At 48.8% G+C, this 71,010-nt stretch overlaps 1 protein-coding gene and 1 long non-coding RNA gene across 5 annotated transcripts; both read left to right on the top strand.

Moving 5' to 3' along the window:
* Positions 1 to 18,748: 18,748 nt before the first annotated feature.
* On the top strand, positions 18,749 to 20,147 carry LOC122225496. Its single transcript, XR_006205210.1, has 3 exons — positions 18,749 to 19,098; positions 19,488 to 19,570; positions 19,854 to 20,147. It is a non-coding gene; the product is annotated as an uncharacterized LOC122225496 (long non-coding RNA).
* Positions 20,148 to 21,266: 1,119 nt separating this feature from the next.
* ECHDC3 (enoyl-CoA hydratase domain containing 3) lies at positions 21,267 to 53,056 on the top strand. 4 transcript variants are annotated; one of them, XM_042944856.1, is made up of 6 exons: positions 21,267 to 21,554; positions 25,786 to 25,907; positions 27,606 to 27,703; positions 32,431 to 32,631; positions 42,093 to 42,400; positions 52,341 to 53,056. In XM_042944856.1, exons 1-6 carry the CDS (start codon positions 21,412 to 21,414, stop codon positions 52,384 to 52,386), a joined length of 918 nt encoding a protein of 305 aa, XP_042800790.1. In that variant the 5' UTR covers positions 21,267 to 21,411; the 3' UTR covers positions 52,387 to 53,056. The 4 variants fall into 4 exon arrangements, with proteins under 4 accessions (XP_042800790.1, XP_042800789.1, XP_042800791.1 ...); XM_042944855.1 differs by lacking the exon at positions 52,341 to 53,056 and adding an exon at positions 48,891 to 49,432; XM_042944857.1 differs by lacking the exon at positions 52,341 to 53,056 and adding an exon at positions 46,301 to 46,367.
* Positions 53,057 to 71,010: the final 17,954 nt, after the last annotated feature.

Genomic DNA, 71,010 nt, shown 5'->3' on the forward strand with positions numbered 1-71,010 from the left:
CCAAGCAGAAACCTGGGCTCTGTCCCTCGTCTCCCCGGCACATTTGCCTTAGATTTCATCGCCGACCACAGAGGTGATTACTTTGCACCACAGACGGGCCCCGGACCCAGAAGCACAGCTGAGGATGGGTGGAGTGGAAGCTGCATTTGGCCCCAAGGAAAGAACGGTGCTTTCATAGACGGAGCTGGCATGGCGGGATGTGAGAGAAGGAAGGCCCAGCTGGCGGCCGGGGAACAAGGAGGGAATGTCTGTGCTCCGGGCACCACCCACCAGAAGCCTGAAGTGCTGCCTTTGTGTTGCACCCCCCCCCCCGGGGGCCCCCAACTCCAGTCAGAGCGGGACTGACCTCGTGCCAGATGGCATAGGAGCCAAAGGGAAAAGACTGTCCAGGACCTTGACCCAACCAAACGCCCTCTTTTCGCTCTGACACAAAGATGAATCAAGTCCTCTGCCTGACGCAGCGTGTCCAATCTCACAGAGAGAAAGGAGGCCAGAAAGAATGGACAGAGAAGGGAAAATACACTGAGTCACTTTTTTTTCTCCAACTGGCGTAGAAAGAGGGTGTTTGGAAGCAATAAACGATGAGTGGAGAGGGAGGCAATGCTAATGGGTGACCACTGGCACCTGAGCCAGGGACGGACCCGCTGAGACCAAGGTGGGTCTCACTACAGAGGACACTGCAGAGGTCCCATGAGGGTGGAGAAGCCAGGCGGAGGGGTGAAGGGTCAGGTCCAGACCAGCCTGGGCAGCTGAGCTGACCCGAGCTGACCCGGGGGCCCAGCAGGGGCCTGGGGGACGAGGCCACCAGCTCAGAACAAACAGCAGGATCCAGGATGGGGCTGGGCTTCTCTCTCAGCAGCGTGCCGGTGACCCATCCCACAAAAACCAGGAAAGCACCTCTGGAGGGGGGAGAGGGAGGGGAGCAGCCTGTATCAGACACTGGAATTCACCCACCGGGCAGATTTTCCTGTTTAGGGAAAGCCACCCCGGGCCCCTGGAGTGCGCAGTGCCGATATGTGACTCCTTGCTCTCGCGAGGCTGCACAGTCACCTGAACGGGATGCTGTCCACTGAGAAGCTGACTCTAAGGTTCGGTGGCAAAAAATGTGTGTACAGAGTCATCTACGTTGTGGCAAACGGCGGGAGTTCCTTCTTTTACGGCTGAACAATATGCTAAGTGAAATAAGCCAGACACGGAAGGACGAATACGGCACCACGCCGCTTGTAGGAGGAATCTAAAATAGTCCAACGCAGAAGCAGAAGCGGAACGGAGGTTGCCAGGGGCTGGCGGGGGAGGGGATGAAAACGTAAGGCTCAAAGGTAGAAAGCTTCAGGAAGCTTCACATGCAGGAGGGACAAGTCCTGGAGAGCCGCGATCCAGCAGAGCACTGACAGCTGATGACATTGTATTGGGTACTTAAAATTTTGCTATGAGGGTAGAGATCTTATGTTAAGTGTTTTTATCACCAAAAAAAGAAAGAAAAAAGAGGGTAGGAGAGAATTTTGGAGATAGGGCCATGTTTACAGCATTGATTGTGGTGACAGTTTCACGGGTATATACTTATCTCCAAACTCAGCAAGTTCTAGGCATTAAAAACGTTTACATGTGGGGGCACCTGGGTGCCTCAGTCCGTGAAGTGTCTTGACTCTTGGTTTTGGCTCAAGTCATGATCTCACAGTTCGTGGGTTCAAGCCCCACATCGAGCTCTGTGCTGACAGTGTGGAGCCTGCTTGGGATTCTCTCTCCCTCTCTCTCTGCCTCCCCTTCTCTCTTTTCTCTCTCTCTCTCTCTCAAAGTAAATAAACATCTAAAAACTGCTTACATTTGTGTGTACAACTTTTTGTATGTGAACCGTACCTCGATAAAGTGACTTTTCAAGAAATATGTATACACTTCAGGGAAAGGCTTCAAGACCCTGAGACACCGCACGTCTTTGAGAGAAATGCTCCTTTTCTCTGCCTGGATTTAGAGGATGCTTTGCAGGAACTGTTGCTTATTCTTTTGGTTTGAACGTGGGGTGTCCTGTTGTTACCATGTTCTGTGAGTTGTTTCTTCTTAGATGTCCCCCTCCTGAGAAGAGGCTGTGAAAGCCACCAGGTTGTCCAAGATGGAAAGATCTGGAAGGGCCTGGTTTGGACCACTGAGTCCCGGTGGAGATCTCTGGGCAAGACCACGCCCCCATGAGGGAGGGGTGGGCGTTCCCATTGTCCATCTCCCTGGAAGGGGTCCGTCCTGGAGTGAGGAAACAAGGAGCAAGGAGAGGGCTGGGGTTACAGTTGTTGGTTCTGTTCTGTTGGTCCCCTGTTCTGTTCTGTTGGTCCCCTCAAGGCTGAAGTTGGGCTCAGCCTGCAAGGCTGGGATTACTTCAAGCGTAAGTTGGTTCCCGCCTCATGGAACCTCACAGGCAAGGAGTCAACACGGTATAGGCCTGCGGGCCGTGGGCGAAGTTCATTTCTTCAGGGGATACCTATTCGGCACCTACCCTGGGCCCGCCACCACCGTGGTATTATTCTGTTTTGTATCCTCCTGAAAATAGAGTCTGGCCAAATTTACAACCTGACCTGAGCTGTCACACTGGGGGAGGGGAGCAAGGGAAGAGTCTGTGCCCACCTTGGGTGAAGGTGCCAGAACTAGGGGAGGTACCCCCACAGAAAGGGGAGGGAGCCACAGAAAGGGGAACGACGGTGGCTAAGATCCCCCCTGAGGGTGCTGGCCAAGGCCCCGGGAGGTGGGGGGGAAGCAACAGCCAGCGTGGGTTGCAACAGCCAGCCCACTGGCCCCCATGGGAAAGCCCCGGAAATGCTCAGGAGGAGACCCTAGCAAAGAAGCTGTTCTAGGAAAGCAAGATGAAAACGCGCCCATATTGCAGGGTAGGTATGAGCATATATATATATGTAGGAGACCTCGCCCAGGGGTGATGTTTGGGGCGTACAGGTTACAACAGGAAAAGGGCAGTCTGTTTCAGAAGGAATGTGAAAGAACAGCAGCACACACACACACACACACACACTCATTATGCCCTGACAAAGTTCACAAAATCTAAAACCTCCTATGAGGATGGATCACAGAGACGTCTGCTGCTCTCGAACCCGTGAAAATGGGAAAGGGTTCTTCCCCGTGAGTGACGCAGATTCTAATGTGCACTGGGCCCCTTTCTGCCAGTCACCTCTGCCGAGGAAGTGAGTCTGGGAAAGACCACGTGAAGAGAAGGAAGTGACAGCACCGTTACACTTGCAGGCAGATGGCTGAGCGCTCGGGGGCAACCCAGCAGCGGCACTATTTCGTTCTGGCAACATGTTCCCCTGTTTTCCTCTGGAGTGGGAGTCGTATGGCCACCACCTCCAGTGTGCAGGTGGGGGTTGGCTACATTTTTCTATAACATCCTTTCTGTCTCCATAGCAGAAATTAATCTAGTCACTTCCACGTCCATTCATTGATTTCCCAGTCATTCTGAGTCAGTCGGATGGGGCTTTCCTTGCCCTGCGCCTCTCCAGAGGGGAAGTCCACTGGCCAAGAGAGGTAGGAGGGGGAGGGACGGGGCCACGTCCTCTCTGCAGGCTTTGTAGAGATGTCACATGCTCTAGCAGAGGTGAAATCTCTCCACAAGGCTTGATGCCTCCTGGGGCTTTTCTAGAAAATCAAGATGCAAGTCCTTTCTTGCCCGAGAACCTTCCAAACCTATCTTTAGTTTTGTTTTACCTACTTGCCGAATTTTTTTAAATTGTTGTGAGATACAGGTAACATCAAAAAAACCATCTTAACCATTTATTTTAGTAACTTCACTCTTTTTTAAATTTGTTTTTAATGTTTTTTTTTTTTGTTTGTTTTTTGTTTTGAGAAAGAGAGAGAGACAGAGCACAAGTGGAGGAGGGGCAGAGAGAGAGAAACACAGAATCTGAAGCAGGCTCCAGGCTCTGAGGTGTCAGCACAGGGCCCGACGTGGGGCTCGAACTCACAAACCGTGAGATCATGACCTGAGCCGAAGTCGGACGCTTCACCGACTGAGCCACCCAGGCACCCCAGAATTCTTCTCATCTTGCAAAAATGAAACTCTGTTCCCATGAAACAACAATTCTCCATTCTCTCTCCCCCCAGAGGCCCTGGCCATTCTACTCTCCACACGTATGAATTTCATTATTCTTGGTTACCGCACACAAGTGAAATCATGTGGTATTTGTCTTTTTGTGACTGGTTTATTTCACTTAGCAGAAGATCCTCAGAATTCACCCATGGTGTAGCCGGTATCAGCATTTCCTTCCTTTTTAAGGCTGAATAATATTCCATTGTATGGATAGACCACATTTTGTTTACCCACTCATCTGCTGACGGACGCCTGGCTTATTACCACCTTTTGGCTACTGCAAATCGTGCTGCTGTGAACATGGGCACACAAATATCTTTTCAAGTCCCTGCTTGCGATTCTTTTGGGCACACACCCAGAAGGACAATTGTTGGGTTATATGGTAACTCAGTGTACAATTCATTGCTTCCTGTATGCGCTGTCCCATTTTTACAGTCCCACCCATAGCACACGGTTTCCAGTACATCCGATCCTCGCCAGCTCTGGACGGTAGCCATCCTAATGGGTATGCAGTGGTGTCTCGCTGTGGTATTGCCTTGAATTTTTAATTTTTTTTAATGTTTATTTATTTTTGAGAGAGACAGGGGACGAGCAATCAGGACAGGGGCAGAGAGAGAGGGCTCCGGGCTGTGAGCTGTCCGTCCAGGGCCTGATTCGGGACTTGAACTCGTGAACCACAAGAGATCATGACCTGAGCCCAAGTCGGGTGCTTAACCGACTGAGCCACCCGGGGCCTCTTGAATTTTTAAATCTGCGCTTCCAATCCCCTCAAGACTCCACCAGGGGAAGTCAGGGTGTCCATATCAGAGGCACGGTCTCTTCTCCGATGTTGACACATGATTCTTGTCTCTTTCTGGGAAATTCACTCTGGCGTCATCGGGCTCCGTCCCAGCTCTCGTTTACTTGGCAGATCTGCCTGATGTCAGGCAGCAGCCAGAATGAGCGGGGTAAGAACGCCGATCCCTTCACCCCTCAGGTGGCCGGGGCGGCTGAGGCAGTCACCCTGGGTTGTTGGCGGTGGTATTGCCAATACTAATCCAGCTTTATCGTTTTCTGTGAAGGCCACGAGATGGATGGGCGGGAGAGCTCCGCCTTACGATGTAACCTCTGTTTGTTGTTCTTTGAGCTTTGCCTCCTAGTGTTCAACGTTACACTTTTGGAACTCTAGAATCCTTTCCCTTTCAAAAAAATCTCAGTCCTTGCAGATGAAGTGAGCCTGGGCTTCAAGTCCTGAACTACCGTGTTGAGTTGAAATGTTATTTGAAACTCAATTGACTGCTTCCTCGTCTCTGGGTTATTCTGTGAGGTCCCTTTTCAACGAAAGGCACTAGACTCTGTCAGGCGCTGTGGGTCAATAAGGGCAACCCTCCCTGACTGGCTCACCCTCCTGGGAGCCTGAGAAGGTGTGTCTTTTGACTGAGGCTCCGCCTTTCCAAGCCCAGAGGCTGCCTCCGCTGGGCCCTGCAGCCAAACTGTACTGGCTGGTTTCCCAGAAGATAAAAAGAGAGAAGCTCTCCGGGTGCCATCAAGAGATCAGAAAAGAGAAATGAGTCCCCTCACAGCAGGGTAGCATTTAGCAAAAAGGGAACTGTTTTTAGGAAGCTCTGGTCCTTATTCACTCCCTCTGCTACACAGTGCGTGCTATTTGAGGTCAGTTGCTTATGCCTTCTGTGTTCCAGTTTCCTCTGCGGCAGAACAGGCACTAATCATACTACAGCATGTGTTGTGGAAATGGATGAATAATCAGGGCCTCCCACAGAGGATGAATGCCCTAAAATGCGAAGTCAGGAGCAGGGATGAATACTTATCCCTGGGAAGTTCGAGAGACGCGCTCAAATCCGCATCAATTTCAGCATTGGCTATGAAAATGTGCTGAAAGGAAGGGTCTGTCCTTGAAGGGTATGCCTCTCACGAAAGGCAGACTGAGCATAGCAAGTTTCTGTAATTCATAAAAAGCCTCTGTCCCTCATGCAGAGTTCCTGAGACATCGGTTAGGAAGAAAATTAAGCCCTTAGATTGCTGTAGGCTGGCTCAAAATCCTAAAATGTGTCTGGAACTGTCTTCACGCGTTTTCTGGTGTAATAGTCTTCATAGGTTGGGGAAAAAAAGGTGCTTTTAAGTTTTTTAATTTATTTTTGGGAGCGTGCAAGAGGGGAAGGGGCAGAGCGAGGGGGACAGAGGACCCAAAGCAGCCTCTGCACTGACAGCAGTGAGCCTGATGCTGGGCTTGAACTCACGGACCGTGAGATCATGACCTGAGCCGAAGTCCGATGCTTAACCGACTGAGCCATCCAGGTGCCCCAGAACAAGAGGGTTCTACTGATTTAAAACAAACCAACAAATTTTGGATAGAACCCAATATATCAGGCAGATAAGAGTGCAACTGTTAGGCTGGTGGTCAGGTTGGGGCCATTCTGAGCACCACGCCCTGGCCATCTGCAGTCCTAAGTCCCCTCCTTGAACCCCCAGGGCTTCTCACGACACAGTGTGAAAACATCCTGACAAATAGTCTCTCCTCAACCCCTCTCCCACCTGGCTTTAACTTTTGGAACCTTGTGTTTGTCTCTGCATTGTCCAGTTTTAACAAGCATCCTGCTAATTTGGTTCAGCCAGCATCCCTGTCCTTCATATCTAATCCCCCTCAGTGTCAGATCAGGTTCTGCATCCTCCAGCATGCCCCAGGTGACATCTGATCACCCTGGCCTGCCTTCAGCAAGAATCCAGTTAGGCCAGTTCACCCCTGATGTCTCCTCGTAATTTTCCACCCACTGACTCTCACCCTGCTCCTTGGCTATCCCCCCCACTTGTGCACGCTGTAGTCAGAATTGAGCACGGCCCCGAACTGAGGTCTCTCCCCCTATTGCAGTAGCCCCAAATGAAATGTGTTCTTCTTGCTTTAACAACGGTCCAGCTCTGACTATTCTTGAACAACCTCAATTAACTTACCTCTTCCATTTGATAGATGAGTAGACAAGTCTACAGAGGTTAGGTTCCTAGAACCTGGATGTCTTTTTTTTTTTTTTAATTTTTAAAAAGTGCTTATTTATTTCTGAAGGAGAGTGAGACAGAATGTGAGCAGGGGAGGGGCAGAGAGAGAGGGAGACAGAATCCGAAGCAGGCTCCAGGCTCTGAGCTGTCAGCACAGAGTCTGATGTGGGGCTCAAACTCATGAACGGTGAGACCGTGACCTGAGCCAAAGTCGGATGCTTAACCAACTGAGCCACCCAGGCACCCCAAGAACCTAGATGTCTTGATTTCAGGCCCAGTTCGTGTCCCTTTATGCCACGCTGAGAATGGTGGAAGCCATTGCTAATGGTGTAATGGCATTGGTGATGGCGGCCGCCAACTCATAGCAGAAAGGCAGAGGGAAGGGAGACAAAATGCAAAAGACAGATATGAGCAACATTTTTGCAACAACAGCGACAACAAAAATCAAGACAGCATATCTGATTGAAGGAGGTCAAAAGCAGTATCTTCATATGTAAAAGACAATGCCAAAAAAAAAAAAAAAAAGAAAAGAAAAGGAAAAGAGACCCCTTGCCCATGAAGTGGGGAGAGGGGAGATGATGATGCTTTGCTGTTTGTATCTGTCCCTTGGGCAAGACCATATCTCATATGACAAAGGGGCACAAATGACAGAAACTGCCAAATGACTGAAATAAGCATTTTGCAAAACACCGTTTCTTAAATCACTGATAATCTAATCTCAAAGTTACAACATTTGAGTCTTTTCCTGGAGTTTTTGCTAATCACTCTGTGAACTGTCTGGGATGGTCAAACAATACGGCAAAGTTGTAGTGGTTCTTGATTTACCTGTTTGCCCTCTGCCCATCCCATCATCTGTCCACTAAGCCATAATTCTCTGAGTTGTTATCAATGCGGAGGAAGTCTTTAAAATACCTACAAAACTGTTCATTCTGCAAAGCCATATATACACGTCAGTGGGAGGCAAGTGGGTATTTTATCATTGTGGACCCAATTCAACCAATAGATAGGTGATTTCTAAGTCTAACCCAAGATCACACCCTTTCTTTATAAAAACACCCAAGAGAAGAAGAACAATGTTTCTGGAGAGACCATTAAATATGTTCATATCCTTTGATCCAACAAGTCAGCTTCTAGGAACTCATTCTAGAGAAATATCAGAGATGTGCAGAGAGAATATGCAAAAAAGGTGTTCACTGTGGTGTTATAATATTAAAAATTGGGAACAATTTAAACGCAGGTCAAGACAGATTGGTTCAATAAATTATAGTAAAACTACATGATAAAGTAGCATGGTGCTACTTTAGTCATTTCTAGGAGGATATTGTGCCACAGAAGTATTTATAATTTATTCAAGAAAAAAGTAAGTGGTAAAACACCACCCCGTTTTATGCCAAGTTTATGTTCTATGTTACAGAATATACACATTTTTTTTTATTTTTTAGTATTTTAAATTCTTTTATTTTTTAAGTTTATTTTATTTATTCTGAGAGAGATAGAGACAGCATGAGCGGGGTGGGGGTGGGGTCAGAGAGAAAGAGAGAGAGAGAAGGAGAGAATCCCAAGCAGGCTCCACACTGTCAGCACAAAGCCTGCTGCGGGGCTCGAACTCATGAAGCCGTGAGATCATGACCTGAGCCGAAACCAACAGTCGGACACTTAACTGACTGAACCCCCAGGCACCCCAGAATATACACATTAAAAATATATATATAATATTATATATATATTACATATATCATATATATAAATATATATAATATTATATATATTTTTTTTTATTTTAGAGGGGGTGGGGAACAGAGAAAAAGGGAGAGAGAGAATCCCAAGCAGGCTCCGCCCTATCAGCTCCACCCTATCAGGCTCCGCCCTATCAGACAGAGTCTGATAAGGGGGGCTCCATCTCACAAACCATGAGATCATGACCTGAGCTGAAATCAAGAGTCGGATGCTTAACCACCTGAGCCATGCAGGTGCCCCTAGAATATACACATTAAGGAAAAACGTGTAACTTAGACGTTCCACTGGGACTTCTCTACTTCTCAGGATGCAGGTATAATTGGTTTGGTGCCTCCTCGTGAATTCTGTGGATTGTGAATGTTTGAAGCCTTCCCCGAGATCCCCGCAGTTTCCAAGTAGGAGGTGAGGGAGAAGACACGTGCTCTCATGGCTACATCATGTTGACCCAGATGTGAAACTCAGCCCTATCCTTAATGTATGTACATGTACAATTCCACACAGACACCCCCACGCACACAGATATGCACACAGTAGCATGAAGCATGTGTGTGGGTGGAGGGAGGGAGGGAGGAAGAATGAAGGACAGGAAAGGAGAGGTTTCTGTTTCGGCTTGTAAACGCTTTAAATTCCACCTGAGACTTTTTTTTTTTCTTAAGAGAACACGAGCTGGGGAGGAGCAGAGGAAGAGAGAGAGAATCGTAAGCAGGCTCCATGCCCAGCACAGAGCCTGACCTGGGGCTTGATCCCACAACCCTGGGATCATGACCTGCGCTGAAATCAAGAGTCAGACGTTCAACCGACTGAGCCACCCATGCCCCCTTGCACCTGAGACTTCTGTTCACTACATGCCTCTGAATTCTGCCAATGTTTTCAGCTTAGTCAATTCAGTTTATCTAAATAAATAAACATGTAAATTTTAAAATGTAAAGGTCTTGGGGCACCGGGATGGCTCAGTCAGCTAAGCGTTCAACTTTGGCTCAGGTTATGATCTCGCGGTCCATGGGTTTGAGCCACGCATCAGGCTCTGTGCTGACAGCTCAGAGCCTGGAGCCCGTTTCAGATTCTGTGTCTCCCTCTCTCTCTGCCCCTCCCCTGCTCACTTTCTGTCTCTTTTAAAAATGAATAAACGTTAAAAAAAATTTTTTTTTAAATAATAAAAATGTAAAGTTCTTTTTTTTTTAACATTTTTTTAACGTTTATTTATTTTTGAGACAGAGAGAGACAGAGCATGAACGGGGGAGGGTCAGAGAGAGGGAGACCCAGAATCTGAAACGGGCTCCAGGCTCTGAGCTGTCAGCACAGAGCCCGACGCGGGGCTTGAACTCACGGACCGCGAGATCATGACCTGAGCCGAAGTCGGACGCTTAACCGACTGAGCCATTAGGTGCCCCAAAAATGTAAAGGTCTTACAGTAGAGGATAGTGATGAGAAATCGGGAAGACAATAGCTTGACACTTGTAAATCCAGGCATGACAAAGTGGCCCAGGTAGCAGTGAGGTGCTATTGAACTGACATTCCTGGATTAATTACGGTTGACCTTCCTACAGTATAGAAGTTAGGGGCACCGAGGCATTGTGCAGTCAAAAATCCACCTACTACTTTTGACTCCCCCCCAAAACTTCGCTACTAATAGCCCACTGTTGACCGGAAGACTTACCAGTACCATAAATGGTTGATGGACATATTTTGTATGCTATATGCATTGCCTACTGTATTCTCACAGTAAAGTAAGCTAGAGAAGAGAAAACGGTATTAAGAAAATCATAAGGAAGAGAAAATACATTTATTTACAGTCCGGTGCTGTAAAAACTCCACACTCAAGCGGAGCCACACAATTCAAACTCGCATAGTTCAAGGGTCAACTGCATACTTAATGCTTTGCACATTTAGACCAACAGTGAGAGTGGGGAGCCAATTAGCCTGGGTGACGGAGCTCCCACCACCTATTTGCAATATAACATTCTGACATTAAGAATGAAAAAGATTACATTCAAAAATGGAAATAAAAGTCTGGTCCAAACAATCTAACAAAAGCGATCAGCCGCTGACCTACTGTTATGAAAGAAGAGAAGACTGGTCCTTCTTTATAACATGGAAAATAGGTTTTCAAAGCATCACATATACAGTAAGGGAACAAAATTAGAGGCTCTGATAGGGGATTGAAAGCCTGTTGTCTGTTCCTAACAAATGTTTCAGCATTTTCTTTTTATTTCCTTTTTTTTTTTTTAAGATTATTTATTTATTTTGAGAGAGAGAGAGCATGAGCAGGGGAGGGGCAGAGGGAGAGTGAGAGAGAGAGAATCCCCAGCAGACTCTGTGGTGTCTGCACAGAGCCCAACATGGGGCTCGAACTAACAAACTGTGAGATCATGACCTGAGCTGAAATCAAGAGTCTGATGCTTCACCGACTGAACCACCCAGGTGCGCCAGGGTATACACATTTTTCTAAAACTTTTTATTTTTTATTTTAGAGGGGGTGGGAACAGAGAGAAAGGGAGAGAGAATCCCAAGCAGACTCCACGATATCAGCCCATCACTAGGCTCAAACTCACAAACCATGAGATAATGACCTGAGCCGAAATCAACAGTCCGATGCTTAACACCTGAGCCACGCAGACGCCGCTCAGCATTTCCTTACCTAAATACCAACCTCTTGGTTGAAAAGGCAAAGGGCATGGAAGTCAGCCCCTTCTGTATGTGGCCTCTGATAAACTGCACGGGTTGTCATAACGACCCGCCCCAGACTGGATGGCTTCAACCACAGAGATACATTTCTCACGATCTGGAAGCTGGAAGTTGGAGACCAGGGTGCCAGCAGGGCCAGGCTCTTGGTGAGAGTTTCCCACCCCCCTCCAGTTTGCAGATGGCCACCTTCTCACTGTATTTATTGCACATGGCACAGACCAGGTGCTGGTCTCTCTTCTTCTTGTAAGGACACTAATTCCAACATGCCTCATCTAAACCTAGTATCTCCTGGGGCGCCTGGGGGGGTTCAGTCGGTTAAGCCTCCGACTTCAGCTCAGGTCATGATCTCGCCATTCGTGAGTTCTAGCCCTGAGTTGGGCTCTGTGCTGACAGCTCAGAGCCTGGAGCCTGCTTCGGATTCTGTGTCTCCCTCTCTCTCTGCCCCTCCCCTGTTCTTGCTCTGTCTCTGTCTCTGTCTCTCTCTCTTAAAAATAAACAAACATTAAAAAAAAATTTAAACCTAGTATCTCCCAAAGTCTCCAAATACCACCACACTTTGGGGTTAGGGCTTCAACTTATCTATTTTGAGGGGACACAGCACAACCCTCAGCCATTCCTTATTTGGAGGACAACCATACAATGTTATGTCCATAGTCTGTGATCATAGGACCCTTCACTCAGAGAAAGCAGATGTATCCTGCCTTGTCTCTCTGACCAGATGTGGTCTTTGGATTTGATTTACTAACTCTTACTTGGCCCACTAAGTTGTCCGTTACCTTTCCTTCCTGTCCTCCACAGCTGATCAATATGACCCGTGAGACAAAATTCAAAAGAAGCCCCATTATCTTTAAAATAATTTAGAAATGAATCTGTCTTGAGCAGCATATAGTTTTGCTTGGCTAGGGCACCCCCACGTGTCTCCCTAAGGAACTACCTGTAGAAGAATCTACCTTAGAAAAACTACCCTAGGAAAATCATCCTCCTTTGACTCAATAATCCATAATAATTTTTTGTCTTCACTTACACTGAGCCCCTGCCACAGGCGAAGCATGACGGTGGCAGGTGCGAAAATGATTAGAACATGGACCTTGCCCTCAAGAAACTCACCGTATAGTAGAAAATCAGACACGCAGAAAGAACCCGAAAGGAGAGGTGCAATGTGACCAATTTCTTTAATGGCCACAGAGAAAGTGCCGTGGAGGGCTGGAAGAAGGAAAACTTCATTCCAGCGGGGGGTGTCTGAAAGGCTTCACGGCAGATGTGACATTTGATACCCTTGAAGACTGGGTATGATTTGGGGCCAGTCATTCATTCGTTCACTCATGAAATATTTTAAGTGGTGGTGAAATAAAGCCCCCAAGGCAGAAACGTGCAGGACCCGTGGAAGGAATAGCTAGGAGTTTTATGTTCCTGGCATATGGACTTGTGAAGGGTAATGATGTGAATTAGGACTAGACCAACTTGGGCTTCTCTGGGTGGTGTAGTGGGAGCCAGAGAAGGTTTTTGAGCAGAGGAGAGACGCTCAGTTATTCTTTGATTTATGCGGTGGTCTCATTCAACAAATATTAGTGTGCCTATCTGTGCCAGGCACGAGGCGTTCGGTACCTGGAGGTAAAAAAAAGCACACATGGGCTCTGCTCTCACAGAGCTTAGAGCAGACAGGTGACAAGGAGTATTCCCACAAGACACCCCTGATTCAAGATCATGATAAGGCAGATAAAGAAGAACAAGCCCTTATTAGAGAATAATGAGGGGCTGGGGACTTAACTGAGATTGGGTGTCCGAGGAGTCCTCTTTGGGACAATGACTTTAGAACTGAGACATGAAGGATGTTCAGGTGCCAGCCAGGTGAAGACTCAGGAAATGAACCTTCCAGACTCACGTAAAGGCCCTGAAGAAGTAAGGAACCCGCTGAGCTCAGGAGACTGGGAACAGGCTGATGTGAGTGGAGGGTCACAGCATACGAGGAGGGTGGCCTCAGGTGGCAGAGGAAAATGGGCGTTAGTCTGTGCTGACCTTGTAAGTCATGGCAATGAGCCTGGATTTTAAGTGCCATGGACAGCTGAGGAGGACTCAAGCACATCTGCATTTATAAACATCACTCTGGTACAGTGCGAAGAACACACCAGAAGGGGGGTGTGGTCGGCTCTGGGATGCCAGCTGTAAGGCTTCTGCAGTTGCCAGTGTGTTGGCTGTGTCCAAGCCGCTGTCAATGGGGATGGGGAGAAGGGCTCCCGGAAGGCTGATCTGGCCCCAGGATGGATGTCGAGTGAAAGGCAAGAGGCAGGGAGGCCATCACGGTTGTCTTACTGGGGAATAGGAGTGAGGCATGAGACGGAGGATGGTCAGTGTGTGGTTTGGGAAAACCTCACCCAAACTTCCAGGGTGAGGAAGCCCCGGCCTAGGGGGAGAGCAGGGTACGAAAGGCCTTCAAGGAGATGTGAAAGCTTTGAGTCTGCACAGGAACAAAAGGAAGAAGTGGGGTCGGATGGGGGCAGAGGATGAGTTTGACCTGGCCTCCCAGCTTGGGGGCAAGGATGACACCCAGTGGAGGTATCCAAGAAGCGGTGACAGATGAGGCAGAAGTGGTGGTTTAAAGGACTGTGATTCTCTAACTTCTGAGCCAGCTAAGTTTCCCTTGGGGACTAGGAGAGAAAATACCCGTTTGGGGGTTGGGAGGGTGCAGTGGAAGGACTGTGAGGGCATCACTGTGGGGAGCGCCAGGGGGCTCAGAGAAAGACCATGTAAAGGCACCTGCAACCGAGAGAGAGACAGAAATACTAGTGGAAGTTGCCTAAAATAATTCCCACCTATTGTGAAATTGTATTACCTTGTTACATAAAAGCAATAGCAGCTAACCATCTACTGAGTTTCCCAAGCTCATACTACATCTACATGTACGTAAACCCATGACCTATGTATCACTTCACATAAAAATAGCAAACATTTAATATAGAGCTTGCCATGTGCCTGACACCGGTCCAAACATTTTACCTGTATTCAGTCCCGGGTGAGGCAGGGGGTATTGTCAGCACCGGGCTGCAGGCGGAGACACTGAGGCACAGAGGTTCAGCAAAATGCTCCAGGTCACCTAGCAAGTAGTGGCGAAGCCAGGATCTGAACCCAGGCCGCGTGGCTCCGAGTCCAGGCTCATCGACAATACGCCACACCACTTTTCATGTTGTGGGACACTCATGGCAACTTTTGGCATAAGAGGAGTTGTCCAGGGCAACACACTCAGAGCCGTCCCTGACGTCTCTCTTTCTCTCACACCCACACTGACGCATCGGCAAATCCTGTCCACTCCACCTTCAAAATACATCCAGACGCCACTGCTTACTTTCCCCACCACCGGCGCCCTGTCCAGGACCATCACTTCCTGTGTGGATTAGCGCCATTTCCTTCCAGCCTGTGGCTTTCCACCTTGCTCAGAGTGAGAAAGCCAAGGGTTCGCTGCCACCTAAATCAAAGGCCACTACGACCTGGTCCCGCCAGAGGTCCCACCTCTGCCTCTGCTTCCCTCCAAGCACCCCTGCCCCTGCCCCCAGCCTCTATGCTCGTCTCCCTCTTTGACACCTGCATAACTCACTCCCTCACTTCCTTCTGGGGTCTCTGCTCCAACATCATCTTGTCAAATGCTCCCTGACACACACACCCTCTTATAATGAACTAGCACCCCCTCTCTCTGCCTTCGCCCTGCTTTATCTTGCCTCGTGGCATTCATCACCACCTGCCACGCTACCCACTAATCTGCTTATCTTCTGCTCGCCTGCACTGGAATTCAAGCCCTCTAGGAGTAAGGACTTAGATTTGTTCACTGCCCTCTCCCTGGAGCCCAGATCAATACCTGGCACACAATAGGCTCAACGAATATCCTTTGAAAAGGATGAAAATTTTGTTTCCCCCGTTTTACAGACGAGGACGCAGGCTCCGTGGTGATTTGCCAAACGTCATCCAACTAGTAATCTAGTAACTACCAAAAAGCAGAACCTGCCCCATCCCTCCCTTCCAGCAACCAGATAGGAAATCATCCCTCTTCTTCCAGCCAAGCAAACCCCCTCCTCCTCCCTGATCCCCCTCACCACCGCCCTGACTCTCTGCTGGGGCTATCTGGAGTATTCAAACCATAGATCACTCCACACAGTGCCGTGTTCCCTTTGGCTGGAGGTTACCCTGTTTAATGCCAGGATGTCCACCGCTTTTCCTTTCCCCTTAAAGAACCGAAACATAAGGGCGCCTGGGTGGTGCAGTCGGTTGAGCTTCTGACTCTTGATTTCGGCTCTCTGAGTTCTTGAGTTCGAGCCCCGAGTCAGGCTCTGCCCTGACAGTGCAGAGCCTGCTTGGGATCCTCTCTCCCCCTCTCTCTCTCTCTGCCCCTCCCCTCTCTCTCTCAAAAATAAGTAAATAAACTTAAAAAAAAATACTGAAACATAATGAAATGCAGGAGGTGCAGAAGACAGGAACCAAGGGTTCTCTCTAGCGATGGTTCGGTCTCCACATGGCTGTCTTTCTCTCGCACCATTTAATGAATCCAATGTTGAACATTCCTCTCCCGAATGACCTTGTGCCCTCCAGAAAGGTGCTATTTATGTGCTACCAGGATCCTTCAGCTTAGCAAGCTCATTCAAAATGTTGCCTCTAGCCCGGAGGCCATGAAACATACGCGTCTCCAGCAATCCATCCCAAGCTTCCATATCCCTCACCAGAAGTTACTGAGCTCGTCTGGTTTAAGGCACGTGAGCAAACTCAAGAATTTGTGCTGAGTGGGGATAAAAGGAACTTAATTTCATCCACGCACTCCTCCTCACCTCCTATTTAGTTTCTTTTTTTTTTTTAATTTTTTTAACATTTTTTTATTTATTTTTGAGACAGAGAGAGACAGAGCATGAACGGGGGAGGGGCAGAGAGAGAGGGAGACACAGAATCGGAAGCAGGCTCCAGGCTCTGAGCCATCAGCCCAGAGCCCGACGCGGGGCTCGAACTCACGGACCGCGAGATCGTGACCTGAGCTGAAGTCGGACGCTTAACCGACTGAGCCACCCAGGTGCCCCTCCTATTTAGTTTCTAAATTAATTCTCACCCAACTTGTCTGGGTTTTTCACAAAGAAGTTTCAGGTTTGCAAAAGGCATTAGGATAATGACCGGTGGATTTTAAATGAAGTACAAAATAATAAAAAACTGAGGCGTTTTGGAAAGCATCTGTAGCTGTGTGAAACAAGGGAAGTCTGAAACATTTCTGGTTTGTGGGGGACTGGCCCCCCTATGGCTTCTGCAGGGGTGCAGGTGTGTGGAGAATTGGTGGGGGAGGCAGTTGGGCCTGGGGAATCAGCCGGGTGCCAGAGGGACCTTCACTGAAACTCAGCCCCGCTCTCGCATCATACCTCTGAACTGTGTCATTACATGCCTGCCTTAGAAGGGCCTGAAATCAATAAAAAGAAGAAGTTCAAAAACCACTCCATAAGCAGCAGAAAATCTGCCCTTCACTTTTCTTTCTCTGCACCCGGAGGAGTTCTAAATCTTCCTTCATTCCGACATCAAGTCTGAGACACCAGGCTCCCTAGAACTGTCTTTTATTCTGCATTACTTCTGCAGCATTCTGCCAAGCATCTGCGGACCTTTAAAGGAAATGTGAAAAGGTAGCAAAGACACATCTGTGCGGCAAAGACATGTGGCGCGGAGAAGGAGCACACAAATCAAAGCCAGAGCTCTCTCTGCTAGCAACCTGGAAATCAAATCGTGTCAGGGAGAAGTCCCGTGTGGAAAATAGATTAGAAGGGCGCCGAACAAGAGAGAAGAAAGACAAGCAGGCCCTACCAAAATTAATGAGAGGCAGAGGGGGCCTGGAGAAACAGCCTGAGCCAAAAGACGCTCGCGCTGCTTAAGGACGGGTGAACGGTTCGGCAACCGTTCGAGTCCCACTTGGATAATGCGATGGCCGTTCATCTCCCCTTCCCTGGGAGTGCCTCGCCATTCTCAACCTGGGGCTGCGGGGCTGCAGGAAATGGGGGGGCAGGGGGAAAGACACGTGGAAAGGATGGGAGACCAGGCAGAGGAATTTAGATGAGCAGCACCACCCTTCAGGTGACCTCCAGCTTCCAGCCCCAACTTTGCAACCACTGCACTGAGTGAGAGTGCGGCCAGCGAAACCCCTCTGACCTGGGATGGTGATACCTGCCCTCACAAGTTATCCTGAGATGGTAGAAGGAGAGCAACAAGGGTAGGCATAGGCACCAAGTGGGAGGCTTCTCGAAGAGCCACTGTTATTATTAAGTAAAATCTAGAAGATCGGATGTTGGCTCTGGAAACTTCCATTTGCAGCTGTGACTCATAGGCTCTGGGTGCCTTCCCAGTTCCTTCTTTTTCTCAGAACCCTAAACTCCAGATTGCTTCCTCTATTCCAGCTCCTATGCTAGGATACAGCCATCTCTTTGTCTCCCAACCAAACCTCCCATCCTGCCAGCAAAACCAACCTCAGGAAGAAGGTGAGAAATGTCCTCCAGGGGTGGAATATGGTTTGTGGTGGTGACCATTCTGAGCTGGCTTTTTGATCCTGCGTGACCCACAGCCTCAGATAGCATTGCTCTGCCTTTTCTCCAGGACTTGGCAAGACTAAGGTGATAGGTACAAACCCCAGGGCACAAACTCAGTGTTCTAGAAATTTAACTTCACTTTATAGCAGAGCTTAATTTCTATTTCAAACCTCCATTCTGCCTTGAGGGCAGAAATCTAATCTAAGCCAATTTGAATTCTATCACGAATCCCTGAATAATAAGCATAAGTTAGGTTGTTTTTCTTAATGTTTATTAATTTTTCAGAGAGACAGAATGCAAGTGGGGGAGGGGCAGAGAGAGAGGGAGGCACAGAATCTGAAGCAGGCTCCAGGCTCTGAGCTGTCAGCACAGAGCCCGATGCAGGGTTCAAACTCACGAACTGCGAGATCGTGACCGGAGCTAAAGTCAGACACTTAACCAACTGAGCCACCCAGGTGCCCCATGCATAAGTTAGTTTATAACACCAAAGCTCTGTGCTTGGGCAGTCATTAGGCAGCTGGTGCTGGAGAAGATTCCAGCTCCTTTCTTTTCCCCTTAAGGGTGGCCATGTGACTTGCTTTGGCAAATAAAACACGAGAGCAAGTGTCATTTCCAGAAGGAAGTCTGAAGTGCCAGTTCATGCTTCTCTCTATACACTCCCCCCCGCCCGCCACCTCCCGCCACAGAAACTGGCAACTTTCCCCATAAAGACTGCTCCAGGAGATCCTGGGGTGAGGACAGTGCTGACCCAGCACCGAGCTTTCACCTGATCTTCCTTGGTCCCGTAGTGTGAGTGAGAAATGAGTCTTTGTGGTTTGAGCCACTTAGACTCGTTTTCGTTGTTGCTGTTTTTATTAACCTGGGCCTACCCTAGCCTACCTGAAGGGTACAGGTAGGGCATCCATCTGAGATGTCCTCATTCCCACCTTCAACTTGGCAGTCCCGCTTCCTGACCACCCTCCATCCCCCACTCAGGGCCTCCTGGGGTCCAGACCTCTGTCAGCTGTTTCTGAGCCTTTCTCCGAGGGCAGGGACCCATCTGTTGTCACAGCATCAAACTGGGACGTGGGAAATTCCGTGAGTTGTTCAGGCCCATCTGCCCAGACATTCAGTGCCGTGTGGAATCTCAGGACTCCCCGGGGGGGGGGGGGGGGGGGGTGTTCTACCAGGGAAATAGAGCAAGCCCACCTCTGCCCCTGCTGGGGCTTCCGGCCATTGCCACTTCTTCTCCAGGAGGCTTCCGCCCAACCCAACCCCGTCCCCAAATTCCATAAAAGTTGCTTCTTCTGGCTTTGCTTACAAGTCCTGTGATCTAATCCAGCCTCGGGCTAGGGCTAGCGGCCTTATCTTACTCACCAGCGCCACCCTCCCAAATCTATCAGGCCAATTTGGTGTTCTTTCCACCCCCCAAGTGCTGGCGTTTTATGACGCCGGAGCCAAAAATTGCTCCCTGTTTGTCTCTTGAGTTCTGCCAGGCCCCCTCTTCCTTCGAGACAATGAATGAGGAATACGCCAGCTGCCTCAGTGGATCAAGGACCAAGGAAATGGGGTGAGTGGGGGTACTGGAAATCTCAACTGATACTTCAGAATATTGTTCTGCACGTAAGAGTCCTGTGCAATTATGAGGCTGAGAGGTAAACCCAGTGTGTGACTAGTTGAAGCCACTGTACAGTCTCCAGGGCCTCATTTAAATATGCCTTCATATAATTGTTATTCTTGCAAAACTTTCCGCTGCAAAGGGTGTGGATGGTCCCGAGCACGGTGTCTCCCCTAGAGACTGTAAGATCCTCGAGGCTAAGACCATTTCTCTCGTGTGTCCTGCAAATCTCCAGACTTTGATCTGTTGTGTGCCTGGAGCGCAGAGAACAGCACGAGACAGGCTGAAGGAGCAGGGGCCCATGTTGCAGCAGGATGCAGGGAAGCGGCATGATCTGATGTATTTTGAAAAGATGATTTGGTTGACTAAAATACTTGAACTGAACAATAATGGAAGACAGAAGGTTGTGTCCTAAGACCAGAGCAATCCCTGCAGAGGGTACCTACTGCTGAGAATGAGCATGTAGTCAATAAAAATAAAGTGTGTGAGAACATTTCTTAAAACCTCCAGACCTTGCGGGGTGCATGGGTAGCTCAGAAAGCCCTTGATTTCAGCTCAGGTCATAGCTGGCAGCGGTGGGTGGGTGGGTACAAGCCCCGCATCCCAGAGCCTGCTTGGGATTCTCTCTCTGCCCCTCCCCTGCTCTTGTAGGCATACTCTCTCTCTCTCTCTCAAAAATAAACTTAAAAAATTAAAAAAGAAAACCCTCCAGACTTTGAGAATTTAACTAACAAATGACAGTGAGGATATTCTCATTATACTAAAGCTTTCGGCGACAGGATAAGCTGTCTCCTTTAGTGCCACTCATTTAGACCCTGAGAAGGATCTCCCTTTCCCTCCCGGGTGCATTGGAAAATCCCAAGAGACAAATGTAAGGTTTTTGAGGAGAGGACACAAAGTCCTTCAAAAGTCAGTGCCTGTGTGGAATACACCTCAGGTTGTGGCCAGAGCGGGTTTGCAGTGGGTGGGGTGAAGTAACAAAGTGGCGTCCGTAGCTCGTAGCTCGTACCACTCGCCACCTGTTGACACTCATTTTTCTAATCTAGGCAAACCAACACACTGGTGTCGGTGCAGAAGGGAACAAGCCAACCCTCTCCTTGCTTCCCCTGAACTCTTTATCTGGCCTTGCTAAAACAAACAATCCGCTGAATCCGCCTGTAGGGTTAGCGCACTACACCTCAGACACCACTGCTTGGCCCGTCGGCGGAGGGGAGGAGGGAGCGGGAAACGGTGGCGGCGGGGGCGGGGCGGCGGCGGAGGGGAGGAGCCGGTGGTGGAGGGGCGGGGCGACGGCGCAGGGGCGGGGTCGGTGGCGGCGGGGGCGGGGCTGTGGCGGGGGGCGGGGTAGGTGGTGGAGGGGCGGGGCGGTGGCGGCGGTGGCGGGGCTGCGGCGGTGGGGCGGGGCCGGTGGTGGAGGGGAGGAGCGGGGTGGGTGGTGGAGGGGAGGGGCGGGGTCGATGGTGGAGGGGCGGGGCGGGGTCGGTGGTGGAGGGGCGGGTCGGTGGTGGAGGGGCGGGTCGGGGCGGTGGTGGAGGGGCGGGTCGGGGCGGTGGTGGAGGGGCGGGGCGGGGCGGTGGTGGAGGGGCGGGTCGGGGCGGTGGTGGAGGGGCGGGGCGGGGCGGTGGTGGAGGGGCGGGGTGGGGCGGGCCTGCGAGAGGAGGCAGATCTGGGCCCAGGCCTGAGGGTCCGATCCAGTTTTGCCCGCGGCCGGGGGCGGTCGAGGCGCCGCGGTCCGGCGGCTCGCACAGCGGCTCTCAGGGCGTCCGGCCCTCCGGGGTGTATTTCTGGCTGCCATGGCCGCCCTCGGCTTGCGGGCCTTCGGGACAAAGGGGCTCTGCTGGCTCCGGCGCAACCCGTGGGCCCCGCTCTCCGCCGGCTTCTGCAGCAGGGGGCCCGGGCCGCGACCCACCAGCGCGCGGCAGCGGGAAGGCATCAGGTCAGCGGCGGGGCCACCGGGCGCCCAAGCCCTCCCGGACCGGCCCGCGGGCCGAGCGGGGCGGTTCCCAGGTGGGGGTGGGCGGCAGGGACACTGGCGTGGGCAGTCACCCACACGGAGGCCAACGAGGGCTCGGCCTGGGGTCAGCTCCGCCCGCTAGGGACCGCAGTTTCTCCGTTACGGCTACATCTGGCCGGCGGTCCCGAAGGAACCCGCGGACACGGTGTTTCCTGAAGTCCCTTGCCTGGGCACGGTAGCATTTGGGACCCTGCAGGACACCGGAGAATTTCAAGTGCGACAGCCTCCAAAGGTCCCAGCGCTCAAACTCCCTAAACCGCCATGGCCACGGAGCCCAGTCCTCGTTGGACTTAAGGCGCGGGGTGGGCCGCTCGCCAGGTGGCCTTTGAGAAAGAGGGTTTTGTGCTTCTCACAAACTTGACCTAGTTCCAAGGCCAGGTTAGGCTTAGCGGAGCTGCTCCTTGGCCCTCCCCCAGAAGTGCCCGCGGCGGGGCAGGTAAATATGTAGGATGAAGGACAAACTGTACTGAGCTCTGCCCTTTGGCTAAACAAACCTAAAACCGGTGCACAAACTGGAACCGGATGAAGTAGCAGCAGTAAAAGGTGAAGGGCCCCTAGCCCCATCCAGGCCTCACCCTGATGTTTGCCTGGCCAGGGCAAGGGTGCAAAGAGAGGCCTACCCAGCATGCTAAGCAGTTAGAAGTTACAAATCAAACTAACAGCTAAATGTTTTTTTTCCTACCCTGACAAGTGTTATCTTTGTAAGACCTGGAAGACCATGCTTGAATTTGTAATCCTCCGGCTCCTAGGAGTTCCTCTGAAGCAGTGGAGAGCCAGCTGGTGCTTTTTCTTTTCTTCCCACCGGGTGCTTACCCCCTCTCACCTGTCCACCCTTCCTTCCTGCTGCTCTGCCGGGAGCTTGGTGCCCAGGTCTGCAGACACCCACCCAGCATGCCTGTATTCTCTCTTTCCCCTCACCCCCTGTAAATAATTGCTCTTGGCCACCCGATGGGCTTAAGGGTGCCCACTGCAAAGCCAGAGAATTTCAGAGTCTCAGATAACTGCAGCAGGGTTTGGAAGGGGGTGGTGATTTCCAGGCGGGCACATCATACTGACTCCTTGCTCACCTGGCGGGCCACAGCTGGAAGAGGGCCAGAACAGGGTGCTCTAAAGGGCAGGGCCCAGGCAGGGGTCCTTCCTGCCCATTTTCAAGGGTGGTTCTGCTTCTGCAAATCTGGTTCCACCTGATCAGCAGCCTAACTTCTGGCATGGCAGCCAGTTGACCAAAGAAGGTCTGACTGAGTTCCCCGGAGCTAAACATGAATCAGAAAGGGAGATAATGGGGAGAACCAATCTATCATAAAATGCCTGACATTGTTTGGTAATTAGGAACCTCCAGATCCAGCCCTAAAGCAGTAGTATGTTAAGCACTAAGTAGGTGAGATTGAACAACTCAAGTCACACTAAGCATTCCTTTTCAAAGCTGTTTCCCTCAGCAGTAGTACTGTCATGGAGTGAAACCAGCCAGGCACCGGGTATTGTGCTAGGTACTGTACGATCCTTACCCCCAATACCTAACAGCCTGTGAGGCAGATTATGTCGTCCCCACCCTACAGTGAGGACACAATTTCAGAGAGGTGGCAGCCTGTTCAAGGCCACACAGCCAGGAGGAAAGAAAGCTAAGGAGGCAGGAAAAGGTCCATGTGCCTCCAGAGTTGTTTCCACTCTGCTGTGTAGCCCAGTGTACTCGCCACTGAGGTTTAAAAGAGGTGACAAGGGGCGTCTGGGTGGCTCTGTTGGTTAAGTGTGTGACTGTTGAATTTGGCACAGGTCATGATCCCCAGGTCGTGCGAGCCTGCTTAAGAGTCTCTCTCTCTCTCTCTCTCTCTCTCTCTCCGCCCCCCTTTAAAAAAAAAAAAAAAAGGTAGCCAAACACTAGGTGAGGTGAAAATTTACAGGAATTTGGTGCAATTGGCTGTGAGAAATCGAAGTGCTACTTGGGGTCATTAATTCAGTGAGCAGGTACCTGTAGAGTGTCTCCTCTGTGTGTGAACATGACCATGCCTCATCTCATGGACCTTCTGTTGGTTTACAATGATGTGATGGTCTCTAGACAGTTGCCGGGGGCATCTGCAGGGCCCATCACTTGCCTTGCACACACAAATATTACACTTTTTGTCACATGCTGTGGCGGTGACCTCACTCTTAGTGATTCCCTCCCTCTTTCGAGGGGCGGCGTTGGTGAAGCCGTAGGTGCAAGGCATCACGCGTTTTGACCCAAGAGAGCCATTGGGGGAATTCAGACTGGTAAAATTTTTAGGAGGGATTATCAACTAGGTGTGATGACCAGTTGAATAGGGAAGCAACAGCACGGCTATCAGTTTCTGGCTTGAGCAACCGAGTAGCAGCACTGAGATCAGGAAAGGAGGAGAGAGGAAGATGCCCAAGGGTACCTCAGTCCGGGGGACCCTGGACTGGATGTGCAGACCTGGAGCTCAGGAGGGAGGTCTGAGTGAGAGCAAAGATCGGGACTCCTCAGCACAGAGGTACCAGTAGAAGCCGAGGCCATGGTGAAGTGGACCCGGAAGCACATGGAACAAGGAGAGAGCAGGGGAGAGAGCCCTGAGGATCAGTTAGGGCGTAGCAGAAGGCTAGGCGCCCCTCGAAGAAGTGGAGGGCGGGCTAGGGAAGCACTAAAGAGATGTGCTTCCAGAAGGAGAGCATGAGCCAAACGGCCATTGGATTCGGTTCTGGCAATTGGGAGATTCTCGGTGAGAACGGTTTCCGGGGAGTAGCAGGAACAGAGGCCTGGTTACACCGGGTTGAGAAGTGAACTCGGCAGTTTAGAGCACCCTGACAGGGCGTGGGACGTGCCAGCCAAAGGGTTAATGGGCCACATAGGAACCGATGCTGCCACGCAGCCAGGGCATCTAGGGGCTGGCATCTCTGCACAATTTTGCCAGAGGCCTCAGAATTTAAGGCATATGTCACCTATGGGATGGCAGCGCTTAGCTTTGCTACAGAAAGCACGCTCATGATTTTACTGGAAGGTTCGTCAGCACTTGTTACCACACCCCAAAACGTGGGTGTCCTAGTCTACCAGCATTATCGGCTGCAAGTCCCTTGGTACTTCGGAGGGAATGTGTTCGTGAGAAACAGAGCGGGTGAGTGTCACAGGCACCTGCAGATGGCAGCCGAGCTGGCATGGGGTTCCAAAGAAACCGGTTCTTCTTACCGCGCTGAAATAAAGTCCGTCACCAAAGTGGTTTTCCAGAAAACAGTGGCAGCAGAAGGCTATTACAGGAGGATCCAGGCTGACACACGGCAGTAGGAATATAAGATTCCAAAAAAGGACGAGAAAGGCAGAAAACATGTAGGTGGGGACCGATGGGAAACACGTCTTACATATAGGACAAATAGTCTGGTGCTTGGCTCCCTGCCCAGTCCCTATAACAGTAAAAATGAGACATTTTCTGTGTACGGGAAGCCAGATGACAATACCACTCATTTTAATTAGCATGTGGGATGCCTGAAAATAGCGAGAAGACCTTTGCATGCCAACTCTTTGTCGGATGACACGTCCGGAAGAGCCTTCTTGCTGCAAGCGCCTGCCCTTTTCTTCTTCACATATTGCCCATTCTCAGCATAAATTATTTTGCAGAATTACAGGATGCCACTGTAAGGAACAAAAAACAACAGGAAAATGCTGTCCCATACGCATATTGATAGCTATAACTGCACTGCTTCCTCTACGGGGTGGACGGGAGGAGACTTGGGGCCGTATTTTCATTCTGGGCTCCTTCCCCGGCCTCATTCTTTTGAAGAAGCAACCCGAAGGTCACCACAATGTGGCAATTTCCCCTGGCGCCCACCCCTGTCTTCTCACAAACCTCACCGCCTCTCAGTATGGGCAGTGGTTTGGGAACTGTCGCAACCTGCCCTTTCTGTGGCGGCGACAGTCATGGGTCTGACAGCGAACGTGGAGAAAAAGAGAAACCAATCCAGGGAAGGAGGGAGAAAACCCGGCCCACATTTCAGCTGGTCTCCTTGTTTTGACTTAGCTGTAACTCTAGAGGGCAGAGCCTCTCAATTGCCACCCATGGTTCTTTTACCTGGCGTTTTAAAAATAGCTCCCAGGTTAGAAAGGGATCACGGAGGTCCTCATTTGTTTTGACTCATGCTCGACCCAGTAAGTATAAAACGTTCTTCCCAGGAACATTGTCTTGAGTGATCCAAAGAAGAGGAACGCGCTGTCATTAGCGATGCTGAAATCTCTCCAAAGTGACCTTCTTCACGAAGCGGAGAGCAAAGACCTCAAAGTCATTATCATCTCAGGTATTTATCTGATATCCAACCTCAGTGCTCTGCAGTACCCAGAAGAGGTTTCTCAAAATTCTTTGGTTATCTGGGGCGTTCCCTCACTTAACGGGGTGATTGTTTTTGAAGCTCCTTTCAAGAACGTTGACTCTGGAAAACTCATGTGTAGCGGGGGCCTTGATCCTGACACTGTCAACCGTGGGAAGTATAGCAAAGATTACCGCGCAGTGAGAATATGTGCCTTTTCCTTTTTGTCGGATACAAAACACCACTGCCACCATCCTTGGCTGTGCTGGTCTTCCCATCAAAGTCAGAGAACGGATTTCTTCATGGACCTGATGAGATGGGTTTAATCACCGATCCTTTCGGTAGACAACCTAGTTGGCTAGGACAGGCCGCTTGGGGCACTTGGTTGGTTTGTCTTTTGGGTTCTTAACTAAGCTTTCACCCGAGATCTGTGGTCTTCTTCGGTGGTGCCAGAAAGCATATATTTTGCTCATTTCTTTCCTTGCTCTTTTTCCAGGAAGAATTTTTGCCAGATCATCTAGTGAGGATGACAGTGGTATAAATAACAGCAATGCCAGCATTTTAGAGCAACCACAGAAAAAGAAAACACATGATGCCCTATGAGGCACTCTTTTTTAAAAATTAAAAATAGTTATTTTTATTATTTATTAATTTATTATTATATATATTTATTTATGATATATATAAATATATAATATATATTAATATATATTATATATTTATTATTTAATTATTTATTATTTTATTATTTATTCATTTATTATTTATTTATTATATTTATTATGTTATATTATATTTATTATATTATATATAAATATATATTTATTATTTTATTATTATTTATTATTAATAATAATTAAATAATTATAATTATTTAATTATTATTTTTAATTAATTTTTTAAAAATTAAAAATTAAATTCGGTGTTTCTGGAGGCACTCAGAACGTTACCTCCCTGTCTGTGGTTGAATATAAATTTTCAACGTTTTATACGACGAAGGGAAATTGTCCTGCAGCCATGGGGGTGTAACCTGGATGCAGCAAGGCAGCAAACTCTGAACCACACAATTTTTTCACTTGTTTAAAGGGAATAATGTTGTCTGTCCCAGCAGCCACAGCAAAAGGAAAATATAAGAAAGCGTTAGCAGCTTATCAGTGGGATTACATGTCACCGTTGTTGTTAATGACAACAGTAACAATAAAACCACGTCCTCAGATCCCTCATAAAAATAAGGGGGTTCTCCTCACACTCTGACCTTCCTGGATTCCAACCTGTGTGGGTGGCCATTGTCTGTAGACAAAGGACAGGGACACGTGGGAGGCACGCTGGATTTGACGGGCCTATATGAGTCTATATGCTCAGGCCAGACCGAGTCCAGCAACAAAAGTGTGAATCCAGAGGGATAAATCTGGGAAGAGTACGTACACTCGCCTTGGTTCCTGAGCCTTCTCCTTGCTGGAATTACATGTGTCCGCTGGTCCCTCCAGAGACCTTTAGGAACAGATGCCTCACCTTACTCGGTTACTTTTCAAGCTAAATGGAATTATTCTTATCCAAATTGAGCCATTAACTTTCTCTGAGTGTCCACAGCATCCATACTATCGCTAGTTACCAGGTAGACAAGTAAGTCCCAGAGCTGGCCATTTACCCCCGTCTTCTTTTTCTTTTCTCAACTGGAAACATTTGTAGCGGAGGGGCCTGTATTTTCTTCTGGGCATGACTTAAAGGAGCTGACGGATGAGCAGAGCCCGGATTATCATGCCGAAGTATTTCAGACCTGTTCTGAGGTAAGCCAGGAGGACGGTCGGTCGGCATTGCAAGCCCGGAGATGTTAATTACGTGAACGATTGAATTAGGCTTCCAAGTTACAGATGAGGTTTTTATCTGTGAGACCTAATCACTGCAAACTGGTCACTGGTGAATCCTTCATCCAAGCCACCGTTTGGTTTAGATTTTTAAGAAGGGACCATGGTTTGCGATTGATCTTGTTATGTGCCAGAGAAAGTAAAATACATCCTGGCACTGGTGGGTTCCACCTCTGGGATTATGGGATATGTCCTGGTACACATGTCTTATGGAGGAGATACAGGGTGGGAATGTACATCTTTAGAGGGGAAGAACCTGAGAGGAGTATCATTTTTAAAAATTTTAAACTAAAACAACCCTGTTAATGGGAAAGAGGGAATATAGGTAAATGGAACAGCCATAACAATTTTAAAGATTATTTTCAAACCCTTCTTCCAACTAACCTTTGTGATCCACTCCTCCAAGTGGGAAAATTAGCTCCTTCATGTTGACGTCTCTTTAACCATATGAAGGAGAGGAATTGCAGACAGAGAGGAGGAAGAGGAACAGAGAGTTTGGGATGATTTGTAAATATATTAAATCGGCCCCTGGATAATAACAAATTGAATACAGAATCCAACTTTAAGTAATACATTGTTCATTTCATGGCTATTTATTGAGCACTACTGTGTGCATAAGACTTATAAGGCACTGAGGGAAATAGAAGGAAAAACAAGTTTCCTGCCAAACTGAAACTGGAAATGTAGGTGAGAAGCAAGACACAAAACCGTTTCATAACCCCATCCTAAGATTACTTAACCTAATTTTTCATGCATTCATTGACTTGTTCATTTATTTGGCCATTAATGATTCCACAAATATTTAATGATACCCTCTATACAGACAAGACAGAGGTGAGCAACAGGGAAGCAGACAGAGGTGATTGAGACACCTTCTCGACCACCATTTGTTTTCCCTGCCCTTCCAGAACGCCACAAGGAAATCCAATTATAGTTTTCTCATGTCAAGGAGGGACAAGACAGAAAAGCAATTGATTTGAGGCTTCATAGCAAGGCAGAAGTCTTGGCACTCAGACCAGAGCGAAGTCTTAGGTCTTTTGTTTCACATTAATGATGTTTATGTAACATTCGAGCTCTTGTGTTTGCCCAGGCTTGGTGCTTTAAAAGTTATTTTTCGACTAATATCCAGTAAAACAGAAAATCATCAAAGAGAACCACTAGACCCCTTCCATCCCCCCTAAAGGGCCTGCTTTTATCACTCTGCCGTGGTGTCTTCACGAACTGAGATCTAAACGGGTTGGCAAAAGGGCCACAGGGGGACCAGGGCTCCTTCAGAGGATAAAGGCCAGATTTCGTGGAAGCTTGCAACCCATGGATGCCTCAGGCTCACCTTTCAGAACACAGTGCATAGCAGGACCTTGTCCTAACATAGGGAGATACAAGTGACAGTGCACTGATTAACACTTTTTCTAAGAAAATCATAATGTCCTGGGTAAATACGAGCATCGTGAACTTGGGCAAGGTTTCAATCTCCACATGTAATCAACAGACAGATTGGGACAGAGTGAGCTAGATATTTCACTGTTTGGTTCATGCATGAGAAGACGGGGTTTTAGAGAGGAAGGCAGAGATTCCTGAACTGGCTCAGCATCTAAACTACAGCAGGTTCATTACAGAGCACAAGTACCACCTGATAGTTAGTTATTTCCAAATCAGGAATAGGAGAAATTGAGAATGAGAAGGAGTGCTTGGCTCTGAGAGACCAAAAGTAACCCTCTGTGGAGCTGATTGGCAGATTTCACCGGACACCTATCCCTGCGTCTTTCCTGTTGAAGTTTGAAGGTGGAAACCCTAGTCCAGGAAGAGAATCTTCTCTTCCTTATCACATCCTCACACCGAAATGGCAATGGAACAAGGCCTCTCACTTTTGGGGAGTAACACAGGGCCCTTAGCAGTGCTATTGAGTGAGGCTAAGGTAGGGTCAAGTTTATGTCACATTTTGGAGCAGGCACAGCCAGGAAAAATACTTGGTTCAAGAAAGTAAACTAGGAGGGATAACCAAGTCCTGACTACCAAGGGATTCAATATCCCAGCTGATTTATTATCTAGCTTGTCTTTGTCTTTCCTGAATTTGCTCTCTAACAGTACTTAAAATACTTTTTAATTATAAAAATAATAAATGCTTATTATGGAAAAATTTGAAAATCTAGGAAAATGAGAGGAAGGAAAATAAACGATTGATGCTAGACCATAATCATACCACCCAGAGTGAATGCTAATATTTGGTATATTTCTTCTGAATCTTTTCCCATGTGATCCTATTTGTCTGAGTAATCATACATACGTGCAATTATACTATATACTTGTATAACATGACTGTATCGTTGAATGCTTACCATGTGCCAGGTAATGTTTTGAGTACTTTAGACATAGTAATGTGTGTAATTCTTGTGTTCTCTGAGATTGGTACTATTATAGGGCTCTTGGGTAGCTCAGTTGAGCATCTGACTTTTGATTTTGGCTCAGGTCATGATCTTGGAGTCATGGGATTGAGCCCCGTGTTGGGCTCCATGCTGAGCATGGAACCTGCTTGGGATTCTCTCCCTCTCTCACTCTGCCCCTTCTCCCTCCTGCCCCCCACTCACACACACTCTAGAATACAATACAATACAATACAATACAATACAATACAATACAATACAATACAATGAAATATTGGTACTATTGTTATGCCCGTTATTATCCCCAGATGTGAAGACTGAGGGATAAGCAGTGGCTAAGAGGTCAACTGGGCACCAAACCCCAGCAGCCTGCCTCCAGACCACTACACAGGGCCCAGCCCATCAGGCTAATGTGTCTTGTGGAAACTCTCAAAATGAGAACACAGCATTCCTTTCAATGGACATTTAGTTTACATAGCCATTTTTCATTATTGGTTGGTGTATATTTATGTTACTTATTAATTTTTTACTGTTATAATTTGTGAGCATCATTGTCCAGACAGCTTTTTACCCTATTTCAGGATTACTCCTTGGAAGTAATCCCTAGGGGCGCCTGGGTGGCTCAATCTGTTAAGCTCCAACTCTGGATTTTGGTTCAGGTCATGATCTCACAGTCTGTGAGTTTGAGCCCTGTCTCGGGCTCTGTGCTGACATTGCTCTCTCTTTCTCTGTCCCTCCACTGCTCACTTTCTCTCTCTCTCTCTCTCTCAAAATAAATAATTAACATTAAAAAAAAAGAGGTAATCCCTAGATGAAAGGCATGAATATTTTTAATACTGTCGGTACCTACTGTAAGTATTTTCCGACCAGGCTGTAGAAAATCTTAGCACATCGTAGATGGCAGGCAGGAGACACAGACTGTTCTGTGCTAATCAGAGCCAAATAACTTTTCATAAGGAACCAGTTCTTAGGTGACAGATGACACTCAGCCAAAAAAAAAAAAAGTCTGTCTTTGCACAAGACATTGGAAGTTCTCACGCGTTTTTCTCCTTGCTACTGCATTTCACTGGGAATGAGTTTCATCCCCAGCCATCCTAACCCTCACCGAGAGCACACGAACTCCACCATGAGCAGTCTGGGGTGCAGATGTAGATATGTGCATTCTTGTGAGGAGAGGATCATTAGCATTGATCAGGTTCTCAAAAGGTGGCTCCCCCCCTCAAAACAAAGTCCAGAACGAGTACTATAGAATATATCATATACTTAAATATCCGATTGGTTATTTTATAATAAAACTGGCAAATATCAAATGTTTGTGAATGCAGAAGGCTAGGTTCCTTGGGCAGAATCTTCAAATCAGTGAAGGTCATTTTTTCTGGGTTGCCGCCATGGGAAACAAGTCCAGATGTGGTCCTTCCTTCCCGCCTGCCCTCCTTCCTGCCAAGGTTCAAAGTGCGACCATTTATACATTGAAGTCACCATAGCAACGCAGTCTGTTTAGAGCAGCAAGAAAAAATGGAGAAATAAGCCAAGTTATTTTGTAAGCTGCAAAAATAAGTTAAAGTTCTGGAGATTTATGGGGGGCGGGGTGTCACATGAGCAAGTTTTCGGCTCCTCTCTGTGCCAGTGGCCCTGTTTGGGGAATTTTATTTTGATGACAGCAGGGTGTCCCCTACCACTTTAATAGAATTGAGAGAGTGTTCATAGTGGTCATTTGGGAAGTAATTACCAAGGAAATTGCCTTCCAGTTCCTTTCCACCTTAATTTTTCAAGGATGTACCAAATACCAGTTTCCGACTCAGGAGGAGGGCGCCACACAGACACGGTTCCCTCCGGAGATCAAAATCGCTCTGTTCCTCAGTGGGGCTGCCGGGAGAGCAGCGGGGACTGTGGCCTCACAGAGGCGCCCTGCCCGGGAGGGAAGACCCGGGCCTTGGGGTCCGCCAGACGCGGGTTCAGACCCCTCTGCCCCTCGTGAGCATCTCCAGTGTTGGCCGCTTGCTTCCCCCTAAGCTTTCACGTCCTGGTTGTGGAACAGGGGCTGTTCCTTCTGTGGGTCTCGGGAAGACCAAATAGTACGGTCTGGTTCACAGTCGGTATTTAATGCCAAGGTAGTTTTCGCGCCGCCTTTCACCTTTTTTCCAGAGCCTGATACAATGATGCATCCGGAAAATGCTCTGAAAATGGTGCAGTCACATAACATGATACACGCGTTCACGTTGGACCTCACTCCTGGATGGAAATGATGTGGTGTGTCTGCTCCTTCAGGTCATGATGCTGATCCAGAACCACCCGGTCCCCGTCATCGCCGTGGTGAACGGCTTGGCCACCGCCGCCGGCTGTCAGCTGGTTGCCAGCTGTGACATTGCCGTGGCGAGCGACAAGTCCTCTTTTGCCACTCCAGGTGTGAACATTGGGCTCTTCTGCTCCACCCCTGCAGTTGCCTTGGGGAGAACAGTGCCGAGAAAGGTAATGTAACTCCCGGCATCCCCTCCAGCTGCGGTCCTCCCGTGCGTGTGACGGGTAGTTCGAGAATTCGCTTGTCATAAATACCGTTTGAGTCACGACATTCTGCCCAGCATGTAGCTGGCTGGATGTGCCACGATGTCCCTTCTGATGCCTTCTGCAGCGAGGGAGTGTCCCTTCTAATTAGTGCCTCTTCCTCTGAAGCTTCTCACCGTGGGCTTGTCTGTGGGTCACCCCATTCCAATCTTGCCTGTCCCTCAGTACAACTAGTTAGGTTTCTTATTTGCTTTCATAAAGGCACACATTTTTGCAATCTTTTTTTTTTCAACGTTTATTTACTTTTGAGAGACAGAGAGACAGAGCATGAGCAAGGGAAGGGCAGAGAGAGAGGGAGACCCAGAATCCGAAGCAGGCTCCAGGCTCCGAGCCATCAGCACAGAGCCCGACGCGGGGCTCAGACTCATGAACCACGAGATCATGACCCGAGCAGAAGTCAGATGCTTAACCGACTGAGCCGCGCAGGCGCCCCTGCAGTTTTGTAATCTTATTGGCAATGCAGTTGACAGTGAGTTTTGTTGTACCATAAGGTGGCCCACGAGACGTAATGGCATGGTGACATACGCCAGTACCAAAAGGCTAGGATACTGGCATCACTGGCTTATTGTTTGCCAATAATCCGTCTTGTTCCAGAAAGGATGGAAAATCGCCGATAGATGGGGTGTGTCAGGTTTACGATGGTTACATTTCAGGAGCACGATTAGCCTGTGCTTGGTGTATTGGATCCGCCCCCGGAGGAGCCATGTTACAAGAGCGGTTTTGTTGGTGCTGACCATGGTGAAGTTCATTTTCTTCACAAAGCTTTCTTCCTTCCTATTACATGATAAACTAATAATTACTACACATCTCCCAAATGTAGACCAGTGGCTTCCTTGTTCTAGAAAAAAATACATCCTCATGCTCCACTGGAAATTGGTTTTTATTTTTTTAATTGATTTTGAGAGTGAAAGAGAGTGTGCACGAGTAGGGGAGGGGCAGAGGTGGGGAGAGAGATTCCCAAACAGGCTCCACGCTGCCGGTGCAGAGCCTGACCCAGGACTTGAACCCACCAACCATAGGATCTTGACCTGAGCTGAGATCAAGAGTCAGGTGCTTAACCAACTGAACCACCCAGGCGCCCCTGGAAATCTGTTCTTAAAGAGGGAAAAGGGGGTGCGCCTGGGTGGCTCATTCAGTTGGGCATCCAACTTTGGCTCAGGTTATGATCTCACGGCTAGTGAGTTCAAGCCCCACACAGGGCTCTGTGCTGACAGCTCAGAGCCTGGAGCCTGCTTCGGATTCTGTGTCTCCCTCTCGCTCTGCCCCTCCCCTGCTCTCTCTTTCGCGCTCTCTCTCTCCCTCTCCCTCTCCCTGAAAAATAAATAAAATTTTTTTTTTAATTTGGAAAAAAAAAGGGGGGAAGGGGGGCAAAGTCATATACCACAGCAGGCAGGGAACATAAATTGCTTCGATGTACACATACAGTAATTCAGCAAATACTTCTTAAGCCCCTACTCTGTGCCAGTGCGTTAAAGTGTGTTTCAAATATCTCATCAGAGCTCGTTGATAAGCTCCCTTACAGTTGTGCAAATCAAATCATGAGGCTGGTGCATAGTAAAAGGCCATTGTACTGATTACCCTACCTGCAACTTTTTATCTCTTTAACACCTCATGTTCTAGAAGGGTCCACAGTGAGGCATTTAAGCCTTTGTGTCAGCCACACTGCCAGGATAAGAATCCATTCTTTCTTAACACAAACTTCTCATTTTTTAAAAAAATTCAGTCTTTAATTTAAAGGCTGGGATTTCCCCCGACCCCCATTTTATTTATTTTAGAGAGAGAGAGCATGAACACAAGACAGGGAGAGGGAGAAAGAATCTTAAGCAGACTCCACACTCAACGCAGAGCCCGACGTGGGGTTCAGTCCCACAGCCCTGGGATCATGTCCTAAGCTGAAATCAAGAGTCTGCTGTTCAGCTGACTGAGCCACCCAGGAGCCCCCACCACAAGTAAACTTTTCAAATCAAGGCTTATACCTCAGTCCTGAAAACTTAAACATTGTATCATATTTGCTCAGTTTTAAATTAGTTTTTGAGAAAAGAAAAACGTGATAAGTACAGGCTTTAAGTTTCCAGGAGGCAAGAAACCAAAATAGCTTTTACCTCCCAGAGACAGTTTTGGGAAGGCCCAGGCCTGCTCAGAAGATGAGGGCAGAGGCTCCGAAACTGTCCCACTCAGCTCCCTGATCTGTGCTCCTTGTGATCTGACCCCCTGAGTTTCTTCCTCGTCAGCAGTCTGAAAGTGGTTAAGAGCTGTCAGTAGACGTCCCTGCCCCATCGGGTTCATCACGACATGGAGGCCTGAAGCAGATACATGGCTTGGGGCCAACACTAATGAGCTGGAGTCACAGTACCGATAAAGGGAATTTAGTAGGAAGAAAAGTCGGTCAGACCTTAGGGCCTTTGCCAGGATTCTGGATCTGCAGGTCTCACCTGCGCTGTCCCCCTTTCGGAGGCAACTAGGAATCCATAAAAATCCAAACCTAACCAAAAACCGTCCTTCGTCCCTGTCGTCGATGCTTGAGTGCGCCCCTACGGACACATCCATACCCGGGCCGTAGGCTGTCGCGGGTGGTGGGCACACGTCCCCGCTACGTGTCCACAGGGAAACAAGCGTTTTTTGCAAACCGGCCTGGCAGGGAAGCTCTACCCTTTTCCGCACCGCGAGGGCCGCGTGTGTGGGTCACCAGTGCCCTCTGCTGGTCGCTGTGGGAAACTGCTCGGCTGTGCCCGAAAATGCAGGGCTGCGGTTTGTCCGCTGGGAGCAGAAATGATGGAACGCAGCCCTTGTGTTCGAGCCAGACAGAGGCCGGGCATGAATAATTTCCTACGTTTGTAAAACGTTTCTCTCCTCTGGCAGGAGTTAAATAATGCATCTTCATTGCACCATATAAACAACCTGCTTGGTGCAGCTGCTCCCTTCCCCAGAGCTGGCCTCGTTCAGAAAAGCGCGGCGGGTGCCTCCGGCAGTTGCTATCACAGGAGAGCAGAGGAAAGATCCGAACCCCCTCTCCCCCCGCCAGGCACTTCTCTGGTGGAAACGCTTGCGTCCTCCTATTTTTCTGGGGTAACTTGCTGTATCTGTGGAATCTGATTTCCTAATCGTCTAATTAGATCAGAGCAGAACTTCCAAGCCAGAAAGAGTGTTAATGCCTTGCTATCAGCCTGGTATGAAGACCACCAGAGGGCCTGAGAGATGCGGGGTCTCAGGCCTGCCCCAGACAGACCTCATCAGAATCTGCACTTTAACAAGGATTTGCACAGCCATCGGCCTTGGCGCCTTTGAGAAAATGTAGTTTAACCGCCACAATTTACAGGAGGGCTTGTGGGGGGGGGGGGGGTGTCAGGGCCTTACCTGAAATTATACTAGCCCTGTGACCCTCTGTCAGCTCCCTTCTCCTCTGAGTTCTCTCTGCATTGCCAGCCCATAATGCTGAGAGCTGCAGGCCGGTTCTTGTCACAGATGTGACTTGGGCCACCCAAAGAGCCCTCTGCTTTCAAGAGCCACCCCCTTTCAGGGCTGTGATACCTAAAAGCCAATTAGAGATTCATACAAACCTACAGTTGGGATGGGCATATTAATAGTGGTCAGTGCATTTATTAGGCGCCCGCTGAGTGCCTGGCACTGTAGCATAAGCTTTACACTTACTGTCTCTAATCTTCATAATTCCACAGGAGGATGGAAGGCTTCTTCCCATTTTCAGATGAGGAAACAGACTCAGAGGGCTTATGTTGCATCCTAAGGTCCTGTGGTTATTAAGTGGCCGATCTGGGAATGGACCTTGGGGGACCAGCTCCAGACCCAAGTCCTGCTGCTTCTGAGATTAGCTTTGGCCTCAAGTGCTTGTTGTTGTTTTTAATGCAAGTTCCCCAGGAAGAGGAGGTATTAAACCACCAGCTTGCTAGGGTGACCCAAGATGTGCCATCCTAAAAGGCAGCTTGAATTGACAAGAGACAAGGATAACAGAATGTGTCTCCTCTCTCATCTAAAGTTCTGGGGGCCCAACAGAGTCACTTCAATCATAAGCAAAGATTGGCTGATTAGCTAGAAAATAAACAGACTTTCTTTTCCTTAGAGAATACCACTTCTGTTACCCAACCTGCCTGGGTAAAATCCCTATAAATCAATACATGCTAACAGTATTACCCCAATAGGCAGATAAGGACACTGAGGCCCAAAGGAGAGGATGGACCAGGCAGGGCTGAGTTAGGAAGCCAAGACCTCTGGCTACTGACCTCACTCCCAGCGAGTGGTGTTAATCGCGTTAAGACCTTCCTGGTCTTCTGGGATGAAAGACCTTCCTGGTCTCTAGGGCAGTGGCAGCGGGAGGGAGAGTGTGCTCCTCCTGGTCCAGGGTGACGCCGGCGTGCCAGTCTCTGGGCTGACCCAGGCCAGTGGTTTGCCTCCATCACTAAGAGCCGTGGGCCTGCTCTCCACCCACACCTAGTCGGATGCGTCTGTGACTCACGGGGACAAAGCCACTCAGCCAGCCTCCTCGCCACCATCCCGGTCCTTCGCCTTTTCTCTTGACTTCTTTGCTTTTAAAAACTGGTGTTCCTGGGAGTTGACGTGTCTGTGCTGCTGCCTGGGTTTGAGAGGAGATTGAGAAGCGGAGCCCGTGTGCCACCGACTGCAAACCCGTGACCAAGCAGAGGCCACCCGAACCGCGTTCCCAAGACTCGGTGCGCCACGCCCCCTGGTGACCCCTCATTATCCCTCTTCACAGGAGAGTCGGTCACTTTATGTGAAGGCGGGACATGAGTAAACCTCCCACCATTTAACAATTTGGATTTTTAAAAAATCGTTAGTGAATCTGTATAAGCGATGAAAGAAGTTTGTGCCAACAGTAAGCGGTGATGAATCCAAGAGTCGCAGGGACTGGTCCGGGGGGTGTGGTCCCTTCACCTATCTGCAGGCAAGGCCCCATTTAGAGTATCCCAGAAAGAGGAGTGCCTCGTGTCTTCGAAAATATTTCCACGTGAGGTGATTTCTGAATCGGGCGGTTCTCACACCCGCTACATAGCAGGCAGGAGGAGAGGCCGGGATGGTGTGTGCCCCATTTTATTTCTGGGTGTGCCAGGAACAGAGCCCAGGACTTAGTAGCGGTCTCTTCAGATAGCTGTAAGTTCTGTCTCTCAAGGGTGTTCTGACCGTCTATCTGTGTCTTTCTCTGCTTGGCTGACTGACTCACTGACTGAAAGGGGAAGGGAAATATCTTTTCTGTCCAATTAAAATGCTTCATGTTGTAGCTCAAGGTCACTTCCTCTTTGTTTATGAGTGGAGATCCTGAAATAACGTCAGGAACTGTTTGTCTACAAGGGAACGTAAGAGGTCATTTATTCTCCTGTGGGCAGAACCGCCTGTGACTGACAGGCCCCCGCCCCCATTCACACATCCCCAGGGGTGAGGACTCCGTTTTCTCCCAGAGTGATTCAGTTCAGGGACTGGGTGATTTTGGAGGTGCTCCAGAATTAAGACGTTACAAACACCCAGACTCTTCCTGGGCGTGGGTTAGTCGTCTGCGGCTGCCGTAGTGCATACCCGTGACTGAGCGGCTTAAACGACAGAAATCTATTTTCTCAGTTTTCGAGGCTGGGAGTCTCAGCTTAAGATGCCGGCAGATTTGATTCCTGGCCACCTTCCTACTACATCCTCATACGGCAGGGAGAGACAGACACAGAGACAGAGGTCTCTAACTTCTAAGGCCACCAATCCTAGTAAATCAGGGCCTCACTCTCTGACCTCATTTAACCTTAACTGCCACCCTAAAAGCCCCATCTCCAAATACACTTACATCGAAGCTTAGGGCTTCAACACCGGCATTTTGGGGCGATGCGATTCAGTGCCTGGCACTACTCTGGGTGAATATACAAGAAAGTGAGTGAATATACAAGAAAAAGTCGTGCTCTGCTTTGGGTTCCTCCTTTGCGGAACCCGGTTACCATCCTCATTAAACACAAACTCATGCCAGGCCCCTTGAGCAAGCAAAACCCTCACAGTTAACCCCCCTGCTTTATGTCTGCATCAGATGGACCATTTCCCTGGCACCCCTGTTGCACTGGCTGTGACAGTGTGCCCTGCACTCATTGGGCAGCTGTCCGTCCTGCATCTCTGAGCCATCTGTGCCCAGGGGGTAGGGGCCGGGGATGAGAGGCGATCCGGGAGGCCGGGGTCCTCGGGAGGAGCCACGTTCAGCAAGTGGGACAAGGCCGCTGCCCGCTCCCTGGCCTGTGCCCTGGCCTGCAGGAGCTTGGACTCTGAAGGACTCGCCTTGAGAACTTCTTGCAGCACTCGGGTCCTGTGCAGCGGCAGCTCCTGAGCCGGACGGGCGCTTTGCGGGCGTGTGATGGAAGCAGGGGAAGGAGGACGGAGACAAGGAGGCTCAGGAAGAGAAAGAGAGAAGGACGTGAGGGCAACAGAGATGCCGAAGAAGGCGTTCCCAAGGGGACTGTCCCGCGGACAGATCATGAGCTCAGACGGCAGGTGCTGACTGCACTGGACGAGTCAATGCCGGTCTGCTGAGCCGGCCGCGGGAGCACCCGCTGCTTTGACTGTGGGATGGCCTCCTCCCGACTCTGCTGCCATTCCTAACTACTCTTGGAAAGTCACGTGAGGTCTTGACTGTTGCAAGTTGGGAAGGGAGTGATGGGCTTGTCTTCGGTGCATTTGGTTTTTAAGGTTGTTTTCGGGACTGGCCGCTTTCTGGTCTGTGGTCCGCATGGAATTCTGGAGAGCCGCCCACACGAACGGAGGGAACGACAGGCTGGAAGGCGCCGCCTTCACCTGGCTTCTGACCTGGGTCCCCACTGACACGCGCTTCTCAGGCACAGACAGACCGGACACCGTCCCGGCCCTTTCGGGTGACTCACTGGGCGTCTTCGGCTGGGTCTTAGCGGCAGCCCTTAATCAGCAGGACCTGGTTCTCAGCTCCATGTTCAATCAGGGCTTCAAACCCACTTTGGAGCGATGACGTTGTTCCCGGTCAACCAACACATGGTCTCCGGAGCGACCCACAGGCCTCGCCTTCCTGCTGCCTCCAACGTGGAGCATTGCATTCCCCAAACTGGACAGCGCTGCGATCTAGTCCATCCCCTAAAGAGTTAGGGAAATCGGGGCCTGGCACCACTTGCCCCCGACTGCCAGTCCAGAGTGTATTCCACTTGTACCCGTAGGCAGGAGTCCTCAAAGCCAGCCTTGTGACCCCTCCTCCCTTATCAAAGTTCCATCCCTCACTGATACAATCCAGTGTCCTGATTTCCAAAACCTTCTAAATCGGTGGCTGTAAGCTGGGAGCGGTATTGGCTCCAGGGGACATTTGCTGGTGCCTGGAGACATGTTTGATTGTCACAGTTGTTGGGGTGGGACCTGTAACTACCGCACCTAGCAGACAGAGAGCGGGGATGCTCTAAACATCCCACCGTGCGCAGGACAGCCCCACATAACAACATGTTATCTGGCCCAAAATATACAATGGCACCAAGGTTGAAAAACCTAGTCAGTAGCATGATCTAAATGCTAACGACTCCCAAATTTATATCTCCTATTACTGCACCGTGAACCACCCATAACTTAGTGGCTCAAAGCAACAACAGTGATTTGTCGAGCTCATGAATCTGCAATCTGGACAGGGCTCAGTGAGGAAGCTTATCTCTGCTCTGCAATGTGTGTGGCCTCAGCTGGGACGAACTGACTCCAGGGGAGAGTGACAGCTGGGGGCGGTCATCCAATTGGCTGTTAGGCTGCCTTGCCGCAGGGGCCCCAGCCGGGCAGGTCACTGGAACACTTCGCATGGCCTCTCGTATGTCCTAGACTTTCCCACGCCATGGCAGGCCGGCTCCGAGACTCAGCAGCCCGAGCAAAAAAGCCAGGTGGGAGCTGGGTCACCTCTGGCCAAACCTCTAAAAGAATTGGAACATCATGTCTGCTGTGCCGTCTGCCTTCATCCATCCATCCCTCAAATCACTCATCAGCAAATATTTAGTAAGCTGCCTACTAGATGCAAAGTGCCCTTTCTGGTGCTGGCAGTACAGAAATAAACAGAGCAGCTAAAAACAAAACAAAACAAAACAAAAACCTCAGGGGCACTTGGGTGGCTCAGTCTGTTGGGCGTCCGGCTCAGGTCATGATCTCACTCACAGTTGGTGAGTTTGAGCCCTGCGTCGGGCTCTGTGCTGACAGCTCGGAGCCTGGAGCTGTTTCAGATTCTGTGTCTCCCTCTCTCTCTCTGCCCCTCCCCTACTCACGCTCTGTCTCTCTCTCAAAAATAAACAAACATTAAAAAAAAAACACAAAAAACTCTCACCTGGTGGAGTTTCCACGCTAGGAAAGGAGATAATACAATAAACAAATGTGTCAAATGTATAGTGTGTTAGATAGCAGAAGTACAAAGGATAAAAATACAGCCGGAAAGGGGGTTGGTGCTGGGGTCTGATTTGCAGTTTCGACAGCATGGTCATGGGGGACCTGCTGGACGAGATGTCATGTGAGCAGAGGCCCGAAGGGGACGAGGGCACCAGTCGTAAGGATACGTGAGGACAGAGCACTGCAGGCCAAGGGAACCGCACCCTGAGGTGACAGCACGCCTGGCAGGTTCAAGAAATAGCAGGGCCTCGGGGGAGTGAGAGGGGGAGGGACAGAAGAGGCACCTCCCTGCCTTCGTAAAACCCTCTTTTAAATGGTCAATTTGAATTTCAAGAGGCCAGGCTTTGTCAGGCACAATAGCAGCAGGCTGCAGAAGGGAGGAAGCCACAGAGAGTAGGAGCTTAGGTCCCTTTTTCCGGGAAGGGGGGGGGGGGGGCGGGCGGCGGCTCCAGGGAGGAAGGGGCGTCTTGCCAGTGCGGGGGGCCTCACCTATTGGTAAAAGCCGCCTCACACAAGGCTCTTGCACCCCTGCCCTGGAAGGTGTCCCCTTTCCATCCCTCCTGCTGTGGTTTTGGGAGGCTGCTCTTTCAATCAGACCAAGGTGAAGGATCCCTGAACATCTTTCTCCTTCTGGAAAGCAGCCACCACGTTGGTCTGTGGGAAGCCTGGGCCTCACCGGTTCAGTAGTGTCACCTTCCTCGCATCAAATGTGGCCGCTGCCCCATGCCTGGCCCTTGAACGAGGCAGAGGGAAGCTCCTGGCTCGCCAGGGGCTGGGAGATCCAATCTAGGGAAGGAGCAAGAAAACACGGAGAGTCCCCCCCTTTCCCGGGCACCTGTATTCTCCTTGCTCCCGGAAAGATGCTGGGTGACCTGGCAGACGTCAGGTCTATGGACCACGTGTGATTTGAGGAAGCAGAAAACGGGGCTGAGGTTGTAGGGAAGTAGGGTGGGACGGAGAGGGTCACAAGCAGCGTGCCTTAATAACGCACACGTCTCCTCCCTCAGGTTGCCTTAGAAATGCTTTTTACTGGGGAGCCCATTTCCGCTCAGGAGGCCTTGCTGCACGGGCTGCTCAGCAAAGTAGTGCCAGAAGAGCGGCTGGAGGAAGAGACCATGAGAATCGCAAAGAAGATTGCCTCCTTGAGCCGTCCTGTGGTGTCTTTGGGCAAGGCCACCTTCTACAAGCAGCTGCCCCAGGACCTTAGAACAGCCTACTACCTCACCTCCCAGACCATGGTGGACAACGTGGCCCTGAGGGATGGGCAGGAGGGGATCAAGGCCTTCATCCAGAAGAGAAAACCCATCTGGTCACAGTAAGTGAAACGGAGGAGGAGTCCTGCACCCCCCACCCCCCACCTTCTGAGGCCCAGACACCGCTGCTGCCTGGTGACCGTAGAAGAGACAGCCCGCTGTATCTTATAATGGTTTTGTCGCTTGTGGTCTGTGTGAAAAGCCGTGATTCCGCGGGGGAAGGGATGCGGTGGGGAATCGAATGGAGCGGAGGTTGGGACCTGTGCCGGCCAGCTCTGGCGGAAAGCTCGTACTTGACATACTCCTTCACGGGGACCACAGGTGAGGGGTCACCGGATGCGGGGGAAGGCGAGGACACGCGAGGCGTGAAAGAAGGATGCCAACCTAATTCCGCTTCCAGAAGCGTCCCCTGAGGCGGAGGCCCTTCTGTCCGCCCGAGAGCAGCGAGACATTTCAAATCTCCCCAAGATTCTCCACGCTGAAAACCTTCTTGATTCCACTGAGAAATAATCACGCCTATGGCTTTGAACTAATCTTCTATGATTTAGAAAGATTACATATTTAGAGAGACTGGTAATTTTATCTTCCCAACCAGACTGTAAGCCGTCTGAGAAAAGAAAAAAAAAAAAATCCCTGACCTCTTTCTTTGGGTGCCCACACTCGTGGGCGTACGTCAGAGGCCTGGTGTTCCTGGAGCGCGCGTCCTGGCTATCCAACACCCTGAAACCAGGGTCCTGCGCTAGAGCTGGGGATAAAGACCCCGGGGAGATGCGGAGCACATGGCCTGCCCACCAGACAACACCTGCTCTGGACACGTTTCCAAACCCTGCCCAGCCTCTGGTAGGCAATAAAACCAGCCCCAGGCGTTCGAGCCCCCCAGCTGAGCATTCGAATTAGGACCTAAACGTATTTCTTTTCTGGCTTCTGGTCCAACACCGCCTAAGAAACGCTCTAAGTCTCTTGTCCTCAAGCTTTTACCAAGGATCTTATCTTTTTTAAAAAGCCAACTTATCTTCCCTAGGAGTGGAAGGTGGCCATAAACGCGGTCGGTGCTGTGACAGAAATAGAGAACCATGTGGCTCAAACCCGAGGCTCTCATTCAGGCTCGAGTGTGTTGGGAAGGATGCCCCCTCACGCTTTCACAGATTCCTACTGAGATTGACATTTTTGTTTTTGCTTTGCCTGAGTTTAGAAAGGTTAAAAAAAAAAAAAAAAAGCGTTTTCTTAGAAAGGAGGAACTTGTTAGTAAGATGGTCCTCATGAGCAGAGGTCCCCGCGTCCTGGCCGCCTGGGAGGTGCTAAGTGCCATCCGCACACTCGTGTTCCGTCTTCGTTCGGAACCCAGTAGAGCAGGTGCTAGTTATTCCCGTCCCACAGATGTGTTGTCAAGGCCCGCTTCGTGCCAGGTCAGACAGTGGACACGGGGTAGGGTGAGGGTTCCAGACTCTGCCTGCCTGAAGCAACACCGGAGGCCCTTTCCCTCTGGCCGCGCCACCTCCTGCGGAGCGCCAGGGCTGGTGTGAGGCCGGCCAGGGAGAGGACTTCCCTGCCCCACGGCAGCCTTCCGAAGCAAGGGAACGGGCCACACACTCCCTGCTGTGCAACTTGCCCGTGCACAACAGACATCAGCTGCGAATTTTGGCAGACCCCTGATGGAGTTTTCCCTACGAAGCTAATACAGAGCTGGCTGAAGTTCTGGACTAGATTGTGCGAAGGACCGGGCTGTCACCGTCTGCTCAGAAACAGGGCTGTCGACGGGGCCCCTCCGCTACCTTCCTGCCCAGGTGGCCTGCCGTGGAAGTCATTATTTCACAGTTACTGGATCACACAGTGTAGGGGACAGGGTGTGAGAAAGGTTCCGGGCCTCAGAGAAAGTGACAAGGCCTCCCCTCACACCCCCGTCTGGCCAATGCAAATCCAAAGTTAAGTTTCCAGGGTCTGTATGAACGTGCACCATCCTCCAAAACTGTGAGATCCCCGGGGCTCTCGGCTGGCTTCCCAGTGCACGCAGGGACCAGCTATAGATCTTAACACTCGCCTGTGGAGAAAATAACCCAGAAGGAAGATCTGCCCCCACCCTCTGAAGTCATAGAATTCATCCCCAGGAAAATCTAAACCCGGGGTTAGTTTGCATCTCTGCTTCCCTCCACTGGGACGCTGAATGAGATTGTTCTGATAGCCACACACGATGTTCGCTTTTGGAAAGCCTAGTGTGTGTCGTCTTTCCCTCTGTACCGCGCACTTCTCGGGGAGCCCTGCTGGGCTCAGCCCAGCCAACCGTGTCCCTACAGTTCAGGCACGTGAACCGGTATCCACTCCAGCTCGGGGTGAGCGAGCACTCCAGAGGCCGGCTTGAGCCCCAGAGAATACAAGCACAGGAGGGACACCGTTTGCTCTACTCCAGGGAACTCGGGGTAGCTGCCGTTCGGGAACCAGTGCTGATTTCATGAGCCTCAATTCCTCAGTTCCTGCGAGCAGCCCAGTGAGGCAGTTCTTACCAGCCCCCTGGTGTGCAGGAGGCTCTGGGAAGTTCTGGCATTTGCCAAAGTCAGGCCCGTGTGTGGCTTTGGGTCCGTGGGCTTCTGAAGGCCGTGCGCCTGACCACCGCACTGTGTTCCTCCCGACATCCTGGAAAGGTTCCTGTTCCAGCCCGCACACACTGACCACCAGTCGGAAATGCCACAGCCAAGGCAACGCAGTTTCGCTTCCAGGAGGAGATATGGGAAAAGGAGGGATCTGAACGCAAACAGCATCCTGGCCCCAGGTCTGCCACGGAAGTAGCCGTGTTGCAGGTGCAGGTGACAAAACTGCTTTCGCCGCTCAAGAGGGCGTGTCTGTAACAATGACACCATCGGACACTCTTGTCCTCTTCCTTGTGACATTCCGGATTCTACAATGCCGGGATTTGGGAACTCGCTACGAAATTTGAAACAGGCCGCTTTTGCTCAAAGAAAATGCTCTTTTTCAAATGGAGAAGATGGGCATTTTACCTGGAGGAGTAGTACACACTGGAAACACCTGAGCACATCTGAGACCAACAACTCCATTACAGATATTCAGAGCTGTGGGGGCCACATCCAAACCTTCTGAAGATGTGGTCAACTAGGAAGACCCGCCCTGAGGCACATCTCCCCAAAATTGGCTCTTACCCTGAATTTTGTCTGGGTGCCTTATTCAGCCAGCCCCGCCCTCCACTTTCTTCTCCTTCTGAAAACCCATGGCACTAAGAGTCGCGTTTCCAAAGTGTGGCCTGTGGATGACCTGGGTCTTCAAATGCAGATTCCCGGGCTCCTCATCAGAGCTACTGAATCACAAATGCAGACTCCTGGGGCCCAAAAATATGTATTAAAAGAAAAAAAAAGGGGGTTTCCAAGTGATTCTGCTGCGCAGTAAAATGTATGAGCTGACTGCACGCAGGTGGAGGTGACCCATCTGTCTCCAGCTGTATCTGTATTTTAAGGGTCAAAGCAGTGCAGGTGCTGTGGTGAAGTTCCGGGCAGTCACCGCTGGCTCCGAGAGGGATGTCAACAGCCTCTTCCAGGAGCCTCTCGAAACCATCCAGGCAGGCAGGTTTTCGGGCCTTTGTAGGCCCTCGGTGCTCATGCCTTTGGGAGCCCCACCCCATATCACATTAAACATCAGAAATAGGGGCGCCTGGGTGGCTCAGTTACGCATCTGAACTACGGCTCAGGTCGTGATCTCATGGTTCATGAATTCGAGCCCCGCATTGGGCTCTCTGCTGTCAGCTCAGAGCCTGCTTCCGATCCTCTGTGTCCCTCTCTCTCCACCCCTCCCCTGCTCACGTGCTTGTTCTCAAAAATAAAATAAACATTAAAAAAAAAATCTGAAATATATCCATATTCCACACTAAATATAATGCTTCTATTTAGGGAAAGGAGCTAAATGATTTGCTTTATAAATTATTTTTAAATATTTGACTAACGATGATTATTTCTTGGCAGTCATCAAGATTCTGGAAGTTAAACATTCTTGAAGTTGATGTGTTACAGCTAATAAAATATTAAATTTTGATCTTGCAAGGGTTTCTCTTTTATATTTTGGAGCCCCAAGTTTATTTTTCAGGTCCCAAAGAGAGGCCCATGGAAAGCTGGCAGGCTACCTATTCTGTGCCTACAGGGTCTCCTGGATGAGCTGGCCCAGCCCCCTCTGGTTCCCTGGTGTAGGGGAGGTGGCCCTTCCATATGGAAAGGGGGAGCGAGGGAAGGAAGGTGTGGGTTGGCAAATCCAGCGTTATGAGGTTTATACTCCCCGTGTGGCAGTCTTCTGACATCCTTAGTGATTTACAGTCCCTTCGGGTCTCCCTGTCACGACCAGGGATGTTTAAGCACAGACTCTAAAACCAATTTGCACATTTTTTTTTCACATTTAAGACCGCTTTCTTTTTTATGTTGTTTGTTTTCAATATTCACCTAACCAAAACATGATAATTGCCAGTTTTAGAAACTTCTAGAAATTCAGAAAAAGAAAAAAAATGTATCAGCCTGAGGGGAATGCCATCTAGAGCCCATCAACACTTAAATTTACGTAGTGATTGCTCTGCACCAGGCACCGTCTTAAGCATTTTGCAGATGTTAGCACATGAATCCTCACAAAAATCTCTAGGAAGTAGGCCTTATGAATGCCGTTGGACAGACAAGAAACCAAAATACGAAGTTATTAAGTGACTTGCCCACTATCACCCAGCTAGGAAGGGGCAGGTTCTGGTCAAAACTTCCACTTTGTAAAACTGATTAAGGAAATGTGGTCTGAGAATCTCAAAGACCTCTCTGCATCATGTGTCCCGTACAGGGCACCTGGGTTGTGAAACGCAGCGGGTCCAGTTGTGGGGCCACGGGCTTGTGACTGCCACACCATGCGACTCTCCTGCCCCCTCTTTTACTGCCCCCACTACACTGCATCACTCAGCAGATAACTTCTGTGGGGTGGGAACCACGTTAAATTATTTCTTCTTCTTTTTTTTTTTAATGTTTATTTTTGAGAGCTCGAGTGCATGAGTGGGGGAGGGGCAGAGAGAGAGGGAGCCACAATCCAAGGCAGGCTCCAGGCTCTGAGCTGTCAGCACAGAGCCCCATGTGGGGCTCGAACCCACAAATTGTGAGATCGTGACCTGAGCTGAAGCTGGACACTTAACCGATTGAGCCACCCAGGCACCCCTAAATTATTTCTTGTTCATTCCTAGTCGAGTGTCCCTCCCTCTCCAACCCCCCCGCCTCCCTACTCCACCCTCCCCCCCCACCTCCCCCGCAAAGGTGTGCATTCCTGCAGGAGCACAGTTAGTCTTTACTGGGCATTTGGATCCTCAGAGGCTAGGCACTGCTCAGCACAGAGCAGGCCTTCGGGAAGATCCGCTAGGTCCAGTTAAATGTACCAGGGGTACAGTTCCCCCGCACAGGCTACATGATACAGACGGGCTTTTAAAAAATCCTCAGTTCACATTTTCTCCATCAGTTTTGGGAAGTGAAATAACTGAGCAGAACACGAACTAAATCACTGTTTTCTTTGTAGATCCGGCAAAGCCGGTGAGCATCTCTGTGTAAATGTAGGTCGGTACTCGGGCGTCGTGTTGCTCTGCTTCGATGCAGTCAGTCCCAGGGGTTCTGTAAAGCCTGTTTTCTTTCTTTAAAGGCATTGCTGAAGCATGTTTTAGTCTCCAAATGCTAACACTTCTGGTGATAAAACATTCCAGAGAGGCATATACCATATGTGGTTGGTTGGCAAGGGGTGAAGATATCTAATAGATGGGCACTTGATAGAATCTATCAGATTGGTTAATATGCTGATTTGAACCTTAAGCCAAAATCGTCTCATTTGTTACTGTCGTCGAAGTTTTTACTGTGATCATTTGATAATTATCCTTTAAGATAGCCAGTCTGTCCAGTTTTTACCAATGACGTTTCCCAAGGCCCCTCAGTTCCTGTATCAGCAACCCCTCCCCATTCCAATGGGGGTGGACAGTTGCCAGGCTCAATGGTTGTGCCCCTCCCCCTCCCCACACAAGGACCATCACACCCCTCCTCAGTGTGGGTGTGACCAGTCTCCCCAAGGTTACCACGTTCCCATGAAAACAGATTTAACTTCCTTTTAGTTGCATTGATTTTCTTTTTTTTCTGGATCTATTTCCAAAAGAAATAGGCAAGAGGTGATTTTTAAAACATCAATGCTTGTATTTATGAAGTGTCTACTTAATTGCAAAGCCCTATGCTAGGCACTATGGGATGGGTTTGTTTTGTTCTAAGCATAAGACAATTGCGACCCTCCGTGAACTTAGTCTAAATCATGAACATGTTAGCATTCAAGTACGAAACAGTTATCACGGGACAAGAATCAGAGAGATGAGTTACCTCTGAGCTCACCCCTATCACTAGCTGTTCAACCTCTTTGAGTCTGAAGGTCTTGGTGGTTATGAGGGGTGACAGTAACACCCACCTCCTAACTGGTTAGGAGGGTTCAATTAATGTATGCGTAGCAATACTGTTGACCACTTACCCCATAACTCCATATCCCCCTGTCCCACCCCCATTACGCCTGCAGGTGCAGTGGGCAGTTTCCACAGGTAAGCGCTTCCCCCTGTCATGGACTGAATTCTGTTCCCACCAACTTCCTCCGTTGAAGGCCTGCTCCCCAACGCGACTGCATTTGGAGGAAGGGCCTCTGAAGAGTAAGGTTAAAGGAGGTCGCCAGGATGGAACCCTACTCCCATAAGACCAGTGTCCTTAGGAGAGGAGAGAGACATACCAGGGATGTGCACGTGCAGAGGAAAAGCCATACGTAGATACAGCAAGAAGGCAGTCACCCGCCAGCAGCAGATAGAGACCTCCAGAGAAACCAAACCTGCCGACACCTGATTGTGGACTGTCAGCCCCCAGAACTGTGAGGAAATAAATCTCTTCCCCTAGGCCCCCCAGTCTGTGGTATTTTGTTATAGCGGCCTGAGCTAAGACACACCCTCAGGCACTTCTCTCTGCCTCTTTGGGAGTGATTTTTGGCATTCCACCAGCTAGCTCGGCCTTCAGCAGGACAACCAGGGACACCCCTGGAGCAGCAGGAGACAGGAGCCTATGGATAAATGCCACCCCCCCCCCCGGTTGACTGAGGAAACAACACTGAGATATGGGTCTGTGTGTTCTCAAAAGGGCCCGGCAGGGCTGAACCCCATCATCCACAGCACCGACCCGTCGGTTCACGAAGACTTTACCAGCTCTCTCCTTCCCTGCCTTCCCTTGTCCCACACCCTCACTTGGGATCCTGCCATCACTTTCCAAATAAACAACCTTCACGTAAGTCCTTGACTCGGGGTCTGCCTTTGGGAGAATACTGAACTAAGTCAAGAGGCAGATTGACACTGGCCTCTCAGTGAGCGTCCCCTTCCCCTAACAAAAAAGTGAGACCAAGATTTAGCAACAGAACACATGTTACAATGAAGCAATGGGAGAGGCTGCTGAATGAGCCCCACTGGCAACGTCGATTATAGGAATCAAGAGGAGAATCCATTTTGATAGGATCATCTGCATAAAGCTTTGACTTTTCAAGCTGGAAGGGATCTCAGTTCTCAGTTACCTCACAAGTTGTGACATCACACACACGGTGTCTACATGACTGAAGAGGAACAGACCTACCCAGTACTGGTACCAAAAGCAGGATCCTCTGACCAAGAGTGGGATGGCCTCCCTATTGACGTCCCCTCGAAACGATGAGGGTAAGCCCCCATAAATGTTCCAAGTTCTCTGGAAGTTTCTTTAGCAATGTTCAGGAAAAAGGCAGAGCAGGTGTGTTGTCCCCAAAGTCCCCTCCAGAGGTCCCTCGAGAAAGAATTTATGAGCTGCTCCTCTCCAGTCCCTTCCTTGACATTTATTGGCTTTTTGATGAACATTAGAATAATTCTTTTGTCAACTGCTTCTCATTAAGGACCTGGTGATGTTCTTTCTGACCGTTATTTTACTCAATATCATGCCTGGTTACTGTGAGAAGAGGTTCCACTTAGAAACCATCCATCTTTGCAGCAGGAAAGAGCTCAGGTAGGCCCACCGAGATACCTCTCCTGCGTTAACAGCCACCCCGGGGCACGTGCAGAGAACTTAGACAAATGTCCAGGCTTTAATGAATGGCTCACCCTCCAGCATCATGCTCCTCCATTTCCTTAAAGACATATTTCAGGTTTGATTCTGTTTCTTTTTAAAATAAATCATGGAGACCTTCTGGGTGAAATAATCACCAGGACTTAGTCCTTAGGGGCGACACAGTCTCACCATGAATGACAGGTCTGCCTTAGAAAAGTCTAGAACTAGCAAGTGTTGAAAGCAGGCGTCCAGTTTCCTTGATGGACTGTTTATTTCTCCCCTCACGTGCACCGTCTTAACATGATGATGGCATAGGGAAGCACTTGGAGACGTCTGAAGTTCCCACCACTCATGTCAACAATGTCAAGGTCCACATGCCCTCCTCCACCTTCCCTACCACCAGATATGTGAATCTAACCAGGAAGGGCACTTTTTAAAAAGGTTTTTAATTATGAACAATCTCAAACACATGGAAAAGTTGAGAGAAAAGTGTCACACACTACCACGTACTCAGCTTTAACAATTATTACCCAGATTTCTAACAATTACCAGGGCACCCAGGTGGCTCAGTCGGTTAAACGTCCGACTTTGGCTCAGATCATGATCTCACAGTTTGTGGGTTTGAGCCCTGCATGGGACTGTGTGCTGAGAACTCAGAGCCTGGAGCCTGCTTCAGATTCTGTGTCCCCCTCTCTCTCTCTCTCAAAAATAAACATTAAAAATATCTTTATAACAATTATCGATGGATAACATATCCATGGCCAATCTTGTATGCTCTGTCCCATACTCACTACCCCCATCCGCAGACTATTTTGAAGTGAACCCCAGAGTGGCCTCATTCAAACAAAATACACTGCTATCATCCAGGAAATTCCAGGGGATTTAGGAGCTCTGTGTCAGGAACCAGGCTCTAACACCAAATATTAGAACAAAAGACGCTCCTAGTGCTGTTTTCGGGAAATTACAAGGGTCTCGGGAGCTATGCGCCAGGAACAAGGGCTGAGACCAACATACGTGCTTTCTTTGATCTCACAACAACATACTTCATACCTTCCCTCCTCTGTTTCATGCCTCTACCCCTCCTCCCAGGATCACTTTCCAAAGTAAATCACCTGCTTGCCAAGCTGGGGCTTGGGCAGTGCTTTCTACAGGAAGCCCAGGCTAAGATACCAACCTAGGAGAGGGGCCAAGGGAGATCTAAGAATGACAGCAAAGGGGAGTCCCAATGTGACGGCCGGGCAGGAGGCCTGGAGAGGAACCAGCCCCAACCGAAGGAGAACAGAAGCCTCTGGAGGGATGTGTCCAAGAGATTCATTGAAACTCATATGTCTGACATCGGACATCACGGACACGTGGAAGGCTGTCCGGAGAGGCCAGAGGGCATCGGAGCAGCGTGAATCTGTTTAGGTCATCACTGCTGACCAAAGGGCAGTGCAAAGGGTGCATTGATGTGCTCTTGGGGTAAGAGAAATTTAGTGCGACATGAAACTTTAGAAAATGGCCACCCCCTGTACCCTCAGGAAAGAACGAGAAATTCAGAAAAAGCTTTATGAACAACGGTGAGCCAGGGTGTTATTTATGCTGGAATAGAATCTAAGGAGCAGAACTGGCTGGAGTCCACAAGTGTGGTCATTCCAGGACCTCTGCTGGAAGGGAGAACGAAAGCTACAAAGTCTGGTGGGTGCAAAGTGGAACCCGCGTCGTCCAGGACAAGGACAGGAGTAGAAAACTGGCGTCATCGGGCTTTGATCTGTAGTTGGGCCGACAGTATACACCCCTGTTAATTTCCCAGCTGTGGTGGATGTGGTGGCGTAAGATGTGAACATGGGAGGAAGCTGCTGGAAGGAGCCCCGCACTATCTTTGAAACTCTCAGGTAAATCTGGAATTATTTTCAAAATAAAAAGTTCTCTCTTTTTTTTACAGTGATAACGCAGCTGCATTAGGGTTCTCTGAGAACCAGAACGAGTAGGACAGTTGGACAGACAGAGATCTTTAGAAAGAGATGAATCATGAGGAACTGGCTCATGCCCTTGTGGCATCTGAGTGGGTCCCACCGTCTGCAGTGGGCAAACCGAAGAGCCGGCAGGCCTAGAGCTGGTGATGAAGTTCACGGGCGGAGAGCCACGTCCGAAGGCCTGAAGCAGGAGCTTCTCAGGGCAGGAGAAGACGGATTGTCCGGGTTCCTGCAGTCACGCAGGACGTGAGAGAACCTTCCCTGCCTCCTGCTTTTTGTTCCGCTCACGCCCTCAACTGATTGGATGAGTTCCGCCCATCTGGGGAGGGCAGTCCACTTTACTCAGTCTACCAATCCAAATGCTGAGGTCTTCCCGGAACCCTCACAGCCGCCCTCCAGAATTAATGTTTAACCAGCTACTTGGGCATCCTGTGGTCCAGCCGGGTGGACACATAAAATTAACCCTCACGGTATCTGTGTTTGTATATGTACAGCCCAGCCCTGGAAAGGTACACTCAAAACGGATAATGGTGTTTGCCTCTGGGGAGAACACCCGCGGGGAGGGGGACTGGGGTCAGGGTGAGAGAGACTCACTTTTGCACTGCATACCCTTTTGTACTGTTCACATGTGTTGCCGTTTTTAATTTTTTTTTTTAACGTTTATTTATTTTTAAGACAGGGAGAGACAGAGCATGAACAGGGGAGGGTCAGAGAGAGGAAGACACAGAATCTGAAGCAGGCTCCAGGCTCTGAGCTGTCAGCACAGAGCCCGACGCGGGGCTAGAACTCACGGACCGCGAGATCATGACCTGAGCCGAAGTCGGCCGCCTAACCGACTGAGCCACCCAGGCGCCCCGTGTTGCCGTTTTTAAACACGTGTACATAGTACCACACTCAAAAAATTACAATAGTCACAGGCGCCCAGGATATGCTCTGTGGGAGGCAGACTGTGAGGGCAATGTCGTGTGCACCAGGTATTCAGGAAGAGCCTTCAGATGAACAGCTGTGGGAGACAAGCAGGAACAGGCAGAGGCAGAAGTCCAGGGGCAGCCGACCTCCCGGTAAGCTCCACAGCCAACACAGCCACCAGCGTTCTTCCCCCTGGGCCAAAATGGCAGGAACCATCACACCTGTCTCTGCTGGTCCCTGGGTGCAGGCTGTGGTGGGAAGGGCATGAACCGGGTCCAGGTGACTACTCATAGCCAAGGTACCCTCTGCAGGGTGGCGGCCAAAGGCAGAAGTTGGGACAGCACATCCTTCCCCAGAAACGGAATCTAGGTGACATGTCTGCATGTCCCCCACAGGAATAATATATGCTCATTATAACATGGAAACAGTTATGATGTAGTCAGAGGGGGAAAAAGGACACACATTTGTATCTATAGCATGTAACAATTAGGCAAAGCAAACAATAAAAATAATTCTGGGGGCACCTGGGTGGCTCGGTCGGTTGAGCATCTGACTCTTCATCTTAGCTCAGGTCACAATCTCACAGTTCATGGGATCAAGTCCCTCATTAGGCTCTGTACTAACAGCGTGGAACCTGCTTGGGATTCTCGCTCTCTCCCTCTTTCTCTGTCTCTCTCAAAATAAACGAACTTAAAAAAAAATAACTTTTTAAAAGGTCATTATGGGGCACCTGGGTGGCTCAGTTGGTTGAACCTCCGACTTCGGCTGAGGTCATAATCTCACGGTTCATGGGTTCAAGCCCCATGTTGGGCTCTGTGCTGACAGCTCACAGCCTGGAGCCTGCTTCGGATTCTGTGTGTCCCTCTCTCACTGCCCCTCCCCCATTCACACTCTATCTCTTTCTCTCAAAAGTAAGTATTGGGGCGCCTGGGTGGCGCAGTCGGTTAAGCGTCCGACTTCAGCCAGGTCACGATCTCGCGGCCCGTGAGTTCGAGCCCCGCGTCAGGCTCTGGGCTGATGGCTCGGAGCCTGGAGCCTGTTTCCGATTCTGTGTCTCCCTCTCTCTCTGCCCCTCCCCCATTCATGCTCTGTCTCTCTCTGTCCCAAAAATAAAAAATAAAAAACGTTGAAAAAAAAAAATTAAAAAAAAAAAAAAAAAAAAAAAAAAGTAAGTATTAAATTTTTTTCAAATAAATAAAATAAATAAAAGGTCATTATATTCCTAGAAACTGGAACTGGAAGAAAATATTCCAAAATGTAAAAAATTTTTTTCTGGAAGTGGGACTGCCAAAATTTTTCCTCTTCTTCTTACTTTTCTCTATTTTATTTTTTTTTCCAAATTTTCTATAATATTTAAAAAATTTTAAGAAGCACCCTGGGATCTGCTTCTGTTATTTCTATCATTAAACTCTGACACTGTTTCATGAGTGAATTCTGTGCTTATACAGAAGGATGAGGAATATTTGATCATTATCAAATAATGTCTAAACTTTTGGGTATGATATAAGAAACGAATGGATCCTATAAACCAATGTAAACCCCACCCTTTTAGGCAATCACAAGTTCAAAACAAGGTCAGTGGCCCCGGACGCTTGCTCAGTTAGAATGAGGGGCATCAGGGGCGCCTGGGTGGCTCAGTCGGTTCAATGTCCGACTTCGGCTCAGGTCATGATGTCACAGCTTGTGAGCTCGAGCCCCACGTTGGGCTCTGTGCTGACAGCTCAGAGCCTGGAGCCTGCTTTGGATTCTCTGTCTCCCTCTCTCTCTAGCCCCTCCCCCTCTCACACTCTCTCACTCTCAAAAATTTTTTAAATTAAAAAAAAAAAGAATAACAGGCGTCAACTCATTCTTGTCCTGCGCACAAAGCAGCAGTTATAAACTTTTCCAGCAGAGGGCATTAGTGCTTTACCTCTGGACAGAAATCTCGGCTGCCTAACTTGCTTGGTTACTGTGAACGGAAAGTCACATTTGCTTCTTAGTCCTGAGAATAAATGGAACTTATTTAGCAGGTTATATGATGAACTTAGTTAGATGTTAGTTCAGGCCAGGCAGTGGAGAGGAAGAAGTTCATAAATTATTTAAAAAATAATAATCCTGATACAATTGGCTGACCTCACAGTGTGCTATAAAGATTGCTTGGGAGCTTTTATTCCCGGGCACCCCTTAGCGGAAGGGCTGTATATCAGGGTTTTTCAAGCCAGGCACTATGGACGCCCTGAGCCAGGTGATCCCTGTTTCAGGGCCCTCCTGTGCACGGCAGGATATCTGGCAGCAGTCCAGCCTCCATGCACTGGACACCAGTGGCACCCTTCCCTGCAGTTACAAGAGCAAAAATTGTCTCCAGACATTGCCAAATGTGCGGAGGAGGAGGAGGAGGAAGAGGAGGAGGAGGAGGAGGAAGAGGAGGAGGAGGAAGAGGAGGAGGAGGAAGAGGAGGAGGAGGAAGAGGAGGAGGAGGAGGAGGAGGAAGAGGAGGAGGAGGAGGAGGAGGAAGAGGAGGAGGAGGAGGAGGAATAAAGCCACGCCCAGCTGAGAACCACTGTCCTAATAATCATCGGTCAGTGCATCAATCCTGGGATAGACGGATGCAAATGAGGCCCACACAGCGCTTGGCGCCCTGCCCAGGGCTGCCCATGTGAAGAGGCAGCAGGGTGTCTGTGCGGAGTTTCAGGACCTAAGTTGGGGCAGCTGCTTCTGCTCCAGACCCAACCCCACCTCCAAGCAGGACGCAGCACCTTCAGCTTTGCCCAAATAGATTGAACTCCCAGAAAACTTTACAGAAAAATGGAAAGATCACTGAAGACGTCCAAAGGAGAAGAGATGCCTCTTCACAGGATTCTCCCTTTGACATTTCTGCCCTTGACCTGGGGCCCCAAAATTTCTCGGTGGGGGGCACAGAGTCTGCCTTCAGCTTCCACTCACTCAGCACCCTTGCAAGACAAGGCAGTACCCTTCCAGCACATTCCATCCTAAGACACCTGAGTACCCCCAACCAAATCTCCTGCTAACAAGGAAGACTTCCCCCTTCTTGTGAAACCTGCATCCATCTCAGTTTATAGATGATGATACCATGTGATTGTCCCCAAATCTCACAGCCAGGAAGTGATGGGAGCAGGGCTCAGACCCCCGTCACATGGCCCAAGCCCATCAGGGCATAGAGGAGCAGTGCCGAGGACCCACGACACTCTCACAGCTCACAAAAATGTTTTCATGTTCATTTCCTTTAAAATCAGAAAAAAAACATGACGCTGTAAAATAGGATTTCTAATTTTTCTTTGGAGAAAGGGTCCCATAAAGACAAATGTGCCTCGAGTCCCCTAAAGTCACCCTACACCCTCGATGTTGTGCTGGCGTTTTTAGTGAGGGTGTCACTGGCACACACCCACTGGATCTAGGCCCAGTCTTGGTCAAACATAAAGCTAAATCTCAATGCTAGGGCAAAAATGTAGAAGTATAGGTCTTTTCTATAATGGGGTCAATGGTATCCTTCTCAAATGTTCATTTATTCACTCAGCAAACATTTCCAATGGCCTGCTATAAATGAAAAAATAATGCATTTAAAAATATGAATAAACTTGGGTTCTACTCCTGAACCCAAGACTACTCTGTATATTAATTCACTTGAATTTAAATGTAAAAAATATATATTAATAAACTTTTGGTTTAAAAAATACATGAATTCCAAGTTATAAAAAACAGAAAATTTTGGGGATGCCCGGGTGTCTCAGTGGGTTAAGCATCCAACTCTTGATTTCAACTCTAGTCATGATCTCACGGTTTGTGAGTGTGAGAAATAAGCCCACTGACCCAGTCAAAGGAGGGACATGGAGACTCAGAGCACAGGAAAGCGAGGTTTTAGTCAATGATCTTGCAAGAGCGGGTGTCTGACTCAGAGCAGTTACAGCAGACAATTTATCTCCCAGCATGCAAGTCCCTCCTCTGCTTCCTCATTGGCTCCTAACACGCAAACCCCTCCCCTGGTTCCTCATTGGCTCCTAGCACACAAGTTCCTCCCCTGGCTCATTGGCTGATACTACAGAGGTTACAGCCTTACCTGGAAGTTACCTATGCCCACATTAAGGCCAAATAGTAGTCTGATTGGAACGAATGTACCTTCCCTGAGGTGACGAAGAGACTTTCAGTTCTTTGGCCCATGCTCATTGCAAAGCCTGTGAAAAATAAAGCCATAAAATGGAAAGGGGAGAAGAACCAGGAAGGAAAGTGTCTAAGGGTTTGGGACTCCATAGTGGGGATGGGGTGGGGGTGGTTCCATACATATTTCCAGTAGGTTACAAACCAATGTTAATTAGACAGCACAGCTTTTATTTGGTATTTCTGAAAACGAATCATCTCACTTACTTCTCACAGTGAGTTCGGTTCAAGCCCCATGTGTGGGTTCACATGGACAGTGCAGAACCTGATTGGGATTCTCTGTCTCTCTGCCCCTCCCCTGCTCTCTCTCTCTCAAAATAAGTAAACCTTAAAAAAAGAGAGAGAGAATTTAAGCTTATTTATTCTGAGACAAAGCTAGCAAGTGCAAGCAGGGAGGGGCAGAGAGAGAGGGAAAGAGAAAGAATCCCAAGCAGGCTCTGCACTGGCAGCACAGAGCCCAACGTGGGGCTCAAACTCACGAACCAAGAGATCATGACCTGAGCCGAAGCGGACGTTCAACCAACTAAGTCACCCAGGTGCCCCGAGAATTTTTGTTTTTATTCTACCCTAAATCCTTGAGTTACCACAATCTTATTAGCTACTTTTCCAACACTGGGTCCAGGGTGGGGAAGTGGGGGTGGTGAGGTCATGTTCCACTCATTTTACTGCACCCTCTCTGTGCCAACTAGAGGTAAGGTGATATCTTAGTCTGTTTGGGCTGCCAGAACACAGCATCACGGGTAGCTTAAACAACAGAAATTTAGTTTCTCACCGTTCTGGAGGCTGGAAGTCCAATTTCAAGGTGCCAGCATGATCGGATTCTAGTGACAGTGTTCTTCCTGACTTACAGGTAGGTGCCTTCTCAGGGTGTCCTCGGAGGACAGAGAGAGAGAGAGAGAGAGAGAGAGATCTCGGCCTCTTCCTCTTCCTGTAAGGAAACCAGTTGTAACAGATTAGGGTTTCACCCTTATGAATTCATTTACTCTCAATCACCTCCTACAAGTCCCTTAAACCTCCAATATAGTCACACGAGGGGGCTGAGGTTTCAACATTTACATTTGGGAGTGAGTTTAGTCCATAGCAGGTGGGTTGGTCAAACAATTTAAAGCTGGTGTATTTTTAGTATTTTAATTGCAAGGCTGTTCTCAACAATCAAGGAGGAAATGTGTCGTTCTTTGAGCCTACTTTTTATTAATTTTGGGGGTGGGGAAGAGAGTTTGAGCAGGGGAGGGGCAGAGAAAGAGGGAGAGAGAATCCTAAGCAGACTCCGCAGTCTCAGCACAGAGCCCAACTCAGGGCTCGATCCCATGAACCGTGAGATCATGGCCGGAATCAAAAATCAAGAGTCAGACACGAAACCAACTGAGCCACCCAGGTGCCCCATCTTTTTAAAACCTCTCCTCTGCCCCTTTTGCTCCAAATGGCGCAGAATATCAGGACAGCGTGTCTGATGGCCATCCCTTCTCTCATTGCTAGAGTTGTGAGAAACGGGAGTTATTTCTGTTTAGGGGAAGTGAGATGTTGGGCTTGGGTTTGGCTTCTCGGCTTGGGTCTGATTGGTTTGGTTTGCTTTCTTCTTCTCTCCTACTCGGAGAGCAAGAAGAGGGTGGTAGGATTCCCGCCCAGGAAAGGTGGCACATTTCTTGCCTCGGAAAGAAATTCTATCAGAACTGACTAGGCCACCTGGCAGTTAACATTTGTCAGTGTCTGGGTGTTTGCTGCAAAGCTGTTTTGCTCCACAGGTGACTAGAATTCTGAATAGTCCATTCCAGTGGAGCTAAGAATAAGGGAATTAAGGTGTTTCTTTTTTTAATAGTGGGGTGCATCCAACTGCACTGCTAATTAGGTTTTGTTTGGTCTGATCTTAAGTTTACAATCTCTGAGCACATAGCCCCTCCTGCCTATGTGCCCCTCCTACTACAATTAGCCTTTGTGGTTTCTCCACTGGCTCCATGTTTAACCTGAGACCCGTACCCCCCCCGTCCTCCAGCCACCAATCTAGAGCCACTGGGGCATGCCATCTACCATATTATTCTTAGCACCTACAACCCTGATTCTTTTTCTTCCCTTCCTCCTCCCTCTCTTTCTTGTCTATTTTCTCACACTACCACATAAGCTGCATGAGGGCAGGGACCTTGTCCGTCTTGTTCATCCCCGTATCCCTCATCACAAGGACACGCCTGGCACAAAGGAGGTGGCCAACAATTATTTGTGGAGCGAACAAATGAATGAGTGAAAGTGAATGAATGAATGAATGAGCTCTCTCTGAGGAGAAGGCTTTTTATCAGCGGCTTCTGTCTTTGCATGGAGAGCTCTTCAAGGTCAATAAGAGGACTGCAAAAGGAATCAAGTCCAATGAGAAAGAATTTTTTTTTAGTTTATTTGAGAGAGAGAATGCCCACCCACACGCAAGGGGGGAAGAGGCAGAGAGAGGTAGAGAGAAAGAGTTCCACGCTAATGGCTCAGAGGCTCAAACCCATGAACCCCCATTAACCATGAGATCATGACCTGAGCTGAACTCAAGAGTTGGACGCTTAACCGACTGAGCCACCCAGGTGCCCTAAGAATTCTTAACACAAGAAAGAGAATAAAGAAACAGAGAAACAAGGATTCCCTTTGACAAAAATCCAGAGATTTTCTCCAGTAATAGTTTCATCTGTTTGTGGCAAGGACTTTTATCATATTTGTACATTCACATACCTTGCACAACTGGGTGTGTAATTAAGTGTTGGAGCATACAGGCAGAATTTACAAATCCAGTAAGAGTGAAAGCAGGCTGCCGCTGAGTCCAGGGCTGGGGTTTGAATGGGCGGGGTCTCCCCAGGACAGGTGCAAGGCATGCGTCTGGTAAGAGTCATTGCAATGATCAATCAGGGGTTCGGGCTGAGCACGAAAGGCAGAAAGTCCAGATTGCAAGCTAATGTGTCACAAGAAATTGGAACAACCTAGGCCCCGGCATTTTCTGTGAGGTCAAAGACCAAACGCATTAAGCCTGAGAGCCAGACTGATAAAACCGCAGGGTGTGGTTGAAGGTCTCAAAGGTGGAGAAGGGTAGGAGATCACAGGACCCCGCAGGTGGGGCAGATGTGAAGGAGGCAAGGAGGTCAGGATCATGGGGACAGTGTACTGCCAGGCTGTCTTTACAGACACTGCAGGACCTTGGGAGTAGATGTGGACCTGGACTGTAAAGCAGGTCCCAAGGGAGAGGACAGCTGGGCAGGAGGAGGAGGAGAGTGTGACAGGACCAGGAAGCAGCAGCCTCAGGGGAGCACGAGCACACACACGAGAGGAGAGTCAGTCTGGCAGGGCCACAAAGCGTATTTATTGAATTGAGGTCTTTGCAAAAGATAGCAATGAAGAGGAGAGTTCTAATTCTTGAATGAACCACTCCATATCCCGAAACCTCCTTATCACATACCAAAACTAGATGTTACAGAGAAAAGGGTTTTGCTTTTTCTTTAAAAAAGGACTAGGTAGGGGGCGCCTGGGTGCCTCAGTCGGTTAAGTGTCCGACTTGGACTCATGATCTCGCAGTTCAGGAGTTCAAGCCCCATATCGGGCTCTGTGCTGACAGCTCGGAGCCTGGAGCCTGCTTCAGATTCTGTGTCTCCCTCTCTCTCTTCCCCTCCCCCACTCACACTCTGTCTCTCAAAAATGAATAAATTTAAAAAAAAAAAGGACTAGGTAATGCTCTAGAAGCAGCACTGAAGAAGATGGAGAAGCCCAGTTCCCATCCCCAGACCCCAGGTGGGGAAGAGAAGGCACCCTCTTCTGAGAGGACTGCCCAGGAAGCACCATCCTTGGGAAAGAATGGAATTTCCTGCCCACCAGGAAGGTGCTGAGAGGCCAAAACCAGAGTGGACATGTAGGGAGGGCTGCAGAGGGAGGTACAGAGCAGGCCGGAGGGGCGCCCGGGGGTTCAGTTGGTCAGAGGCTTCTCTGACTCCTGATTTCGGCTCAGGTCGTGATCTCACGGTTTGTGAGATGGATCCCCACGTCAGGTTCTGTGCAGACAGCACGGAACCTGCTTGGGTCTTTCTCCCTCTCTCTCTCCACACCCCCCACCCCCAGCACTCTCTCTCTCAAAATAAATAAACATGAAAAATAAAAATAAAAACAGGCTGGAAAGTAGGGGCTGTGCAGTGTGTGTGTGTGTGTGTGTGTGTGTGTGAGAGAGAGAGAGAGAGAGAGAGAGAGACAGAGAGATAGAGAGACAGAGAGACACAGACCCAGCCTGCGCCCCGCACAGAGCTGCATCCACTCAGATGAAGGAGTGGCAAGTGCCAGGGCCCTGCCCACAAGCAGTCCACCTGTAACACACAAATGCCCCCACCCGCACGGGCCAGCACACGTCTTAGAGACCAAGACTGAAGGGTAGCAGAAATACGCTGCCCGAAATAGGAACAGAAGTTCAGGACGTGGCACCTCAAAACCTGCCGCCTCGGTATATTGATTATTTTAAGCCCTAGACACTTGAGAAACAGCATATGTAGGGAGAGGCTTTCTCCCAGCTCCTCTTATCTGCCTACGAACAGATTCTCCAAAAGGAACTCAGTGTCCTAGATCCCTTCCCTGGGAGTTTCATCAACCGGGACGAGTGGCTCTCATCACAGCAGGGGACACACCCAGACTTTGTCACAAACTGCCACACTCCCATCTGTTCTTCTAAAACCCCTCATCCTTTCCGATAATCACTTGCTCTCCCCTAAGGGGCCTACGTCCTCCCCAATTTCCCTATTAGGATGGTATCTGGAGAGACACCCCAGGGTGTCTCCCACATATACATGAGGTCTACATGTTAATAAACCTGTTTTTCTCGTTAACCTTTATTGTAGGGGTCTCAGCCACAAACACAGGGACAATTATTTTTTCCTCCCCTAGAAGGCCAATTATGCAGGAAACCAGAAAGAGGAGGTAGGTGCAGAGGGAAAATAGCCGCCGGACAGGAGAGCACAGAGGACGCAGGCGGAGGGGTGGGCTGGTCTGCTCTCCTTGCAGTGACGAGGTTTATTTCCAGGATGCGAGAGGCCGGAGTCCTGCTGATGTCCAGAGTGACTGAGAAGAGCCCAGATCTGGAAAGGTAGGCTCGCCCCGGTAGACTGAGGTCTGAATAAGGCAAAGGGCTGAGGCGGGGAGCCTGACCTATGAACTATGACCTAAGAAAGGAAGTCCCCTAGAATACTCAAAAGAGTTGTGAACGAATTCAGTGGTTCTCCTGGCCTCCCCAAACCTCACATCTTCTGATGTGTAAACCTTTGACTCTTCAAGTGATTTTATTTTATTATTATTTTTTTTTTTAATGTTTATTTATTTTTGAGACAGAGAGAGGCAGAGCATGAACGGGGGAGGGTCAGAGAGAGGGAGACACAGAAACTGAAACAGGCTCCAGGCTCTGAGCTGTCAGCACAGAGCTCGACGCGGGGCTCGAACTCACAGACCAGGAGATCATGACCTGAGCCGAAGTCGGCCGCCTAACCGACTGAGCCACCCAGGCGCCCCTTCAAGTGATTTTAAATGAGCAGAGAGAACAGAAAGCTTATTAATTTCAGAAAGAACAATCTAATGGTTGATTGGACTGCAATGTGTCTCGAGGTACCATTACCCAGCATAATATTGTACAACACTAACAACAACAGATACTTTTGCTTTTACTAGACGGACTACTTAGTCACCTGATAAAATATTTTAGAAGGAACGCAGCATGGGAAACAAAAAGAAGGATGCGTGAGGGTCCTTGCTAACGAATTTCCAAGAGTGGACTTTAATCTCTGGACTGAGCACTTTGGTGGCTCAGATACAGTCGCTGGGGATTGTCAAAATCTCCTCCTGGGACGGTCCATTTAGAATCACCAGGAGTGTTTCACTCCAGTCCTGCTGAAGCAGAATCACTGCGTCTGGAGGAACACAGGAATTCCCGATTTTAACAAGGCCCTCCACCGATTAATAGGCATTATGTCAACACTAAGAAAATACATATTCTATGTAACATATTTCTCCTTTTATCTCACTCTGTGTATTTCTTCATGAAGCGACCAAGTAGAACATTTTCCTGTACAGCACAGTCAAGTTCACATTCAAGAACCCTCCTCCAATTTAGTGTTTGTTTTTTTGAGTCCTAAAGTTGCTTTTCATAAGGGAGTAGTAATCCTAGCCTATTGAGCTTGTTTATTTTTTAAATGATGCTTTGATTTCACAGGCTGTGTTTATATTGCCCTTGGTGTCCTCCCAGAGCATTTTAGTGCCAATAAGAAAACGTCTCTGCTTCTCTCCTTACTTACCCTTTCCATTTTTAAATTTTTATTTTTATTAATTTTTATTTTATTCAGAGAGAGGAGGAGAGGGGAAGAGGGGGAGAGAGTCTTAAGCAGGCTCCATACTCAGCATGGAGCTGGATCCCATGACCCTGGGATCATGACCTAAGCTGAAATCAAGAGTCAGATGCTCAACCAACTGAGCCACCCAAGTGCCTACCCATTCCATTTTCTGAGCACAATGTCCTAGGATGTCCCCAACATTAAGCATCTGAAACCAAGAGCCACAGAGAGGTGCACGAGATCCTGGCTAGCCTCCAAGAGCAACAGAAGAAAGTCAAAAGGAAACATCCAGGGAAAAAGGATCTTCCCCAAGAACACTTTGAGGATGCTGGCAGGCTACAGAAGTCCATTTCGGTAACAATGAAAAACTAGCGTGATTCTTTCTAGATGTGTTGCATTAATGGCTATTCATACGAGAGGGATGGGCACCATCTCCCTGCTTAAGTTCCTGGAGGGGTAGGGATTTAAAATGAGCACCTTTGAAGAATTGGAGATGCCTTGAACAAGAGCTCTATTCTTATGAGTTGTATATAACACCCAAGATAAAATACAGGTGTAAGCCTTACTAATATCAACAGTAAGTTTAAATTCTACTTAATTCCAATAAGTTTTTTTTTAATGTTTATTTATTTTGAGAAAGACACAGGGAGACAGAATCTCAAGCAGGCTCTGCGCTCTCAGAGCAGAGCCTAGCGTGGGACTCGAACCCCTGAACTAGGAGATCATGACCTAAGCCAAAATCAAGAGTCGGATGTTTAACCAACTGAGCCACCCAGGCACCCCTCCAATGTTTTTTTTTTTTTTTGATGTGTGTGTGTCAAAGGTTGTCAACCAATTGAGTCCACAGAGTACCCAGGCTCCCCACCAGGGAAAGTCAATAGCACTAGATAGCCTGAGACCCAACGCCCTTCTGTCTGCACTACCCAGTGGGTCCGCAACTTTGCCAAGAAGCTGCACCCATCTGATTCACACTGACCTTCCACATATGATTTCAATCAATAAGAGCATCCTGCTCCTTTAAATTTTCTATTAAATGTTTGACTGTGCCTAAAATACAGTATCTGGGACCGAGGAAAAGGAATTACCTTCCCAAGAATCAAATAGCTCACTAACGGCAAATGTAGGGTATATTCCCTTCCTGTTCTGCTGTAACAAGTTACAGCTACCCTAGTGATTAAAAAAACCCTCAGATGCATTACCTCACAATTCTAGAGGTCAGAAGTCCAAATGGGTTCCACTGCAGTAAAATCAAGGTGTTGGCAAACTGCATTTCTTCTGGAAGCTCTAGGGGAGAACCTGTTTCCTTGCCTTTTCCCACTTGTAGGGGCCACCCATGTTTTTTGGCTGGTGACTCCAGGCAGCAACCACAACCCCACTTCAACTTCTTCCTTCTTCATATCTCCTTCCCTGGCTCTGACCCTCCTACCTCCCCGCCCCTTATAAAGACAGTTGTGATTATACTGGGCCCACCTGGGTAACCCAGGCGTCTCTTCCCATCTCACAACCCTTTATCACCTATGCAAAGACCCTTTTGCCACATGAGGTAACATTCACAGGTTTGGGGAATTGAACATCTTCGGGCGACCATTATTCTGCCTACCTCACGGGACCAGAACTCAGGTGTGTTGACTTCTGGCCCAGGGACCCCCCCCCCCCCTACAGATCTCGGGTCCTCACTGCCCCAACCATCTGCTTGGGCCCCTCAGAGTCTACGTCATCTCTGAGACAGCAGAGACAGCAGCTGGGTTACACAGAGCAGAGGATTTCCTCTTGAAGTGGTGGTTTACCATTGTGCACACGCCATATATCCCTGGTACCACATACCCCCCACCATATTACCTAACTCCGCAGAAAGAAGGGGGGTGCCCCTTGGATCAAGATGTATCTTGGTGGTTCACTGAAAAGGGTTGGGGGGTACACTCCTCCTCCAGGACTGAAGATAGTTCTGCTTCGCTTCTGGTGTAGCTCGTGGGAGCCTGAGTACGATGGAATGAAACCCCTCGGTGTCTACAAGGCCCCGGGAGCAACCCCGGGACTAATGCAACTGTGTACTGCCCATATTGATCAGAAACCAACAGATAAGGGAATCAGGAGGAGAAGCAGGCTGAACTGACAGCATGGGGAGGTCCATGTGAGGCCAGGACAAGAGAGGCAGTGTCCACAGGGACGGGGGAGGGCTGGCACCTATCTCACTCAGAACCCCTTAGCCAAGAAGTCTTGACTAGAGAAGAAACAGAAGGGCACTATGACCAGAAAACACACACCAGGCATCCTGCGAGCCTCAGGGGTCTTGTCCGGGGCTCCTCCCCCTTCTTCTGCAGGAGTGATAGAATCCCAGTGATGTTACAACTTTGCTCCTAGACAAGCTGTGGACCTCTGAGAGGAGGAGCCAGGCAGCAGAAGGAGACAGAAGGGCGTTAGCTATGATCGGGAATCCAAACCTCACCCCCAGTGCCCCAGCATCAAGCAAACTAAGAGTAGTAACCGTGGAGCCAAAGGCCAGATTTTCCTGATAGTGTGGCGTCTTCTGAGAAATCCAGCTGAGAAAGGTTTAATGGCAACCTGAAGTGAATGATGCAGATTCTCCAAATGAAGATGGATGATCTTCTAGTCTAGGAGGGGGATAATAATCAACTGAAAGGTCCTCCTCGATAATACTCAGGATCAAAAAGAATGAAATCTTGCCATTTGCAACAGCGTGGATGGAACTAGAGGGTATTATGCTGAGTGAAATAAGTCAGTCAGAGAAAGATAAATATTATATGTTTTCACTCATATGTGGAATTTAAGAAACAAAACAGATGAACACAGGGGAAGGGAAAGAAAAATAAGATAAAATCAGAGGGAGGCAAAGCATGAGAGACTCTTAAATACAGAGAATAAACTGAAGGTTGCTGGGGGGGTTTGGGGCTAAATGGACGATGGGCATTAAGGAGGGCACTTGTTGGGATGAGCACCAGGTTATATGTACGTGACGAATCACTAAATTCTACTCCCGAGATCATTATTACACTATATGTTAACTAACTTGGATTTAAATAAAATTTAAAAATTAAAACAACAAAAAAAAAGAAAAGTCCTTCTCCTTACACGGGCTGGCTTCACAGGCGTGTAATGGGGGCAGTCCCCCAGGGCCCAAGCTCAGAAGGACCTCACGTTTGGTATAACACTCTGCTGCCCCTTATCTTCCATCGGGCCCTGCAAATCAGGTAGCTGGTCCCACAGGCATGTCATACTTGTGTCTGTGTAGGACTAAGGGTTAAGGCAGCAACTAAATGCTCGGGGTCTCAACTTACAAGGCAGATGCCTGATCTGTTCACTACATCAGACAAAACTCGGCAGAGAATTCTCCCCCCTCCCTCCCAGCCCCCCAGCACACGCACAAGCACAACCCCGGGCTTCCCCCTTGCACAACTGCCAGTCCCAAACTGTAGCTCCGTCACATCCGGGCAGGACCACGCCATCACTTGGAGAAGCTAAAGAGTATTCCATTGCATTTCAGGGAAATAAATTAGGACTCAGCAGACAGGCTTATATGCATTTTTACCACGGTTCAGTGAATGCAAGAGAAAACTTCAAAATGAGAGTGAACAAGTGTAAGTTACGTTCTTTAGCAGACTTAACAACCACCATCAGAATAAGACAGAAAAGTCAAAAAGGAAAGGGAAACGACACTACACAAGAAGATGAAAAACTGCCTTGTAAGGTGGCTGTTTAAGTGAGGGTTAAGGAGGTTTCAGTGAGGTCTCATTAAGCAGAGCCTCTAGGACATTTCCTGCACATAATCCTCCTTTGCTCCTCAAAAACCCTCTTTTGTACACTCTTCTAGTCTTGCCCAGTAAGTTACAACCTTAAGTGGCGTCGACCCCTCTGTTTACTTCAATGTCCCAAATCCATATGTTGGAGTCCTAACTCCCAGTGCCTCACAATGTGACTGTATTTGGAGACAGAGCTTTAATGAGGTAATTATGATAAAATGAGGCCATATGGCGGCCCCTACTCCAACATGACTGGTGTCCTTACAAGAACAGGAGATTCGGACATAGACGGGTACAGAGGGAAGGCCATGTGAGGATACAGGGAGAAGCTGTCTAAAGCCAAGGACAAAAAGAGTCCTGAGATTGATTGATTGATTGATTGATTGATTGATTTAGAGAGGCAGAGAGAGAGGGAGAGAGAGAATCCCAAGCAGGCTCCACACCGTCAGCACGGAGCCTGATGTGGGGCTCTAACTCACAAACTGCGAGATCATGACCTGAGCCGAAACCAAGAGTTGGATGCTTAACTGACTGAGCCACCCAGGCGCCCCCCAAAAAAGAGTCCTCAGAAGACACAAAACCTGCCAACACTTTGACCTTGGACTTCCAGCCTTCGGAATTGTGGGAAAATAAACTTCTGTTGGTTAAGACACCCAGTGTGAGGTGCTTTGTTATGGCAGCCTGAGCAGAATAATGCAGCTAACATCCTCAGAATTCTGGTTCTTGCACAGAGGCAAGCCTGGGCCTCCCACTGAAAAGTCTTTTATCAGAAGACACCTGAAAGAGGCATCTCTTCAGGAATCTGGTGCTTAGAAGCTTTCCACAGGCATTCAGCCAGGTGTCTTTTCTGGGGATTCGCTGCCTGTGTGTAGACAGAAGCCACTGTACTCTGTGGAAAGAAGGAGGGTATGTATTTGGGTGTCATCAGTCACTCAGGCCAGCCCAACGTACCGAACTGCTCACATACTTCTGGACCCCGTTCCAACCTCAAGAAAAGGCTTTTCTTAGTTGTTTTCTTAGTCCTTGCCCTGAGCAGCAAAGCCCACGCAAAGTCGGTCTTCTGCCCAATGTCCAGGCTGAATTAGCACCCCAAGTTCGCATAAACTGCTGGTCTACTTGTATGCCCTAAGGAAGTTCCAAGCCAAGAGTTGGAGATAGAGGATGTGTCTTACCATCTGGGTATTTCTAATTCCTGGAAGAATTATGTGGTGTCATGAAATTGGGCTCAAGGTAGGACTGACTTATTACATCATTCCTAATAACATTTCCACAGAGTTCTCGCATTGCCAACACTGTGTTAAGCACATCACATACATTTTTTTTTTCTCCCAAGAAAGATTTCTGTAACACAGAGGACCCAGACTGCATCGAGAAAAGCAGCAAGAATCAGGTCCATGTCAGGGAAAGAGCTTTGCCAGGTGATCAAATGCTTTTTCCATCACATATCAACTGCTTCTCACTGGATATGCACCTGTGTACCTGGACCATCAGGTACATAATAACTCCTATCTCCTGAACCCACCCTCTCTAACATGTATTATTCAAGAGTAATAGTTTTTAATGAATTTAATTACTTATACCCTGTCTTGTGAAAAGTATTTAAGACAACTCCTAGATGGATATATTGCATATGGCAGGATAGCATTCACTGACTCAGTATGCACCGAGGACGTCCTATGTCCCAGGCACTGTGCCAGGTCTGGAGAAACAGCAAGAAACAAAGCCATGAAGTCTTTATATCTACGCACCTACACAATTTCTGGAGCTCCTCATGTCTTCGTGTGGATTCAAGTTACTACCTGGTGTAATTTAATTCTAGCCTAAAAAACATCATTTACTTACTCATACAGGGAATATCTGTTAGCAACACATTCCATCAGGGTCTTTGGGTAATATCCAGGGATATGTTTATTTCACCTTCATTTTCATTAGTAGTTTTGCCAGATAAAGAGATCTTGGCTTACATCTGTTTTCTGTTTGAGTATTCTGAAGCTTTCCCTCCAGGGCCTCTGGTCTCCTTTGAATGAGAAGTCAGCCATTCATAGTTTTGTACTGTATTTGATGAGTTGTTTTCCTCTTGCTGTCTTCAGGATTACTTCGTTTTTGTCTTTTTTTACAAGTTTATTTATTTTGAGAGAGAGAGAGAGAGAGAGAACCAGCAGGGGAGGGGCAGAGAGAGAGAGGAACAGAGGATCTGAAGCAGGCTCTGTGCTGACAGCAGTGAGCCCGATGTGGGGCTTGAACTTACGAACCGTGAGATCATGACCTGAGCCAAAGTCAGACATTTAACCAACTGAGCCACCCAGGCACCCCTCTGTCTTTGCCCTTAAGCAGTCTGTTTATAATGTGTCTAGGTGTAGTTCTTTTTGTATTCATAATATGGGAATTCATTGAGCTTTTGGGCCTGTGGGTTAATGCTATTCATCAGATTTGGGAATCTTCAGTCATTATTTATTCAGATATTTTCCACTCTTTTCTCATCTCTTTCTGAGACTCCCATTACATGTATTGTGCTGTGCTTAATATTGTCCCATGTCTCTAAAGATCTGTTTTTCTTCTATCTTTTTTCTCTGTTTTGCAGATTATATCCTTTCTACTGCTTTATCTTCAGGTTCACTGATTCTATCTTCTGCCATCCCACATATGCTCCTGGGCCCACTAGTGAATTTTTCGTTTTGATTATTGGTACTTTTCAGTAATCCAGTATTTCTGTGTGGTTCCCTTTTATAGTTTTTATTTCCCTGTTGAGATTCCATATTTGTTTAATATCAGATTTTCCTTTAATTTTTAAAATATGGCTTCCTTTAGTTTCTCGAACCTATTTTAAATAGCTGTTTTGAAGCCTTAATCTGCTAAATTCAACATCTGGTCCCACTCAGAGTCAATTTCTATTCACTGCTTTTTTTTTTCTGAGTATGAGTCACACTTTGCTATGTGTTTGCATGTCTTATAATTTTCTTTCTTTCTTTCTTTCTTTTTTTTGGTGAAAACTGAAAGTTTCAGGTAATATTTGTTTTAGGTAATATTTTAGTAACTCTGGGTTCTGATTTCTTTTCCTGAGGGTTTCATTTTATCATTTGACACTAATCTGCACTTGAATGGCAGAACCTCTCTTCCCCACATTTGTGTAGCTACTGATATGTGTGTGTGTGTGTGTGTGTGTGTGTGTGTATGTGTAGGTTTATTCTTATTATTTTTATTTCTTAGCCTTATTTCCTAGGGGTTTCCCTGCTTCTGTGTGGCCCAATGGTCAGCCAGTGAATTTGGGCAGAGGTTTTTCTCCAACACCACAGGCCCGTGAAGCTTCCATCCCGCACATAGATGCGTGTGAGGGTTGGGGATGGCGTCTGAGGTTTAGCCAGTGCTAAATTGCTTTGGTTTTCACTTTCTGCTGGACTGTCTGGGGTCTCTCATGCACATGCACATAGGTTCCCAGGAAGTTGGGGATGTGTGAGAGCCCATCTCAGTCTTTCTACGGCTCTCCCATTCCAAGATTTCCTGTTAAA

This window comes from Panthera leo, chromosome B4 (assembly GCF_018350215.1).
Source record: "Panthera leo isolate Ple1 chromosome B4, P.leo_Ple1_pat1.1, whole genome shotgun sequence".
In the NCBI taxonomy this organism is placed as follows: Eukaryota; Metazoa; Chordata; class Mammalia; order Carnivora; family Felidae; genus Panthera; species Panthera leo.

Bases quoted from the DNA above. Each gene is read 5' to 3' on its own strand.
- ECHDC3 (XM_042944855.1), top strand. From the start codon at position 21,412: ATGGCCGCCCTCGGCTTGCGGGCCTTCGGGACAAAGGGGCTCTGCTGG. The intron at 25,908-27,605 runs GTATTTATCTGA...AAACATTTGTAG, and splicing joins CAAAGTCATTATCATCTCAG to CGGAGGGGCCTGTATTTTCT. The intron at 42,401-48,890 runs GTAAGTGAAACG...TTACGCCTGCAG, and splicing joins AGAAAACCCATCTGGTCACA to GTGCAGTGGGCAGTTTCCAC.